The 61,077-nt window shown below is 31.8% G+C and overlaps 5 protein-coding genes and 1 long non-coding RNA gene across 6 annotated transcripts in view; 4 read left to right on the top strand and 2 right to left on the bottom strand.

The window, feature by feature from the left end:
* Window positions 1-3,214: 3,214 nt before the first annotated feature.
* On the top strand, window positions 3,215-3,970 carry LOC136968844 (uncharacterized). Its single transcript, XR_010879711.1, has 3 exons — window positions 3,215-3,282; window positions 3,724-3,813; window positions 3,880-3,970. It is a non-coding gene; the product is annotated as an uncharacterized lncRNA (long non-coding RNA).
* A 6,639-nt stretch (window positions 3,971-10,609) lies between these two features.
* Window positions 10,610-21,182, top strand: LOC136968843 (glutamate receptor ionotropic, kainate 1-like). Its single transcript, XM_067262889.1, has 9 exons — window positions 10,610-10,696; window positions 11,703-11,779; window positions 11,844-12,024; window positions 14,052-14,196; window positions 16,172-16,410; window positions 18,050-18,315; window positions 18,379-18,601; window positions 20,938-21,002; window positions 21,077-21,182. The coding sequence occupies exons 1-9, from the start codon at window positions 10,610-10,612 to the stop codon at window positions 21,180-21,182; spliced, it is 1,389 nt and encodes a 462-aa protein (XP_067118990.1).
* Window positions 21,183-31,624: 10,442 nt separating this feature from the next.
* LOC136968842 (leucine-rich repeat-containing protein Bf66946-like) lies at window positions 31,625-32,344 on the bottom strand. The gene has a single exon (XM_067262888.1). The coding sequence runs from the start codon at window positions 32,342-32,344 to the stop codon at window positions 31,625-31,627; it is 720 nt and encodes a 239-aa protein (XP_067118989.1).
* Window positions 32,255-33,924, bottom strand: LOC136968838 (leucine-rich repeat-containing protein 15-like). Its single transcript, XM_067262886.1, has one exon. It carries the CDS (start codon window positions 33,905-33,907, stop codon window positions 32,465-32,467), a length of 1,443 nt encoding a protein of 480 aa, XP_067118987.1. The 5' UTR covers window positions 33,908-33,924; the 3' UTR covers window positions 32,255-32,464.
* A 2,278-nt stretch (window positions 33,925-36,202) lies between these two features.
* On the top strand, window positions 36,203-36,865 carry LOC136968841 (spliceosome-associated protein CWC27 homolog). The gene is made up of 2 exons (XM_067262887.1): window positions 36,203-36,296; window positions 36,366-36,865. The coding sequence occupies exons 1-2, from the start codon at window positions 36,203-36,205 to the stop codon at window positions 36,863-36,865; spliced, it is 594 nt and encodes a 197-aa protein (XP_067118988.1).
* Window positions 36,866-54,662: 17,797 nt separating this feature from the next.
* Window positions 54,663-61,077, top strand: part of LOC136968837 (cytochrome P450 4V2-like) — a gene marked incomplete at its 3' end in the record, with an annotated part of 14,278 nt that continues 7,863 nt past the window's right edge. The window contains exons 1-3 of the mRNA XM_067262885.1: window positions 54,663-54,839; window positions 56,940-57,052; window positions 58,516-58,601. Of these exons, the coding sequence (XP_067118986.1) occupies window positions 56,948-57,052; window positions 58,516-58,601 (191 nt within the window). The remainder of the gene's footprint in view (window positions 54,840-56,939; window positions 57,053-58,515; window positions 58,602-61,077) is intronic.

Genomic DNA, 61,077 nt, shown 5'->3' with positions numbered 1-61,077 from the left:
GAATTCTTTCTAATCCACATTATCTTGCGCACTATTTTGCAAAGCCAATTTTCTAATCTATTTTTTCTCCTTATATTTAATAAACTTCAAATTAACAAGTAAATAATAAATATTTTTATTTGAAACTAAATTGTTTAAACGAATTTAATTTTACTTTATAAAGTAAAATGTTTACAAAATAAAATATTTCTAGCCACCAATTGATGTGATAGATTCGCGACAGACGTTTTTTATATAATTGCAAAAAGAATGTAAATATTGGGTGCTAGATGAACAGTTGAAACATAATATCAATATATACTCAAAAGTTTAGAAACGTTGATGTAACTTTACATGAATGATAATTTTAAACCTTAAACATTTGAAACAAAATTTCATTTCTTTGCGTGAATGTCATCACGCAAAATTGTTGCGTAATAACATTGAGAGGATCAATAAATTTAATGAATTTTGTTTTTATAGACGTTGCAAATGTCATGCAACTAAACATCGAATTACAAAATTTAATTTAAAACGTTAACAAATTTTCACTTATTATAGATCCATAACGTGTAATTTCTTTAATTTATTATTCAGTTTCTGCAGTGTTCATTTCTTCTGTGCTTCGTCATAGAAAAAAAATTTTTCACAATTAATTTTTTTTTTCAAAATTTGAAAGTAAAATGGCTTTGGCTTGGATTGGAAGTTTGTATATAGTTAATCCGGATTGTCTGACAGTATGGTTGCTGCTCTCGGATTTCATTTATCTATTTCCGATTTGAAAAATACAGAAACACAGTCAGACAGTTTCTAATTTTTCTTTTGATTTTCGAAACATAGTGCACTTTATATTCGTGCCAGAAGGTCAATATATTGACAAGGAGTCGTACGGACAAGTTTTATAACGTTCGAGGAAAGATGTGCAATAAAAGAAGCCTGAGCTAATTGCATAATGAAAACACGCTATGTCACGCATCTTCGCTTGTCAGCCAATTTTTCGTCAATAACAACGTAGCCATCCTTCTTCACCCATGTACACTCCAGACATAATATAATTAAGATTATATAAAATACGCAAGTTCAATTAATAAAATTATAAGAAAATTAACATTACTAAAATTCCTTATCCATTAACTCTAGTCTTTTGAGTTTGTTCAGAGCATAAATGAATAAGTATATTAAACATCTATATCCATTAAAACTTTTATGGTTAGTGGATAAGTCCATTAAAACTTTTATGGTAAGTGGATAAGTCCATTAAAGTCTTTTAAAGTGAGTAAATATGATGTAATTAGATAATGACTAAGTAAAAGCGTTTTATCATTACGCTCAATGCTAAAGTAAGATAGGAAATTTATAAACATGAGCACGAATATACTTCATCATTTTCATGAAAGAACTGAAAGAGTAATAATAGTAATCATTGATATAATTTAACATGCCGTCGTCTTCAGATAATTCTTTCTGCTTGGCGTATATTTTATTCCCAATATTAAATTCTGCAAAATTATTCGGTCTTGACATCTGCATCCCTTGTCAGTGCATCAAACGGGAAACAAAAGGAAGAAGAGCGAACATTTTGTCATTTTTATATCATATTTATAATAGTTTAGTTGAAATATTTCTTTGGACTGTAGTATTTGTATGTTTTATAAGAATTCACGAACCCGATATCTACGCTTTACGAGTACTTCGTGTTTTTAATGACTATGCATTATCTGCTGCAGTAATAATATTTATTCTTATGGAGTATGTTGCTGGACAATTTACACTATTAAAGAAAAATAAACTCTCATTTCATTGTGTGAAAAGCAGTTATTATGAGGAACTGCAGAATATCCGCGCGCTGCATAAATATATATTAGTGGATTTCTTGATTATGATAGGAATATTTACTACGTTTCCCATCGTATCGTACTTTTCTTTATTTCTTGAAGTTAAAAGACAAAACGGAACGGATACAGAAGCATTCATTTGTTCCGTGTTACATACAGTATTGATGATTTATATTTCAGGTCAAATTTTCTTCTTATTTTTAATATTTAGAGTCACAATATTTCTGATTAGTAAAAGATTTATTAAGCTTTCTGAAGAGTTAACTCAACTGAAAATAAAAAGTTACACACTAAAGGAACAAGTTGAAGAGACATTTGAAAAACACATGGAAATTTGGGAATTATTCGAAGTTGTTAATGATAAATGGAAGATTTTTCTCCCATTTGCTTACACTCATTTGGTTTACATCATGTCTTTCATGTTGTATGCTGGATTGTTTGTAAAGATGGAGCTGTATTTAGGTATTTTCATCTCGTGTGTTTCTGTAGTTTCGTTGTCTGCATTTGTTGCAGTATGTTGGAAGTTGTCTGCTTTTACTTCGTTGGTTAGTATAAATTTTAAATATGAGAAAATTTTATATATTATTTTATAATAAGTTATACATTTGAAAATCTTAAATAGTCGAAATCAAACTATGATGTTGATTAACATGAAATATGCAGTTATACTGGTTATTTCAAATTATTATTACATTCTAAGCGTTTTTAATTGATTGGTAAAAAACAGAAAGCGGAAGTAAAGTTAAAACCCAGTTTCTTAGTTTTTATCTGTTCTAGTGAACAAAAATCATTTAAAATAGAATTTACCCATAAAGTCACAATACGTAGACATTACTTATGGTGATTCTATGTCTTAAAGAGTGGTATAACTAATCATTTAAGTATACTACACATATATTTACAATAATATTTTAGGAAATGAATATAGGAAAAGAGTAAAATATCGAAGTTTTATAGTAAACTATGTACCGCTGGAACTCGTACGAGAAGTAATAAAAATCTGGTACAAATCTATAACAGTCTAATAGAATATAAAAGAAATACACACTGTCATCTTATTATATACAATATATGTAGATCTCTTAAAGTAACAAGTGTAGTGTTTTTATAAATGTTGAATACATAAATATTGCTTAATATAGATCTATATTTAAAACATTTCTATATTACTGTGAGTATAGGTTAAGGTTTTCTACATTATTTTGATTATGTAAAAAATGTCATATAACTTGCTAAATAAGTATAAATTTGTAAAACAATATAGGAAATGTTATAATTTCTTTTTTCATTTTGTTTGCGACAAATATAATTAAATAGCACGTCTTTTCATGATTTCGCTATAATTTACATTGCTAATTTTTAAGTTTTTGATTTTAACATTACATATTTATATATTCAGATGTACGACAATTTTATTTCTATCGAAAAAGTGTTTTCTGCAGACTTATCACTATTATTCAAGTTGAAGGTACGTTTATTTTTATACATTTTGGATTTTTAACTTTGTTTAGAAAGAAGGTTCTGCCTAAGGATTCACAATTAAGTTGTTATACTTAAGCATAATTATTATATATGCAAAAATCTGAGATTATAAAGTTACAACATAAATTAAACCTACTGAAAAATTTTCGTAAATAAATTAAATTTAAACGAAAAACCTTTCAGATGTAAAAGATAATGAGAGTATGGATAACAGTCTAATTTTTTCCTGTGTTTCTATGGTAAAAATAAGCTTGGTGCGTTTAAACAGTACTAACAGAACTTTTGTTTCTTACATTTTTCTGTGAATCGCTAAGCTCATCTTTAGCAAAGGTAAACTAAGGAAAAACATTTGACTGTCATCCAAATTGTGATGAGTTTTCCACCACTAAGTATTTGAATTATGATGATACAAGTTGTTCATCTTTAGATACTCAATTTTATGAAAAGATATGGAAGAAACCCATTAGGAATTACGATCGGAGGCTTCTTTTACGTAAAAAGAAATTTTGTAATTAGAGTAAGTAATATATTAAAATATCATTGTGAATTCTGACACATATATTAATATTGTTTTACTTATTAGGTGATTAGCGGACTATACTCGACATTGTCTTCGTTGATTCAAGTTAGTGGTGTGATGCATAAAGAAAAATTATGTAATGCAGATTTTAACAGGAAAAATGTGTTTAACCGTACTTTGAAATAAAAAAAAAACTATGAAATGTTTTTCCCTTGAAAACGTAACATATTCTACCTGAATATCTGTAACGTTATTGTCTACAATTGTATAATTCAGCAGCAAAATATTGAGTCTTTGCTTATCTTTTCAACAAGTAACGAAGATGTAGTCACTATTTAAAAAATAGCAGCACCTGTAAAACTATTTCTAAAATTTATAACTCTAAAATGTAAACATATCCCGAATAGGTATAGAAATTATAACTTTTTATTTTCAATTATTACATTTGCAAGTTCTATTTGAAGTTTTCAAAGCACAATCTATACAAAAACCGTCAGACACTTGGGTGGCAATATAACGATTATCATCCGCCCACAGTTTATTGCAAGAACACTTTACAAACAAAAAAATACTGAAACAGATTATATTATTAAACTGTGGGAAGTAGCTGAAGTTACTGAAAAACAGTGTATCATCTGGTTAAACAGATACAATAATGAAAAGATGTTGGAATCATTAGGTGCAAGACGAAATGCATAAACGTCAACACAACCACTAGAAAGAATTATCAAGTGACAAGTTAAGCACAAAATGATCTCACAATTTATCCCAATAACTTTTGCTTCGTGCTAGTAAAAATTATTATCACTTTTGTAGTTGGCAATTCTGTAATTTCTTTATGGAAAATGAATTGTTGTCATTTTCTATAATTAAGAATTCTGCAGAAATCTGCAGAATTCTTAAAAATAACAGATACAGAACGAAACAGATACAGAAGCATTCATTTGTTCCGTGTTACATACAGTATTGATGATTTATTTTGCAGGTCAAATTAGTTTTACAAAAAATGACTTTTACCTTTTTCTCAAAGTAATTCTTCGAAAACTAAGGAGGGTAGGGATGGGTTTTATAAATAGAAAAAAGTTATCTCTCTTCTATTTTCTGGAATCAGAGACGAGCCGCCATTTTGGAAACAGGTAACAGTAACCTAAAAAAGTGAAACAACTTTCTTAAATTCGCCGTAATATTCTTTGGAAGAAAACATGCTTTTCCGAAAAACGATTTTAAATTAACCCGCCCTTTCAATTTACTTCTTCTGCAATGTAATTCTATTGTTTGATAACCAGTTTATTTTTCAAAAAAAAACGAACTGCATTTTGAGAACAGAACAAACTTTTCTGAAATTTAAATTAAATTTTTTGATATCGAAATAACTCTTCCATAAATCAAATTTAACTGCTCTTGAAATTGTTCTCTATTTATTTATTATTAGATATTGTGTTTCTGTAATCTGAACTACTAGTTTTCTAAAACTAGAATTAATTTTTTTGAATTAAGTTGATTTTTTTGAATGATTTAATGTTTTATGAAAATCGGATTTCATTGTATTCAGTGGGTTAGTAATGAATTTTTGCAGATGATTATGTTAAAAAGTTTGACAACGAGTCGCTTGACTTCCAGGCAAAATTTGTTGGCTTTATATGGTATGACATTTTGTTTAAAAGACGATATATTTTTATTTATTATACTATGAAAAAAGTTCATTCTCATAGTAGGGATGGGTTTTATAAAACATTTTAAATGCTGATAACCAGTAAAATTGTCATTAAGTCTGACCGATATATACGAGCCGCATTAAATTTCCACCCTTTTGATTTTTAACCATTACAATTTAACACTGTCAATCTTCGTAATAAGAAACCTCCCTGCGAAATTTCGGAAGTATTCAACAAAAAGCACAAGTTATTAAGATTTAATTAAATGAATAAAATTTTGCTCCCCATACAGAAACCAACACATTCTCTAAAATCCATATATACAGAAAAACAATTTGTTAATTATTTTCATTTTTTCATGTTTCAATGTTCCCTGAATACAAAAATAGAAAGGGTTATTCTTTTGACCGATCCCCATACATTACCTCTGTTATATCTTAACAGCAGTTTTTCATAATTACTGTAGTTTCATTTATATTTTTCAGTTATTTTCACCAAATAATAGTCCTCCCGAAATAATGCTAAACAGATTTTTTAGCGTGACTATAAGCTATTTATTTTACTAAATCTGTCCTCTTTTCCAATGCGTGGCACATCAAGCAGTAAATTTAATAAACAGAAATTACACTAATGAAGTATAAGTCAATAGAAGAACCCGGTTAATTAAAAATATTGAACAAAATTAAAGTTGTTTACATCTAGTCTCTTAATCACCAGAATAGTACAAGTGAAGGTACTGTACAGTTATAATGATCCATCAGTTCATATTTTATCTCATGTCACAGGATAGAAATTATCGTACTAATTTGGATTTATTTCATAAACCATAAATATAAAGGAACATATAATGGATAGGGTAAAAATTTAGAATACAGGCTAAAACAAACTTGTTATTTTAAAACATTATTTATTAATTTACAATTTAAGTTTTGATTGTTAACATTTAGGAGTTTTCATATTGTTAATGGTCAAACTAGCTCTTTTTTTACAACATTATTTCTCAGTTCAAAATGTGGTATAAATACATTGCAAAATATACACCAATTTAGCGATATACAGCACTAATTTGTGCAATTTAAAATCCTCTCAAGTATAAAGTAATCATGGTTCTATGAAGACGTAAAACTTCCACTTGTAATTTTGTATTAACAGATATAAAAGAGCCATGACATAGAAGCAATGAAAATAGTGGCTTGCTTTCATCAAAGGTTAGGAACCCCTTATAATGCTTTTTAATAGGAACTGTTCCTGTAATGTTTTATTTTTCTGTAATGTTACAGAGGAATAAAACATGGGACCAGTATGACGTACTAAGACGTCTGTTAATATGCTAACTTTAATTATGTTCTACTATAATTTGCTGGTATATATACAATTAAATGGCAAAATGTTTTTCTAAAAGAAAATTAATAATTTCTCATTTTATCATTATTTTTCATCGTTTTCTGTTAAACAGTTTTATATAAAATACTGTGTGCAAGACGTTTATAGATACTATTATTTGAATTGTAATTAATAACCACTACTTTTACATCAATATTTTTAATCTCTGCTGTTGCAGGTAGTCAATTTTTCATATATGAACTCTACGTTTCTACACAACTATAAACGTTCTTGTTTATGGTGTAGTTAATAGAACACGTGTATATTTAAAATTTGTTAGGATTTTTCCACAAACACATTCACCCTAAAACTTGCCAATTAATCTACACCGAACAAAAGTTTATTTTCTCTTGTGTTCAAACGACAAATATAATTATTATTAGTTATTTTATATTATTCTTGCTGTGAGGTTTTTTAGAAACGATTTACGTTTGGTGAGTATTGGAAATAAACATGTACAGGATTACATGATTAGTTCGTCAAAACAAACGTACTTTCGAATGTCGACATAGAAAACGTCGATACGCTTGGTCGTAAACAATAAGAATTATCTACTCAACGTATAACAAGGAACAAAGTAGGAATTCCAATGACAAAGTTCTTGTTTTATGTGTGATCGAATTTGATATTAAACAAAGCATCTGTTAATTAAAATTATCAAAGTAAGTTAGAAATTTTATTGCTTTTTGTTATTAAGCTGTCCACAATTGTTAAGTATAACAAACAAAAATTCGGACTGGATTAATTAAGACCGAATAAGTCATTGACAAATTAGAATAGCTACTGAGTGTGTGGGTGGAAAAACGAGGTGATTATAAAGCGGACAGTAAAGAGAATCGCCTCGTTTAAAAAAAAAATATTTTGTGACAGACTTATTTAACTGTATTATCGAGGGAAATAATTGTTTAAATTTTATTCAGTTTATGAATAAATTTAAACACGGTTTAAAGTAGTTAATAAATAGTTATTATATATTATATTAAATTATTACACTACTCTATTGTATAAATAATTAAGATCACATCTGTCTTTCTTGTATGCGATCCAGTATTACGTAAGATTGGTTAAACTGATTTGTACTTAAATTTGTGTACTTGTTCAAAATAATCCTGAAAAGAATATAGATTACTTTCGAATTCACGCGATTCTGTTCGAGTGTCATGTCAAAGGTATGAATTTATTTCAGGCTAGAGAGTGTATTTTGAGGTTATATTCATTTAATCGAAACAGTATACGAATCTTACAGTTTGTTTCTTACACCTGAATTTCTTAGAAATCTTTCGCAATATCCATGAGAATGGAACACCAGGGTGATATTTTGGCCTAATAGTTTAATTCTAAGGTACTATTTAACAGGAAAATTTGTATTAAAAACATTCTGTGAAAAGAATTAAATCGTACTGACATATACCTTTTCATATATATTATTTCAGGACATTTGTAGTGTAAACGTTCCTAAAGTTCTAGCCAAACCTTTGTTGTTTTAAACGGATTAGTTTATCATTCTTTACTTCCAATCATGGATAAATTGTTTTATGTACGCGTATTACTGTTAGCGTAAAATAAATTAATTAAAATAGATATACGCGATTTTCTCGCATATAAGAACATGATCATATACGTGAAAATTTCGCGTTGTACTTCGCTTATAATAGCATGCTTTTATATGTGTACAAATACAATAGATTCCATATTATTATGTATAAATATAAGTTTGTGAACTGTTTCTAGTGTAAAAGTTTTAAACTTCATATTGTAATTTTTATACACAGGAGAAAGTAAGATGCTTCTTCACTTGAAACTCTTGAGTGTAGTAATTTTATATGGAAATTTGGAAGACGAAACTTGTAAGTAAAATTGACTTCTGAATTATTTTTTTAATTTGATTTCGAAAATATATTCACATTTATAACATTTTAGCAACGTTTATAGGACAATGTTTATACACTTAGCCTATGTATCTCTAAGTATACAAAAAAGTTCTTGTATAAACTACTAAATACAATAAAAAAACTTCGATTTCTGTTACTCTCCTTATCTTTTTATTATTATTGTTATTTTTTTTTAAATTTTACAATTCCAGATAACAGATGAGTCCCACATTAAACAATGATATTGGAACACCTAAACAATACTATTTTGCAACTACGCAAAATAATAGTCGTTAGACTAAACTATGTATATAATTATTTCTATATTGTTAAAATGGTAAATTAAATTTTAATATAACTTAGAAATAGAAAAGAAAGTAAATCTTCCCTACTTCTGTCTTCTTCGATCATCAGCAACAGAACAGTTTTCAAATTGTGTTCCAATACTGTTAGCCGTTTTAATTGTCATTAACATTTTCTGTTGTTAATTGTTGTCTTATCGTCAATAAACGTTTTAATTGTTTTGTATTATATTGCAGAGGTGTATCATCTAACAAATGGTTTTTTACTCGAAGAAGAACGGTTTTTTTTTTGTGGAGAATGAACACAATAGTAAAAAAGAAGACATACTTTCTTCGATATTTTGATATTTTTTAACTTGAAATGTTTATGTTTAGTTCTTTCAGATTAGTCTATAGATCAGTCTATTATAATGAGTGTACTGTACCTTTAATTACAACAAGAGTCTTACTTTATTCAATTTGTTATATACTTATAGCTATTTATAAGACGTCGAGTAGTAGCTTTTTTATCGACAGGATCTATGCAAAATTATTGTTGCATGCAGCAACAAAGATTTCCTTAGTCGTCAGATTCGATACTAATTTAATACGTCAATAATTTTCTATTATTCTAAAAGTGGTTTCATTTGGACTGCAAAATATTATTCGTTTAGAGTTTAATAGCAATATTTGTATTAGGCTATTGCCAATTTTATAGACAGTGAAACAAGGCATTTGCCTAGAACACGATAATACAAACAAGTTCTTGTTTCAATTTGTGATTTAATTATATAACTAAAAAAAAACATGTAAAATAATGCACCTGCATATTTTTAAAATTCATCTTGTTTTCAATTGGATACATATATTGTTATCTGTGCAATATTTTTAATAAGTGGACACTCTGTTTTTACCAATTCGACGTTTCTTTCTTCTGTTGCATTCTGTTTGTGTACCTCTGTATGTATTATTGTAAATGTTATATTTTCCAGGGGAATTATCAAGCAAGTTTATTCAAAAGAATTATATTGTAGACTTTCGCTACAACTGGTTTATATATAATAAAATATTTCTGAAGTTCGTGTACGAGAATAACAATCAAAGTTTTGTGCTGGGTGGAGAAATTGAAAATTCTACATTTGTTCGAGTAGAAGAGACTTACGTTAAGATAGTAAGTGATAATTATTTTTACTCTAGATATGTTTAAATTTTTGAAAAAGATTAGATTGAACCGGGTAAAGGAAATGTTATTTCTCTTTTCCTCGCAAAAGTGACAAAATGTGTCGCTTTTTTAACGGAATAATTTATTTTATAGATTTTGTAATTATTTAATAAAATTATCCATTCTCTCCTGAATCTCACACAAGTTATCGGAGGGTACTATAATATTTTAGTAGTTAGCAAATGTATAAAATTTTATGTATAGTTTTAATTCTAAGATTTATCATATCATAGTACTTCATTTAAGATCCAATGAATACAAAGTCGTAATTTCTGTATTAAATTTCATTGTGAAATATTAAAATTTACGAATTTAACAATGATTTGATACGTAATTCAAGCATCTAACGCTCATTTATTTGAAAAGTGTAACGACAGTGACATGACAAGCTGCAGTATGTATTCTACAAGAACAGATTATAAAGTCGAAAAATTAAAAGGAAAAGAAGTGAAAATATTCAAAATGCCTGTAAGTAGAATAAATTTTATACGACATAAAAATTATATTGAATGTTAGAAGTAATAACACTTAAAGTTCAGAGTAAACTCAGTTAATTAAAACCCATGCTCATACTATTATTTCAACTCTAAACTCTACTGTTTCTTTTTTTATGGTTTTTCCAAAACTTGTTTAATTCATATAGTGAAGTACTGTAAGTACTCTTCTTTATTATTATTACGATAACGTAATATAAATTGAGGCACGAACTTGCATTACCTGTACGTACTGTACCACTGCACAACACTTAACCCAAAAACCAATATATATTATCATAAAACTTATTAAGTTGTACACAAGCAGTAAAATTTCAGGCATGTGTGCTGTGAATTATGATTGTGTAACTGGCAATATCACATGCAAAAATAGTTTCAGACACTAAATACTTGCATTTACAGCGCATATGCTTCAACATTTGCTGGTAATTTATGAGATGATAACACTTATTGTTATATTTTAATTATTTTTTTCAACGACGATTATTGTACTCACTTTACAACATGGCAAATAACCTCTATTACATTAGACCAAACTAATTGCAGCCATGTTTAAAATGGAATCGAAAGAGCATCTAGAGATGTACAGCGCACTAACATATGTGGTTCCGTTTGTAAACGTGCAAAATTTGACAACAATGAACAGTTAAATTGTGCGGCTATAATTGATCTTTTATAATACTTTTGACGTGCAGTATGATGCTGTTGAAAGACAGTATCAAACTGTATCTAATACATCCAAATTTGCAACATATTTATGTCAAACCATGCTTTCGTTCACATAGATTAACCTGCCATTTTCCTGTTACTTGGCCACCAGTTTTTTCAAAAAATTTCATTTCCATATCCCGAAACATATACAAAATTTAGTAAACAGCGCTGAATAGCGATAATTTAGTTATTATCACCCAGTGCACATAATATAAATTTAGGAGTGTACATTAGTGAATTAATAAAAATGAATTTTTATTTTAATACAGGATGTGTACAAAAATATAAATAATAACGCACAATTGGACGAATATGTCAATCTGCTATGCCAATGTTTAAAAATAAGGTTTGTTACTTAATTTTGGCATCTATACATGTTATTTATTTATTTAGTAATAAGTTACTTTCAGGTATATACAAGTTTTCGACTTGGATTACTCTGATATTTCGATAGTACCTACAATAGCCATGTTCTGGGAACATTACGTTTCTTATTCTTCTCCTATATTTGACATATCAACTTATTTTGTCATCAGAGCAGCAAGACCAACTGATAAGTTCATTTCCTTGATCAAGCCTTTTTCCTTAAATGTAACTTTTTAACTATATTATACTATTTACAAAATCTTAGTTAATATTTATAACAATTACATACCTGGAATTTCCTCACATGTAACAATGAAAAATATGTGAATACCATAATAATTAATTGTTTTATGTTAGAAACTTCCAGTTTTGTTTCGGTCTGCTGAAAAGTTTCATTTAAGCTTACATAACACACATATAAGTTTTTAACACTTAATTTAGTTTACCCGTCATTTTATAAAACACCATATGAGGAAGAGAAAAGACAAGAAGAGGTCGGCACTTCGAGGCTCTCTTTTCCATACTAACCTGTTCGAAGCAAATTTCACCGAGACACCAACTTTTCCATATCACGTTTACATTAAACATCTCATTCCAGGTCGTTCTAGTTCTTGTCTTTCTTACTTCTTCTACTGACATACCCAGGACTATTCGTACTGGAGTTGTTTATAGTTGAACCTCAATCGATTATCCCTGAAGTTTTCTTATATTTCTATGATACCCAAGCTTTCACTAATGTAACTATTCCTCATCTTATGTTTCCTTGTTAAACTACTTATTCACCTCGGCATCCGCATTTCTGCACATGCATTCTCTGTACCTGCATTAGAGCTTATTGCACATACGATAATATAATTTACGTGAATCTACTCGCGTAGGGTACCAGTATTGTGACAGAGATATAATCACGTGCTTATACGTGGCTGAACACGCTTGGAAATGCAGACAACTAGAGTTATTGCTGAGTAAGTGGTATCTAAAGACATAAAAGTCAAAAAAATAATCAATAAAAATTTGGAGCAGCTAATTAACATCAAGTTGCAAAAACCTGACAGAAACGTAGCTATTGTTAAAAGTAATGTATGAAGATGATGTGGAAAAGTGATAAAATTGTTAGTGGCATAAGAGCTTTAAGAGAGACATGTGATGGACGACACCAAAAGTAAACAGCCAAAGACAGATGTAGAAGAATAAGGCATTTGTTTAGTTACACAAACGATTGTTTGCGATTAATAACAGGAGCATTGGTAGATTTTATAGATTATAAGAGATTTAAACATCAGAAAACTTTTTAATTTTAATCTTAAAAGATTACAACGGCTTAATGTTGCAAGTGATTTTTTGGGGAAGAAATACAGACGTTTAAAAGATTATTTGGGTGAGGAGATATAGTGTTTTGATGCTTCCGGTACTATTCACAAAAAGTAATAAAGCAGGCAAGAAGAAATATAGTTTAGCAAAACCGGAAATACACTAATGCCACACTCGCTGTTCAAGACTGTGCTTGAGGGTTTTTTTAAAGTAGGAACTGTATAGACCAGTACGAAATAATTGAACATGGAGAATGGACAACAAAATATGTAATATTACAAAAAAATTACAAAAGTATTTTTTCGGTAAACAAGATAAACTGAACCCTGAAAAGTGGATCATCCATTACGACAACGCTGAATATTATTGTTGGCTTAATGTTCGCGACTATCTGGATATGAAATCAATTTACAGATTGCATCATACATCGTTTCTATCCATTTTATCGCGTTATAATTTCTGGCTTCTCCGAAAATGAAAATGTTTTCAAACTTCAGATAAAACAAAGATTTTCAGTCAATTTTGATATACTGCTTCACGTTAGAAAAAACTGAATGGTGTTCCATAAAAGTTTCAGGTATGTTTCCAGCGATGACCACGGAATTTTATTAAATACCTGGCTGAGAAAGGAAATAAATTCAAAGGTGACAATAGTCGCTAACACACAGATGAATTCTGAGAATTACACTATGCACTTTCATTGTCATTTCTACCCTTGAAATGTACTGTACACACTTTATACGTGTTAAAGTGATAAAATTTATATATTTTATTATATTATTTAGTGTGAAATATACATAAATGTTTCCTCATTAATTGTTATATTTATATCTCACACTTAAAATATATGCTTTTGTATATTATTTTTGTTATGAAAAGTTCTATACTCATAATGTCTTTTTTCATAAGGAATAAAACTAGAATTATGTTCTATTTTACAGATATGGATATGCGTTTCCATCACAACTGTGTTATTTGTTTATATTATATATGCTGTGTTGAAAAGAGAAGCTCAGATTTTTGACAAGGAGCATCCAAAGTTTTCAACTCTTTGCTGGATGTTAATGAGAAATGCTTTTCGTCAAGGTGGGAAAACAGATCTTTAGAACATATTTAATAAAAATAAGTAAAATATACTTTCATACACTTTCCAATACGTTACAAATGCAGTTGATTGCACTAAAACATTTCCCTATAAATATTTTTGTATCTTCAATTAATGGCCACGACGGTACAAAATTTGTACAAATTCCGCTGAAGTGATGGGAAAAAGAACTTTGCTAAACAAAATTTACTTTGAAATTGTACCAATACGAAAAATATGTCTCGATAGAAAGTAGAAAAACCATGTGCAATAGCAAAAAAATTATAAAAAAAACAAGATTAGAAAAACTGAAGTTTCAATTTTCTATTTTTGACATCACAGCAAGTCACCCATCATTTATTTAAGATAATGAAATGTCAATGAAGTTGTAGTTGAGTGTAAAAGGAATTTCTTATTAGAAAAGTTGAGGCGCACGTCTTCAGCGCAAAACATGAATTGCGCCGCCATCTGTCAGTTCTAAACGGTCGACAAGAGCGATTGCTTTGTCTAGAATGGCGAGAAGACGATCGGCTTAAAGTTCTTCATATTTTCGAGATTGTGGTTAAACTTATGACGTATTTTATTAGAACAATGATTATTTAAAGATGTATGAATAATATTGTAAAGAAACAGACGATTTTAATCCAGAAATTATTTAATTATTCAATTTTTTTGCAAGCGTTGTGAAGTAGCTATAGAATTTACATATATTTGTCTTCATAATAGTTTATTTTAAGGTAGGTTTGTTCTTTCGCTGCATCTTCTGTTATCAATAGCGTAATACGTTCGTAAATTTTGTAAAAATTAATTTCCCATGCTTCAGCAACGATTTTTACTTAGAGTTTAAACGTAGACTTTGTACTTTTGCTTACCGTACAGGTTTAACTTTTGTACTTGCATCTCAACCTCTCTATTGTTTTAGGTCAGAACGTCGATGCAATACATCTGGGGAAATGTTCCACATGTTAGTTTTCGTGTTTGTTGATGACAGAAAAGGAACGCTTCCTCGATGGGCATTGGCTGTGAGGTAAATCGATATGGAAAATCACCTAGTACAAAATGATGTGTTCGCGGTGGCTATGCAATTATAAAAACAACGACTGAATACTCTTTTTTTCAGGAAATGATCCTGAAACAGCTGTTGCATTGATCTTGCAATATGACCCACCCAGCTCAATCTTGCATAAAACAATTCTTGTATAAGAATTTTGTTTGCAGTTTGCACGCTTTAATGTAAAATACTCGCAACTAACAGGAGGAATGTGATGAATGATATTGCTGGTTTTTAAGGACATACTTGTAACACTATCTCTTATATTTCGTTGCTGCTCGAAAAACATAATTTACCTGACATATTTTTCTTGTCAGCACATTTTCGAAATAACATTTTTAAAGCAATTTTTCTCCCCATGCCGTGGAAAATAAATATTTGTATTGTCATGGTATCACTTTCGTTCAACATTTAAGCACTTCATGCAAAAATAATTTTACCACCTTGTAAAAATCAATCTTAGGTTTATCAAAAACAAATTGATCTTGTTAAATATGAGATGCAGTTCAACCTGCATGTAATCACTGATGATAGGGTTAAGGAATGACGTAGACAAAATTGGTCAGAAACACTTTGTAACCAGAATCTTCATAAACAGAAACATTGCTTTATCGAACACGTCTAACGAAAGAGGCATAAAATAAGTCAATTTGCAACACACTGTATTTCAAAATATTATGTTTGTACCTGTTAAAGAATCAGGTGTCAGTTTAATAAAATAGCCAATAGAACATCGACTTGAAAAAAAAAGAAAAATTGTGAATTAAAAAGAAAATAATCACCTATTTATATTAGGTCCGTATTTATCGACCGCGTGTTTTTAGGCCACAACACTAATCCCTATTTAGCAATTATGTACTACACATACATAAATATCACTCGTGGAAAACATAATTAAAAGTTTTTGTTTCGTTTTTTTCTTGCAGATACGGAAATTAATCACATCATTCTCCGCACATTTCGAATTCTAATTGGATGTTGGATCCTGGCAGTATTTGTCCTTACTTCAGCATATACGGGAGTTTTGCCTTCGTACTTAATTTATCCAGGAAGTGAAAAAATTCCAAAAAATTTTGTGGAATTGGCACAATCGGTAAAAGATGGAAACTATAACGTTAGCATGACTTTTTGCTCTGACGAAGAAGCAATTTTTTTAATTACAGGGGTATGTAAATTATTATTTATGTAATTCTGTATTCAATGTATAACTGAGAATCATTTACATAATTTATATATATCGTCTTTTCGCGTTTTATGCGTTTTATATGTTATAATTTCAATAATATAATTCAATATTAACTGTTTTTTTTACATTTCATGTCTTTAAACCATTTTCTATTTTACTCCATTATATTGAATATTAAATTGAAACTATATTTAACTTTAAAATCTGTACATTAACTTAAATTTTACACTAGTATTTTACTTACGAATTTATCAGAGTTTTTACTGAAAACTTAGAATTATGTTATGTTTCGCAATTTTTCTTTAATGAATTTAAATTTAAATTATATACAATCGAGTTTATATAGTTAATCAGTGAATAACAATTTTTTTGTATTGATTTGTGTGTTTTAACTGTACAGGGTATCCCAAAAGTTTCCATACATACAAAGATGAAATGTAAATTTATTTACAAAACATCAAAATGTCGGGATTAAGATTTATATCAGTGTATTGCCGGAGTAAGGCTACGGAACACATGGGTGATCTGCCAATGAGGTAACTTCAAGCAGGGCTTCCTATGTGGAAACTAGATTCTGTTTAGGTGTTAGAGACATGAAGAAAACTCAGAACATTGCGTGATAATTGGTCAGGCACGAACAAATGACCAACTATTAGCGTTCAATGGTTTTCTTTAATCGCCCATTGGTGTGCTTGATTTGTCTCATTGTATGGATTTTAAGACACCCTGTGTTCTCAAATAGTCTTCTAATCTCTGTAAAGTTTAGAATTTTTTTGTTTTTCACTCGTGTAATACAGTTTTATTTCTTAATTTATTAATATTTCTTTATTTATTCTCATTTTACTTCTTATTTTAGAATTTTTAGCAATTCTATACTGTCTTTATGTAAAATCAAAGTTTTTTATTTCTTTCCAACGCCTTGTAGGAAATCAGATTTATTTGCTTTATCTGATTTTTAAGAACCAAACTATGTTCAGTAAATAAATCTTCATTAATTTAAATCTATTATAATAATCAAGTTTTTTTTAACCGGAATTATTTCCGTAGCTGTTTTCTTAATTTTTGTGATCTTCGCAAGATATTTTACCGTGCTATATTTCAAATTTTGTTTTAATCCTTTTTAATCCTTGAAGTATTTATCATTATAACAATCTTCGACCCACTTTTATTGTTTCTGTAAATACGTGAGCATTAAATTTCGATCTCCATTGTAATGTTCAATAATAACAATCAGAAATTTCATATTAGTTTCATTAATAAAAATTGTTTATACATCTACAATTTGTTACTGATTTAAAAAGTTTTGTTTCTCTTTTCTACAATGTTTACCTCGTATGACTTGTACTATTAACGCTGGCAGCATCAGTATGACTTGAAATGTTATTCCATTAAAAATTTATTTACATTTCGACTGATGAATATCGCTGAGGAAATGTGTACATTAACAATAATAACTATGAATATTGTGACTTTGTAATGCAAATATATCAGTTGATGTTCATGAAACAACAATATATACTCAATATTTTAAATTGTTACTTGATATATTGCATTTCATAAATGAAATAATTTATTAAATTTACTGATAAAATCTAATTGTATAATTTTTTACTATTAGCGGAAATTGCCTGCTATACTTCAGATATTTTCAAAAAATATTGAAGAAAATCCAAACAATAGGGTGATATTAGGTAAAGGCAATGAACTGCAGAAGGTTCTTGATGGAACAGATGCCTTACTTGCAACGAAATTAAGGATTGACCCTTTAACAATGAAGTTTCGTAAAGAGAATTTCTACGTTTCACCAGATTCTTTGTTCACTAATTTTCGGTTCCTGCAGATAAACAAGCTTCGACTTTACCAACAAAGAGAAGTGTTTGAGATGTAAGTAAATGCAACCGATATATTCTAATGTAATTTTTCTAATTGCTTTTACACAATTTTAAGGATAAATATCTTACATCAAAGTGGATTATCATTGAAACTGCAACAAGATATTATAGAAGAAGATCGAAGATATTACGAATTTAATTTTTATGATGACAAGGGAGATGAAGAATCTCTGAAAGTGGAAGATCTTAAAGGACCATTGATTTTGTTAATATTAGGATATATTCTTTCTTTTTTGGTATTTATTGGAGAAATTTTCATTGGGAAGTTTAAGAAAAAAGTAATACTTACAATTATTTAATATTTGTTTACATAATTTAAACAGTTTAATAACTTACATTTCACACAAACTATTCAATGGCTTCACTACTATAGAGATTATATCTGAACACATTAATAATGCTTATGTATTCTTTGCAATTCAGAATAGAAATTTCCCACGTTTACTTCTTGTACACATTTTTATACTCTTTATCTCTATATTGAAATTCTGTACATATCACGCACTAGAATCTTTTACATTTTATTACACAGACCCCTATATATATATATATTCTATTATTATTTGTTTAGTGTTTCACTTTGAAAATTTAATTCCTCGCTGCATAATTACTAAACCATGACAAAATCATTTATATTAAACAATTTCCAATTGAATGCAACTAATGACTGACATAAATATATCAATTATTTGTTGCATTCAATTGGAAATTGTTAAAAATGAGTGACATATAATAGAAAAGTTTTGACATTGTTCAAGTCATATTAACATAAATTTCTAAATGATAAAATCCGTAGCTGATGTTTTATTTAAAGTAAATGTTGTGCTTAAGCATTGTTATATTTATGATTAATTTGTAAACCGGCTTAATAATTGTAGATCACTTTATCACAGACATGCAATGACTTTAATGTTTCAACAATCAGAGTAGTACAGTGTTGCCTTAAATTATATATGTTATGGACAAAGTGATTAATCGGGCATTATTCATAATGCCCAGTCATTATGAATAATGACCAAAAAGGGCGCGCAGTGTGATAAATATTGATTAATTTATCAAATTGATCGGTCATTATGAATACTGCTATCACCTAGTTCGGCAAAGTGATAATAATAAGTTGAAGAGTGATCATCGGACATACGCTAGCCAATCGGCACTCTGAATTGCCGATTGTATCGCATTGAGTGCGTATCGCGTTTAGTACCGAATTTAAAATTGTGCGACATTAATTAATTTGATTAAAAAACTACTTATTTCATTTAAAAATATTCAATTTTGTGCATAATTTCAAAATATTTAAAAAAAACATGTAATCTTTTAAAACATATACGATTAACTATATTAATTGAATGGTATAATTTTACTTGTGTGCACCATCATGGCAGCGGTCGCAACTGTTTGTGCTCCCGACGGATTCTTCTCGGAGGGGAGCTGCCGGCAGGCCGCCGATTGTTTAACGTCTCTAGATATTGATACATACTGGTTATTGATACGTGTGTTCAAGAACTACTGTGAATAAATAACTAATGACGTTCGACAATCGGCGGCCTGCCGGCGGCTCCTCTCCGAGAGGAATCTGTCGGGAGCATAAACAGTCGCGACCGCCACCGAATTCGGTACTAAACGCAATACGCACGCGCAACTCACATATGAGTGCTGATTGGCTAGCGCATTTTAGATGATCACTTCTCAACGTATTATTATCACTTTGCTCGACTAGATGATAGCAGTATTCATAATGACCGGACAATTTGATAAGTTATTGAAATTTATTACAATGCCCGATTTTGTTAGTCATTATTCATAATGACCAAGCATTATGAATAATGCCTGTATTAGTCACCTTGTCCATAACTTATATATTCAATATTTCACTGCTTTTCAGAATTTTTAGGAATTTAACAAAATATTCTTGGCTTTCCCAAAGTATAGATAATAAAACAGAAATGTAAAATTTGGAAAGTAAGGATATAAAATTAAGAACATAAACATAAATGAAATCATGTAAAACTTTTATTTTGTTGTCAAATAGTAATTCGAATACTTAACCGAATTTTTCTGAAATGCCAAATGAAAGATATTTTAGTATGGAATGAATTGCAAAAATATAGAAATAAATAGCAAAAGGCTGTAATGGCAATAAAATTGCTGTTGTAATGAACAGATGTACTCTTGAAATTTTTAAAATTTTGAGAAAATCATTACCCAAACCTTCTAAACATCAGCCAGGAAGACCCAAAATCATGTTTCATAAGGGATAATAAATCGAATTTTGCGCCTTGCATCGTAACGGAATAAATCCGTTTGTCAAATTTTCTTTAAAAGTAGATTAAAAATATCAAAAGGCACCGTTCATCAAGAAATTTCAGCAGCTCCACATATGAAATTTGCTGCCCCGATGAAAAACCGCAGCTAACAAAACATCACAAATTAGAAAAGTGCAGTGGGCTAAAGATTACATGCTGTGGAATGACCAATGGCTCTCGTTTCTTTTCAGTTATGAAAAGAACATGTGGATAGGCCAAATGAATGGGCTTTATTGCTGATATGATATTAAGAAATAGGAACACATTTTTTCAGCAGATAACATAATGATGATGTTTTAATATTGTAGGACTGCATTGGATTTAATGTTTTATCAAATTTAATTACTTTAACTGGTGGACAGACATCTAAAAGGTATTAAGAAGTGTAAAAAGATAATTTATTATTTATTAAAAAAAATTCAATAACTTGATTGAATTTTCTAATAGCACAATACCAATGCTCACTGCTCACACTCAACAACTAAATGACTCGAAGATTACATTATTAAGTTATAAAGTGGCCAGCAAGACGAGCGAACATAAATTCGACTGAGAACTTGTGGTACATTCATACTCAAAAATTACGCTAATAACATGCATATTAAGACGGTTTCAAAGCTTAAACAAAAACTCGTTAGTAATGGTTCTGAATGAATTCAGAAATTTTTCATTATTTAATTGATTCGATGCCTGCTTTTATTTTTTCACTTATTAACCATAATAGTAGTACTATTATGGTTTCATATTAAAAAAAACAATTTTTATCTATTTATTTTATGAATTATTGCTCAAAGTTTAACCTTATCTATATTTTTGGGAAACACTGTAATATATGTTTACATAGACTCGAATATTTCCAAGATTACACTTTTATTGTATCCCATAGATTTGCCATCTCTGTGAAAGAGTTCAAATTCGTTTCAGTACGCAGTGAATTAACAGTAAAATCTCAAGGAAAATAATAAATAAAAATTAACATTATTTTCATAATGATATTTGCATTTTTATTTCATCACGTGGATATAATTGATTTATCGAATATTAACTATAATAAATACAAATTATGAAAGTCATACATCACATTCTGGGCAAAGTAACTCGGATATTTTATCTTTATCCGACGGACCCTTTATAAACATATTTTGAACACAGTACACATAGTCTCATGTCAGCAATTCGATCTTCTCTGCTTAAATAAACATACCAGCTTTTTTCTCATTGTTCGTCTTCCTGTAGGTCCAGCTGCAAGACCTATCATGGATTTTGCAAAAGGATGCACACATTTAATGATAGTTGCTGTAATAATTTTACCTTTCTTAGTGATCTTAAACTCTCTGCCATGTGGTTAATTATCCTTCGCTTCAGGATATAATTTTTTTCTCTTTAAAAATAATTGTAGGTAGCAAGACACGCCTATTCACACATATTCAGGTGCTACAAGATGTACTTCTTTTCCTCCTTTTCTGGCATATACTATTCGCTGTTCATGAAAAACCAGTCTACAGTTTTGTATATTAGATGAGCTTGATAAAAATATATAACAGGCCAATAAATCCCTCATCTTTTAAATTAGTCGCTGACAACACCGCTATTCACTTTATTCTTTCTTTATTCTTTATTCAACAAAATTACAAAAGATACCTATGGCCGCCCCGTATAACAAATGAATAACATAACAAACTCCACTAAAATACAACAATTATGTTAGGTTAAACACGCTTTCCAGCCTTTTCAAATTTCATATTCTGAGTCTTTCTTCAGGAATCAACTGGATGACAATGATCATCATTATCAGAATCAGTATTATTATTATATACATTACTCTATTTTACAGAATATCTTTATGTTGTTTATAATAATATAACGCATGCAAGAATATTCGTGATCCAAATAAGGCCCACGTGCTTTATTTGGTGCATGAATTTTCGATGCATAGAAGAGCACAACAATATGCAAATTTATATTTTTTTTCTACATTATATAATAAAATTTGTGATTACTGAATTTGTTAGCTGTCTAATGTTTCATAACATCTACTTCACTTGTATTTAAATGAAGATTTTTATGTATTGTTAAACACATTCTTATTGTCGTGAAATTTACTACATTTTTTTTCTTTATCTAAAACACCGCTTACTTGAATTAGAGAAGAAAATATCGAGTAGAGTCCGCTAATTACCTAAATAATAAAACGTTATTCGAATATATTTTTAAAGAAGAAATTTGGCGTGCCTTTACTTACCCTTATTACAAAATGTCTCTTTATATACAGGAATCCACCTAACGATATTCCTAACGGAATTCTTCCAAATCTTTTCATAAAATCGATGGTCTATAATGAAAAAATAATTAAAATAATGCAAACAAATAAATTATATTATAATCATCCAGTAATGTTCAAAATAACCACTCAGTCGGTTTGACGAAAAACACAAATTTTATATTTACAGTAAATGTACAAAATAATCCAAATTAGAGTTACAATTAATTATGCACAACACTAATTCCAACAACAACCGACTATTCCCGTACAAATTCGTCGAAAGAACTCCTTACGAACAAACAGACTTGTAATTAACAAAACCTCCGAGTCAGGAACAAGTTCATACACAAACACGTAACTTCCAACGAGAAAGTTAGTTAGCACCTCGATAACGACGATCTCCCTTGATCCGATCCGATCCGATCACCTCCGATACGATGCCAGCCGATCCCCATACGAACTTCGATCCGAGCTTAAATAGTCGACGGCGCTCGAACCCTGCTCCAATCAAATTTGAATGTTCCCGCAACGGCCGCCAACGGTCACTTCCCGCCGGCCAATCGTCCGATGGTTGACGATTGGAAACTTAACGGTTCTTCCCACGGAAGTTCCTAACGGTCGTTTCCAACGGCCGATCCTAACGACTTTTCCGTTATGACAGTTCGTTATAACAAACAGGTGGGAATCGCGCGTCTTGGCGATTCCATACCTTACACATCCTATTATTATTATTATTATTATAGATATTGTATAATGACTTAATAAAAATAATCTGTTGTATGAAATTGAATTCTTGTGTATTATATTGTTTCGTCGTGTAATAAAATAAGCAAAATAATCGTGCAGGACAGACGTTGTTGTGTTGTATTGTGTATTATATGTTTATTTAAATATCACGTTTACGGATGTTCCAATTTCTGTACCAATGTGTGTATATTACTTTCAATAATAAATGGCTGCATTCAGAAATTGTGAGTTTGTTGTTTAGAACAAATTCTAATTAGTCTTCGTACGATTAATGTAGAACAGTAGAATGATTATTAATACACACTGTTATTTACAATTGAAAACAACATTAATTCATGAAAATTAAGCTAATACAATATGTATTACTTTTAATACGTGATTTTTGTTATCGTTTTAAGTATTGATAAATATATGCAAAATATGTACTCGTTAGTGATATTCAATTTAATATATATGTGAGCCCGCGGATTGTTAATGGGATCTAAAAAATTAATGTTAATCGTTTTTTCGAAATGTAAATATCCCGATAAAAAAAACGGAAAATTAGGGCGGAGGTCACCGGTTATATCAACACGTCAGTTGGAAAGTTGACACTTAACTGTCAAGAAATGCAATTCATCTTCAACATTTGACAAGCGAGAGCTACCGGAAGCTCGGGGCGATCGAACTGGAAGTTATATTTTATGATAGTGCCACCTAGACTCTCGGACCTCCATGCAACGGACTCGACCTACTCCTAGGAGAAGACATGGAGGAATCCTACCGCTTCCATGCGCGCACGATCGTCGCATACTGCTCTACATATTCATACTTACAGGTATTTCGAGGCTAAACTTTGTTAACTCTCTCTCCGATATTCAGATTAGGCCTGCGACATAGCTTAGAGATTAGTCGCCAATTTTGTGTAAATAGTATAGCTCATAATCACATTATATAGCCTCGTGTAATCTAAAATTAGTTATTCAATAAATGCTTTGTTATTTTGTTAAACCTGTGTCCTGTCACTCCGGAAACACGAACACCTGCCGACTTGCTCAACCCCCTTGCCACTCGATTTCAACCCAACCAAAAGACAAAGTGGGCGAATTTTACAAACTCGGTGTGTAAGTTGCAATTAGGGTACTGACCCTGTGCCCTCGTAATCTCACATATAAAAGAAGCAATCAATTCTTTTTTATGACATCATCACAACGCCGGCTGCAATTTTTTCTCACAATATTCAGTTTTTTAGTAGTGTATTGCCCTTTGACGTAATGCTTTTTCTGTTAGCAAAATAATCGTGCAGGACAGACGTTCATATATAGTAAATCGTGACCTCCTGAAAAAATCTTTCCACACTTCCTGTCGACCTTTACTTATCTAATACCATTATTGAGAATTCGGAAGGATAGACAGGCGGCCAGTAGATATTTATAGGTCTAAATTGTTTTCAAATTGCAGCCGAATTAGAAATATATGTGTGTGTATCAGATCTAAGTGTTAACAAGCGAAGTTATTACCTCTAAATCATCATTATTTTATTATTTGTTTATGAAATCATTAAAACTATCATTTCAAACTTTATATGTATGTACTGAGTTTTTTATGTTTTTATTTCAATAATAGTAATGTTACTTTTTTAAACCTTAGAAAAGAATGTAAGTTTGTTTTCAGTATTGTATGTGACACTTTTTCAATACCCATTAATTTTGGTTTATTTTGATTCCTGTTAATTCGGATCGGTATAAGCCCTGTTCAATTCGGATAAACGGCTTTATGAACAATGGAATGTGTTTTTACCTTTATATTCTATTTATTTTTAATTTATTCTACATTAACAACAGTTCTTGTTTCTTCATCAGTATGAATGTATTAACAGACAATTTTTTAATGTGAATTGGTTTTATAATTTCGTAAATATCAGCTTTATGTTAAAGATGTCGCATACGTTATATGTTCCTTCATGCTGTAGGTAATATAAGTTAATAATAAAAGTGTTTTCGTTAAAAGAAAAATGTCTGTAACTTCATGTATGCAAAATTATAAATTTGACCATACCTTTAACTTGAATAATATTGATAAATTAGATGAAAAAAATTTTTCCATGGAAATAAAATTGTCGTACATCTGAAAATACAAACGAAAACATTAGGCTTACATTCAGAACAATTAACAGTACGAAAATTATATAATATGATTGAAATGAATTTAATATAATATATAATATTACTGATTTTTTCAACTTAGTTTTATTGTAATTACTCTTGTAATATTTAGTGGTTTTATTCGTTTGTATTTTTGCTAATATTTTAACCTACAGTTATATTTTTTACATTAAATTATGAAGTTATTTTCAAAAATGATATTAAAAAGTTTTACGTATTACTGGTGAAATATCATTTATGACAGGCCAATGTCGATGTAGTGTAAACACCTAGAATATGAAGCTTTACCAACGGCCATCCATGCGCAAGTGTCTTTCAAGTTTACGTCACGTGTATAGCATATCATAGCCTAGTATTTCATAGGGATACTGGGCTATGATATGCTATACACGTGCTGTTTGGAACCACCCCGTTTGTTATATGACCATTTGTCGCATTCCTTATAATAATAATACAGTCCTATACCTAAATTAATATGCCTCAATGTCCTCAATTTATTATAATCTTATTTCGTATACTAGTACGTATCTATACAGGTAAATTAAATAAATCGACAATTTTCTAATCTGTGAAATTGTGTTGCTGTATCCTTAAAAGAAGTTTCATAAGTTTTGTTTAATAGATACGTACTAGTGGACGAAATCAGATTATTAATCCTATCACCAATTTGTTTTGTGTTACTAAGAAAGTGTTTTTTGGTAACACATTAAGAGCCAGACTCATAATACCTCAAGTAAAATATCCAGCATATCTGAGAGTTTTTTGAATTGTAAATCTATTAAAAATTTCTAGGATTTCTTTTTCGTAATAGATTATTTGTCACCAGATAGAAGGATGACAAGTAAACCGCTATGAAATCTTTCTATTTGGCATGGGAGCCATCTCATTTGATATTTATTTGAATCCTTTAATTTTAAACTTAGTATTAGTTAGCATAGTCACTGCTTATTTTTTCTAACTAAAAAGTATGTACTGTACATAGCAAAATATTATACTGTATTGAAAGTAATTGTTAATATTCTTTAATGAAATATTTCTAAAGAACTACTTAGAAAATTTTGAGAGCGTTCTTAGATTTTCTCATAGGAAAAGAATAGATTTTAAAATCGCATTTAAAAGCTTTTGCTTTTTCTATGAGAAAATCTAAGAACTCACTGCCAACCTTAAAATATGTTAAGTGATTTAGTTAATACTAAAAGTTTATACGAACCAGTGAAGTAAGAACAGACAACCCCCAACAAAATATTTTAAATGCACTCAAGGAAAGACCAGAAATACAGCTGATAAAAACACGTGTATAAAATTCCATTTCTACAAATAATACTGCATACAACAAGAAACAATTAATATAAAGCAAGTGAGTATATATAAAGGGTAAAAGCACATTCCATTGTTCATTAAGAGCTTGGAAAAATTCCCAGAGTTCGATGTATTTAACAAATGTATTTTCTAATTCTTCCTTTAAAAAACGACTTCTTAATTTCATTTCAGTTAATTTGTCGGCCAGTTTGCTTAGCCTCTTTTCTATGAAAATTAATGGAACTGCAAAAATTAAAATGATGTAGCAAATTTGGCCCACGTAGAAAATGTACAATACTGTATGAAATAATGTACAGATTAACGCTTCAGTGTCTGTTCCGTTTTGTCTTTTAATTTTCAGATAAAAAGAAAAACAAGATATGGAGGTAGCTATAGAAATTATTCCCACAATACCAAGAAAATAAAGTAACAAATACTTTTGTAATTTTTCACTTATATCCTTTTTACCGTGGTAACTGGTTTTAACACAATGAAATGAAATTTGATTTCTTTTTAATATAGTAAATTGCCCGGCGAAATACTCTGCTGAAACCAGTGTTACTATTGCTGACGATAATTTGTGATCATTAAAAATATGGAGAACACGTAAAGCGTATATATCAGGATTGTATATTCTAAACACACATAAAAATACTACGGTCCAATAATATATTTCAATTAAACTATCATAAATTTTATATAAACAAGAGGGTGTAGTTAACTTTCGTTTATCTGTTTCTTGTCTGATGCACTGGCAAGGAATGTAAAGATTCAGACCAATAATTTCGCAGAATTCACTATAGGGAAAATGATGTAGGATAAGCACGAAGAACGATGCAATAACGGTGGCATTTTTAAAGAATTAAAAGGCTTCGTGTAACATATGACTCCTAGTAATTTTTGTTTAAGCTTTCTTTCTATTCCTTTCCTCTGAATATATAAAACAAGTTATTTATACTCGTATTCTCGTTGCCAAGTGATGGTACCATTACATTTATCATTTAGGTAATGCATCGTCTATTCGTGCAGTAATGCCATTTAGAAGCTGGAAAGCTTATTCTTAATGACATATAAATTTTAAGAATTCTGAAAGCCTCCTTCATTTCTGAAATTACTATAACAAAATTTTATATAAAGCTATAATGAGATGAAACTTAATGTGTCATTACATCACGAAGACATTTTCCTGTTAAAATTCATAAAAGTTTTCTTTATTTTTCGTGTATAAATTAATTATTTTCGGCAAAATAATTTACGCATTTATATAATTATGAAGAATTGAAAAGGACTGAAGTTGACAAAAATAAAATATTTAAATGGAATGTTAAGAATACAAGTAGGCTGTATTATAATTGTGCGATTACCGACTATTGACTGTTTGTTAGATTATTTAGAATTATTGAACGCCGAAGTGACAAATTTCTTAAACTAATATTGTGAACACATGTTCTATAAGTTATGTGGACTCTTGGTGTTTCTTATATGCCATAATAGTATGTATAACTTTCTGTTTTCTAAATAAATAATGAACTCAAATTGTAGACTGCGAGAAACAAAAAAGATTTCGAACTGTTCAAGTTTCAAAATTAAATATGTTTGTAGTAGCCCAAACATATTGTAATATATAAAAAGAAAGGAAATTGCTCTAATTTATGAAAATTTATATAAAGGAATATTACTTCGATCAAATCAGAATAAACAATCAAACAGAATTGTTATATATAACGGAGGAAAAGTATGGGAATTGGTCAGAAAATGACCTCTTAGAGTAATTATATTTTTAGACTTAGGGCACGTCTAGAAATGCTAAAAAACTCGAGAAATTTTAATAAATGTTTAATATTAAGGTGTCTATACTGTGTGTATGTGCATTACACTATTTGGTTCACCCTTTTTGAAGCTTAATAACACCCGAAAATTTTCAAAATTTTGAAGAGAGAATGTGTCACAATAAATAATTGTTAGTAGTTGTATCTAAATATATACACTACGAATTATTAATTTTTAGCTCGTCGTTATTACTAAATCAAGTATTCGCTTTTCATTTAATTACTATATTTCTAACTGTTCATAAAATCTACGTTTTATTGTTTCTTTTGCTTTTGTAATTTTTATTGTGTTCATAACAATTCCGCAATGCTGAGCTACTGCTGCCTTTACTTTATTATTTTTTTTTATTGATCTTATAGGTTCTTTAATTCGAATATTTAATTATCTGCTTGATTCACCTTCATACTGTACTGAGTTCAGTACGTTATATTTTTCAATAGAACAAATTTGAGAAATAAAGGAAGACGATTTAGTAAAATTTCAAAGGTCCAATATCCGATTAATATTTCGCTTACCACTTGCAATAATATGATCCGTATCACTAATGGTGATTTGATGATATTAATTTGGCTGCATTCTAAATTTTCATATTGTTTGACGTGTTTCATATTCATTAACTTTCGTACTCTTCAGAGATTTGAATTAGTAAATCATGCAGTGATAATTGTATACCTTTGAATACGTAGAATGATATTAGACAGAGTAAGTGGTGCTCTATACAAAACACTAAATATGATAAGAATAGAAGATAAAAAAATTATTTATTAACAATGTTTAATAATATTGCTCAGAACGTTAGAAAATTATGTTACTGTGTTTAAAATATTTGAATTATAGATACATTTTTAATGCAAATAGATAGGTAAACAATTTTTTATTCTACTATCTCAATTATTTTTACATAAAGAAATACTTTAATACTCATTTATTTTCAGTAAAAAGTATATTGAAATTCGAGAGATAATGACTTTATGTAACGAGACTTAATGATCACCACTTTTTACACGTTGTATTGTGAAAAGAGAAACAAATGAACTGAGCTCAAATTTACAAATAGAAACACGTCTAAGCTGTTATGTCAGTCCTTGTTGAGCAACTGCTATTTTATATGGGTTATGGGTTAAATCCATTTGTAACTTGTAACAGCGAAAACAGATATACAAAATTTAAGAATGTGTATATTTAGTTAATTCGAATCATGTAGAGGGTTTAATAACAATACATTTAATATTAAATGAAAAAGGTTTACTGATACCATTTATCTCTAAAATTTAAAAAGTAAGAGAATTTTAAACAATATAATAGATATGTTACTATAAAAGTGATTATAGATAACTAATAACCCATCTGTCTATTGATCTCATACACCTTTGTTATTTAACTATTTTAATTTGTCTTATCTATAATTAATTCTAATTCTAATTTCAGTAAAAATTTATTACAAAATAAAGTCAAAATTAAAGTAAAAGAAGTGTAATTTTCTAACAGATAGAAATATTTAACAATCATTTTTAAGTATCCTTAAATCGAATAAGTTTTGGAATTGAGTTGAATTTAGTATTCAATTAATTTACAGATAATAATAGGTTACACAATTGTATTAAGTATGTAATCTATTATCTAAAATTGATAATAGATAACCATATATTATTTGGATTTATTCCAATAGAAGAATAATTAGTATAAAAAATCAAATAAAACTTTTAATATAATTGTTTGTACACAGCAGAAAATTATTTACTGTACTTCAATTTCTACCTTTAATTTCTTTTAAAAACTGTGAATATACAGAAGTAGCTGTATTTTTGTTTTGTAATTTTTGCTGTATTGTCATAGAAGAATCTGACGATAATTGCAGAAGGATTTTTTCGTAACTTCACAACAAAAAATGATTTAGATTACAATTCAGATTTTAGATATCATCTACTGCATGTTTTATTCGGCTTTATCTTCAGATCGAATGCAAAATTAGAACACCATTAAACACATAATAATCTTACTAACACACGAAAACATAAATATTTTATGTAATATGAAATGATCAAAGTTTAATGTGAGAGAGTTGTTCTTATTAGAAAAATTGGGATAAAATGTACATAAATGTCGAAAATTAACTCCTGACAGCGCTTAATTCTATCGGCATAAACCTAAAAAGAAATCGTTTATTTATGATAATATCAGCTATAGAAGTACTGTATACTAATCACGACGTGTGTAATTTAAATCCACACACTACGTGGTATATAAATAGAAACTTTTTTATATCTGTGCATTAATTTTATCTTTAACAATGTTAAAGTGTTTTCTATTGAAATTTTCTCTGTACTTTAAATGTAAAATATTTACATAATTCAGTATATTTCTTTAATTAAATGTAACAGAAATGCATTAAGAATACTTTTTTAATTTTTATTAATACAAACATGTGCTAATATATTTAAACAAGTTTTTAAATTTATATTAGACGAATCATTTTACACCATTGTTTTTAATAATACTTTACTTTCAATTATTATATATATATATAATTGAATTCTGTCTATACAACACAAAATATTACAACATTTTTGTGCAATAAACAATAAAACAGATCGATTTTATATTAATAGTTTGATTTTTTTTAAAATACTCGTTTTATTCCTTAATTAAGAGTCATTAATTTGAATAATAAGGAATATCGATCCATTAAGATACTATTAGGAAGAAACTGATTTATCTAACTCGCATACTGACTTTTTCGTAGAGTCTGTTTTTTGTCTTTCTTTTCCACCGATAAACAATATACATGAATACAATCAGAAGAATTACAATTACCATACATAGAACAATAACATAAACTTTCCATTGTAGAGAAGAAACTACAATTACTTCAGATCGTGTGCAGAAATCACCGGAAACAATTTCGGCAAAAGATATAGTCAACGAATTCGTTTGACACGAAACTTTTGAGAAATCGGCAATCTTCTGCATATTCTTTAGCAACCAAATTTTAGTAAAACGTGAATCACAATCACGTCTCCAATTGTTTCCCGATAAGAAAATTTTAAATTCTTCAGAAGTGTCGATGACATTCATTAATCCCGGAGGAAGTTCTGTCAACCGATTTTCATCTAATGACAGAAATGTGACGTGTGAAGGAAAGACACAATCGGGAAAATTATTTAAAGAATTATTGCTTAAATTTAGATGCCTGACGTTTTCCCATGTATCGAAAACCACATTTGACAATTCTGTTATGTTATTATTACTCAAATCGACGATGGTTGTATTTTGGGGTGAAGCTTCTGGTATTCTTTTTATTCCTTTTCCAGAACAATTTAACTTCACGTTGTTGTGTTCTGAAAAACAATCACAATTCAGTGGACAATAATTTCCTATTTTAATAAATTTCGTGTATCCTAGCACGTTCCTTTCTTCTTCGTAACATTTCATATTGTGTACATTTAAAAACATTTTTAATGCTACTTCTAAATTCGACTTAAGTGTAAAAACAAACTGCTGTAGTTTGTGGTCACACGTGATTGAATTATTGTTTAAATTATAAGTCGGCATTTAAAATCCATACGTCCACTCATCCATGTAAATTGTTCTGATTTTGCAGTTAGACAGATCTATTGTCAACTTATTTGGAGTGTAAATTGGCAAATTCACTGTTTCAGAGTGATTATTTGAAAAATTTACTGTAGTCAAGTTGTATTCTGTCCAATTTATCATGGGCCATTCTGTCAAACCAGCATTACTTACATCGAGGTGGCGTAGATGCTTGCTTTTACCAAAAGGATGTTTTCCAGAAATGTCAGTAATATTGTTGTAAGAAATATCGAGAAATAGTAAATTATTCAATGTAAAGAAAATGTTTTCAGGTAAATGTTTCAGGCGATTTAATGCTAATATTAGAATTTGCAAAGATGACAAATTGAGAAAAACATCTTCTGGAAGATTTTCTAACCGATTTTTCAATAGGGTTATGTATCTCAGATTTGAAAGTCCATGAAATATTCTTCTTGGAAGTGTTGTTATTTCGTTACCAGAAAAGGAAAGCAATATCAGCATGTTATTATTTTTCAGAAGATTTTCTGGGAGATGTTCAAATTGATTCAAATCTTGATCTACAGCCGTTAAATTAATGAAGTCAAAAAATACATCTTCTTCGAGTGCAGAAAAGGAACAACCCCATGCACTTAATACACTCAAGTTGTGCAGTCCTTTGAAGAATCCAACCGGAATTTCTGATAATCTCTTGTGTCTATCCATAGAAAATGTCTTTAAATTAGAGAGACGCTTCAACATGTCGGCAGGTAAATCCTTTATTTCGTTCCAACTTAAATACAAATATTCCAGTCGTGTGAGATTTCTAAAGACAGATGGAGGAAACGATTCGATATGATTGTTACTTAAGTCCAGTTTTGTCAAATTCTGAAGGTTGTAAAATAGATCTTCTGGTAAAACTTTTAACAAACCATTCGTGATGTATAACTCAGAAAGATTAATTAAATTTGAAAAAGGTCTTTTTAGAAATAGACTGAAGTTATAATTTTTAATCTGAAAATATGTCAGAAAAGGAACATTGATGAAAATCAAATGAAGTAAATCAGAAGTTCTCACGCTTTGAATTACGACAGATTTCAGAGATAGCAAATTAATGAACGATGCGCTATCGAAGTTTCTCTCGTATTTTGTGTACAATATCTTTACGTTTTCGACTTTATACCCAATAGTAAATATTCCAAAGTCCATCGCCGACATGTAACAATCATTGAACGTTATATTCCGTACGTTTATAACGTTTAAACATCGCAGGAAATCAGTGTCAATTGTTTCCTGTTGGCAATTGATCAATATGGACTCATTGAATATTTCAACAGAGGAATGTTTACTCGACACATGGCAACAGTTTGCTGACGATGTACAAGAAACATTACCCCAATTTTTCCAAAATTGTTCACAAGAATTTACTATTACGAATAGGAATTGTAGAAAAATAACAAACCTCATTTTGTCCAATTAGTCTTCTTTTTCATTTGATCCCTCGGAAACAATAAACAAAACCACACTATCCCAGGTTGCTAATATTACTAACATCTCTTTAGCGGTTGATAACACGATAAATTATGACGTAAAAGATATCTATTAGTCATATCATAGAAATATTACGGAGATACCGGTGTTTTTTCACTCAGTTTTATCTCAAGACAAATTTGAAGCTATAATTAAATTTCACAGGCACACCTGAATTATAACATTTAAAAGAAAAGACTAAGAAGAAATATTTCATTTTTCATAATCTATTTATTAACACAAAGCAATGTATTATAATTTTTTGAGATACAATTGTTATATAATATATTGTACGCATTAATTTTTTCATTGCATACAATGTGTACTCAGCATAGAGAGACTACAGACTTAGTACACTGTGTACAGATCGCTGAGGTAATTAGTATACTGAACAAACAAACTATTTATGTACAGTACTTTTCTACAATTAACTTTTGTCAAAAAATGACTCCCAGATTTTTACATTTTTGGCCTCAATTAATAGTACGGTGGGAGAGACACGAATTTGTACACCTTGTTTAAAGCTTAATAACTCCTTTGCTTTTTGTCGGAAATTTCTGAGATTTTGCACGGAGGTTTGCGTATTTGAGTGATTAATGCTTTTAAAATTTGGTGTTTAAAAATTGAAGAGTAAATGAGATAATGGGAAACGTGTGTATTTTTATTAGAGCTTGATTTCATTACGATTTTACTTGTATTAGCATTTACAATTTTCTATAAAATTCATCCCTCTATTTAAAATTAAGATTTTTTCTATATGATAATGGTTAATATCATAAGAAAATTTATAAATATGATAACAAATTTAGCCACCAAATATTTAAATGTTTGCAGGAAAGTTGTAAAACTCGTTGCTGGTTTATTTGTTATTCTTGCTTTATTGTAATAGTTTATACAAATTTTACTAAGCTAGAAAATGCATTTCAGGCCTTGTGCTCATCTTTAGAGCACTATTTTAGATGTACTGTACTTAATTAGTATAAATTCTATAACTGGTGTAATCTTAATGTATTTAAATTTATAATATAGATGATGCATTCATTATAGCGTACTTTATGTCATTTGAAGTTTTAAGTTGAAGTGTAATATAAAAAAAGAAGAGAGGAAAAAGACTTAAATGTATTTCTTTGTGTAATAACGTTAGCATAAAAAATTACAAGTGTGTTCCTTGCATTATTATTTCTCTTAAGCAAAAGTTATGCTTATGTCAAAGATATTAAACAATATGGATTTTGTGTGTTTGTATTGACGTTTATACACGTTAACAAATAATTAAATAGCAATATACTTAAAGAATGTTAACTTAATCAACTTGTGAGGACCGGAAGCCCCCCTGTTCTCTCCCTTAAATTTTAAGATTAGATAACTATTGAAGTTTAATTTATATTGTTTTATAAAATATATAATTTTTTCTATGATAAAACATACATTTGGTGAAAGAAAGACGTTTTTGTTTAAAACTCCCTTGCAGATGTTAACAAAACTTTTTCACGCACCAGGTCATCCTCCTCACCATTGTTAAACTTAATTATTCCCAAAAAATTTACTTTAGAAAACCCTTTTGTTTTATATTATTGTATGGGAATTTAATTGAATTATTTGAAATTTGTTAATATTTAAGATAATATAAAATTTATTAAATAAAATAATTGATTTTAGAAAAGAGAGAATTTCACCTCCCTTTCATAACAAAGAAAATGAAGCTCTGTTTTAAGATCTTTATCATTAACAAAAACAGGTTGACGTGAATTGGCTTACCCCTTGTTTTACCCCTAATGTGATGTAATATTGCGTATACGCGAACTGGTTGCCATGGCCACACGTCAACCAAATGATAATGAAAGTCAATTCTTTTTTACTCCTGGAGCTTGCCCTGAATTACAGAATAAGCATACAATATTTGGAAAGGTAACTGGAAAAACATTATCTAATATGTTAAAATTGGAAGAATCTCTTGTGGATAAAAATGAAAGACCATATTATCCTCATAAAATTATTGAAACAAAAATTTTATTAAATCCATTTAATGACATTGTTCCTAGAGAGGAGACGCAAGTTGTTTTGAAAGTTGAAGAAAAACCGGTTAAATCATAACTTTCAAAAAATTTTAATTTATTATCATTTGGAGAAGAAGCAGAAGAAGAAGAAGCTGAGAATGATCTAGTTGCACAAGATTTTCGTTGAAAAAGCAAAAGTAGTCATGACTTTGCTAATGATCCTCATTTTAGTTCAATGCCAGCAGTAGTCGATGATGCCTCAAATGACAGCATTGAACTCGATACTAACACAGATAAAAACAAAGACATAAATTCACTAGATAATATTCGTAAGAAACTTCAAAAAAGTGTGAATTCTAAATCAATAGATGATAGTTAAAAATCGCCTGAAAATGAAGAATACGAGAAGAGAAAAGAGATTAGGACAGAAATTAAAAAATTAAAAAGAGAATTGAAGGAAGAAGACAAAAAAGTTGATAATGAAGATGAAGAAATGGATACAGTTAAAAGAGAACCTACAGATAATGAACTTTTGGAAGCTTACCATAATGAATTAGACAAACGCAAAAAGAAGAAGAAAATTCAAAAGCAAGGAAATCGGGAAGAAACGACTTTAGCATTACTAGCTAAATTTCAAGCCAGACTTAAAAGTGCTAGGGACGAAAATGCAGACAAAGACAATAAAGTTGAAAGAAGTAATGAAGATGACGACGACGACGACGATGGTGGTGGTGACGGATGGCTACGTCATCAACTATATTTTGAAGACAAAGGACCAGTTTTAGCTAAATATGCCAGTATAATAACAGAAGATACATACGAAATATTTGATCCCAGAAATCCAATTAACCTAAGAAGAAAAGAAGCAAGTAAAAAGGCAATAAAGAAACATCATTAATTTTATAAATATTTAAATTTATTACTAATATCCATCAACTGTCCGTTTGGATATGTCGGGCTCTGTCCCTCACCATTCGGTCGCCCCATTGTGGGCCTGGCCGAACCCATGATGGGCCTACTAAAAGAGGCCCTATTAGTGCCCATAGGGCAAAAACAGTTAAAAAAAAATATCCATAAACTTCAAGCATTTTTTACTTATGGATCAGGGTTGCCACCCGAATACGGGTCGTTTTCTCCTCCTGGACGTACACTGCAGAAACCAATGGCCCAAGACCGTGACAAGACATCTGTTGTCACCGCTGTCCCTTCTGTGATACAGCACTGTAGAAATCCGTCTATGTTTGCTGGTGACACTACTGACAACCCAGCAGAATGGCTGAGGGAATACGATCGAATAGCGATATTTAACCACTGGGACGACATGGCATTCCTTGCCAATGCCTACTTTTTCCTAACCGGTACGGCTCGACAGTGGTATGAAAACGATGAGGCGGGTCTTGGCTCGTGGCAACAATTTAAGACTGAAATCCAGAAGGTATTTGAAGATGACCGGCAGCAATCCCGGCGAGCAGAGGAACTGTTAAAACGCAGGGCGCAGAAGCATGGGGAGAATACGCAGTCATACATACAGGATGTATTACGTTTGTGCAACAAAGTGAATCCGAATATGAAGGAAGCCGATAAGGTGTCTCATTTAATGAAAGGCGTTGCTGAAGACGTGTATCAGGCCTTGCTGACAAAAGAGCTAACCAACACAATTGAGTTCATCACCTGGTGTCACTACATCGAGGAAATGCGACAGAAGAGAGTCGGACAACAGAAATTCGACCGTCTACCTAATGTCGTACCTGTGGCTTCTTTGGAAGAACAACTTGATATGGTTGCTATCATCTGTCAGATTGTAAGAGAGGAAGTTCAACGTATCTTTGGTTTCCAGTTAGAAGATGCCGATCCAAAAAGTTCTTCACTTGATACGTTTGTTAGAGAGGAAGTCGAGAGAACCCTCGCACCAATATCCCAGTCTGTGTCGACCTGGACAACAACTCGGCCGAAACGGCGTCCTAGCTATGCTGCCGCTGCCCAGTGACCGCTTCCAGCTGCCGAATCGCCAGGACGAAAAACCGACGTGTGGCAAACAGAAGATAATCGCCCAGTTTCTTTCCATTGCAGGCGTCCGGGACACGTTGTGCGTTATTGCCGAGAGAGGAGGCAACTGTTTGATGCTTATCGCACAAATAGAGAGACACCGGCTGAGCAGCAGCCCTGCCGATTGTTTCCCGAAGACTATGCTCGCCCACCAGGGTCTCGAAGTTTTTCGCCATATGCTGGGGAAGAAAGAGGACACTCGCCGACTCGCTGACTCCTTAGATCGCCATCCCCATACCGCCGTCTTAGTCGATCTCCCCGTCGCAGAGCAGAAGAAAACTAAGTGATGCGACCTTTCTTGGGGGTGAGGCCGCTCACGCAGAAAATCCTCCTTCGACGACTGTTGCCCAAATGACCAGGAATTTCGTGGACATTAGTATCGATAATCAACCTTTACATGCCCTCGTCGATTCGGGAGCGTCTTTTTTTGTACTCGCTGAGGCCTATCGTCAGCAACTGCAGAAGACCATGTTCACTGACGTAAAGGATGTCGTCCTGAAGGTGGCAGATGGAAATTTCGTACATCCAGCCAGAAAATGTGTAGCGCAAATCAGTATAAATTGGAGATACCAACCATTTGAGTTTCTGGTCTTGCAGCATTATAGTCATAATGTTATCCTCGGTCAGGATTTCTTGGAAGCCTGTCAAGCCGTGATAGACTGTGGGCGTTCTGCCCTCCTCTTGGGGGACGACCTTCCAACAAAGGGGATAGAAACAGAAACGCTAGCCGAACCCTTCCGCTTATGCACTTTAGAGGATTGGTTCATCCCTCTATACTCTTTACTGAGAATAACTGTTTCATGCCCAGCAGCTCCCTGTTCATTCGAAGCAGTGGTAGAGGGCAACAAACGCTTACTGCTAAAGAAAGAAGTGGCTACCCCCTCTTCTATTATCCAACTGACAGAAGGCAAGGAAGCATTATGGGTTGCCAATGAGACTTGCAATCCTAAAACCCTTCCAAAAGGCATATGTGTCGGTGTAACAGAGCGATTACAAGAGCATAGTCTAACTGCCATTGACGAATGTGCGCTGCCAGAGCCTATAACGATGACCTTCACTACGAGTCTGCAGGCAGAAGTCCAGCATGAGTGGATTGTGTTGACTGCCTTGACCCCAACCCAATAATTGCAACTTCGGGACGTTCTTCGTCACTTTTCTGCAACCTTTAAGTTTGGTGGCAACAAGAGAGGCACTGCGAAATCAAGGTCAAACACCGTATTAACACTGGAGATCACCCACTGACCAGTCAAAGAGCTTATCGAGTGTCCCCCACTGAACGCCGAATTAGCCAGGAGAAAGTTCAAAAGATGCTGAGGGATGATGTAATTCAGCCATCTGAGAGCCCATGGTCATTGCCAATTGTCCTTGTGAGGAAGAAAGATGGACGCTGCCGTTTTTGCGTTGACTACAGGCAACTGAATAAAATCACCGAAAAGGATGTCTACCCTTTGCCACGCATAGACGATACCCTCAATTGCTTATGAGGAGCCAATTTTTTTTCCTCGATGGACCATTACTCAGGGTATTGGCAGATTGAGGTCGATGAACGAGATCGAGAGAAAACCGCTTTCATTACACCAGAGGGGTTATATGAATCCAAAGTCATGCTCTTCGGTTTATGCAATGTGCCAGCGACGTTTGAGAGAATGATGGAAAACTTGTTATGCCATCTGAAGTGGACTATGTGCTTATGTTATCTCGACGATATAGCCGTGTTTTCCAAAACCTTTGATTATTATCTGTTGCAGTTAACAGCCGTTCTAAGCTGCATACAAGATGCAGGCCTTCAACTAAACCTGAAAAAGTGTGTCTTTGGTGCTAACTAGATAAAGATTCTTGGACACCTAATATCAAGAGAGGGGATATGACCTGACCCCGAAAAATTACGAGCGGTCACCGATTTCCCTACCTCGGGTAATACGCATGACGTAAGAATTTTCCTGGGCCTCTGTTCCTATTACCGCCGCTTTATTAAAAACTTTTGCTGTAAAGCTCAGCCATTACAGCAGCTGTTAAAGAGGGAGTCCACGTTCAAGTGGGGTCAACGAGAAGTTGATTCCTTTGCCACCTTTAAAAGGGCACTCACTTCTGACCCTGTCTTAGGATTGTACAATGAGAATGCGCCAACAGAACTCCACACAGATGCCAGTGGTTACAGGATTGGGGTATCCTAGTTCAAATGCAAGATGGCGAAGAGAAGGTAATCGCTTATGCGTCCCGGACACTTACCAAGGCAGAGAAAAATTATTCGACAACAGAAAGGGAGTGTCTTGCAGTGATATGGGCAATCCACAAATTTCGGCCATATCTCTTCGGTAAACCATTTGTGGTAGTGACAAATCATCACGCATTATGCTGGTTAGCTGGACTGAAGGATCCCTCTGGAAGGCTCGCTAGATGGGCCTTACATCTTCAAGAGTACGACGTTTCCATCTGTTATAAAAGTGAAAAAAAACATAAAGATGCAGACTGCCTTTCGAGGAATTCCATAGATGTCGACACTTCTATGGCGGCTGGCTTAGTTGCCACACTTACGAATGTCGCCGCCGATCAGAGGAAGGACCCACAGTTGACAGCAGTAATTCGTGCTCTTCAACGAGCTGAGCCTGTCAAAGGCGACTTTGAACTTATCAATGGCGTTCTGTGTAAGAAAAAGTACGACCCGGCTGAAAAGAGATGGTTACCGGTGATCCCCAAAAACTTGCGCCTGACGATTCTGCAACATTTCCATGACGCCCCTATGGCTGGTCACTTGGGGGTCGCTAAAACTTATGACAGAATCCGAAAACGCTTCTTTTGGCCGAGGCTATACTGTACAGTAAAGCATTACGTTTTCCATTGTCAAGAATGCCAGAGAAGGAAACAGGTACCACAGAAACCCCTTGGTCGCCTTATTTCCATCCCACCAGCGTTAGCGCCTTTTCATCGAATTGGTATGGATTCGCTTGGTCTGCTCCTGAAATCACTCAAAGGTAATAAATGGATTGTGGTCTGCACCGACTATTTCACACGAAATGCTCTCACCAAGGCTGTGCCGACAGCTGAGGCCAGAGAAATAGCTAGATTCCTTGTTGATGAAATCCTGTTGAAGCATGGGGCCCCAAGAGTACTCATCACCGACAGAGGAACAGTTTTTCAATCCAGGCTTGTGTCGGAACTTATGCGGTGCTGCCAAGTAACACACAGTATGACGGCCGCATACCATCCGCACTCCAACGGCTTAACCGAACGCTTCAACAAGACATTAACTGATATGATTTCGATGTATGTTGGTGGTGAGCAGAAAGACTGGAACTCACTGTTGCCCTTCGTCACTTTCGCATATAATACTGCAAAGCAAGACGTTACTGGATTCACTCCATTCTATTTACTACACGGACGTGAAGCTGAAACAACAATGGACACGTTATTCCTATATGAAGCCAACGATCAACCCGACGATTACCTGGGGCATTTAGTCACAACGGCCGAGGAGTTGCGACAATTAGCTCGCGTACGTACATTGATGGCCCAGCAGAAAGATTGTGGACGATATGACGCTGCCTATCGGCCCATATCCTATCACCCTGGTGATCTTGTGTGGATATTTACATTGGTGCGCGAGGTGGGTCTGTCCGAAAAGCTCCTTAAGCGGTACTTTGGCCCATACAAAGTCCTTCGTCGCTTGTCTGATGTAACCTATTAAGTCGAGGACTTCGACTCCGCGTCCAAGAGAAGGAAGCTGAAGGATACTATCCACGTCCTTCGCATGAAACCGTATTGTGACCTCAAGATGCAGGACCCTGCTTTTATCTGTGACGTCAACAGCACTGCTGTTCGTGAAAACTGACGCCAGTGAATCAAATGCGCCAAGGAAAGAACCCCAAGCACAATGTCGGATGGGCCGATGACTCGTGCCAGAGCTGTAAGAAGTGCCTAAATTACAGCGAGGCGCCGTCTTCTTGACGTAACTCACTTCTCCCACCGTGGCATTCCTGGTCCAGTGGTCAGCATGGTCGCCTATCAAACGGGAGGTTTCCGGTTTAAGCCGCCTTGCTGTGATTGTTTTTTAGGGTATGCTTTTCGCCCGGGCTCAGAACAAATGTAAATCCGTATCATTTACATAAGGAAACCCCTGTCCTTACGCAGATATAAGCGCAAGCGCTCAGGTGGAGCGGAAGTATTTTCATCTGGCAGTGGTTGTACGTTTATCGAAGTGAATAAACACCTCTTTGAAATCCTCACGTCTGATTATCATTCGTCTACGTGACAATATTGAAAGATTCTGATTGGATAAAGCAATAGAATATTATCGAAATTCACACCGAAATCGGGGAGTTCGCTGAAAACTTTTGTCATGAGAGAAAGTCATTTGGGTTCTCCAATAAATAGTTAGAAGCTCCACATAGAGTAAAATATGGGAAAAGTGCCCATCATAAATATGGCCAGTCGTTAAGTGGAAGATAAAGGTTTAATATTATGTGCCAATAGAAACTATCTAGAATCGTCATAAATGAGGTATTACGATCCTGCAATATTAATGTAAGTTCTTTCTCTCGTGTGATAAGATATAGATTTTAGATAGACTAAGATCAAATTGAAATATTGTTCTAATATCTTTTGTATTTCATATTATTTGTTTCAATTAAATATATGATTGTTATTGTTAATATTGGATTCATCTCTGACTCAAATAAGAAGCAAGTTCTTACAAAACTTACCCATCGTCCCTCTCACTCGTTATTCCGCGAGGTTTAGGCACGTTAACTCGTAAAATTAATAAGTTAACTGCTGTCAGGAGAAAACGAACACACAGGGGCAGAAACGCTTCTTTGCACAAATGGGTATCTTTACAGATTTCTGTTGAAAAATAATACCTCTAGGAAGCCATCCTGTACTTCCGAGTAACTGTTAAGCAACAGGGTTTGTAAGTGGTGTGAAAAGTCATTTCCTACTTTCTGCACCCTGGCTACCCTCACAAACTCATAAATGACTGGCAGTGTTGGGTTTTTATGAACTCTATCAATGAAATTCTACTTGACGCTTGGACATATTATATAGTGAGTGCACGAAAGAATGCAATAATATATACATCTGTATGAGTAATATCTTATACTCTGTTGAACCAAGAATGCTTCTAAAACTCAAAATTGGATCGTTCAGATCAACGGTGGGCCCAGTGGAGTAGAGAGAATGTTCAACATTTTTTTCCAAAACGACAAGGTAACACCTATAATAACGTGAAATCAATGCTAAGTGTGTTCGTTCATTTCTAAATATGCATTCTAGAAAAATTAATTACTAGTATCAAGTGACAAAAATTTATGTAAAAATTAACTGTTTAGAATATAATTTTCTTAAATTCTCGCTGATCCGTTATTTCAAATAATCAATTGTTCGGGATACTAAGGATTGCACCCTATGGAATTTAGAGACTTCGAGTATATATTTAAACTCAGGGACCGAGATTAGTTCAAACGTACACTACTTTTGAACTGGAGGCGAAAAATAAGAAAGTTATCATACTTTTTTCCGGCGATCGCGCAATGATCGAGAGTCGTGTCACTCTCTCCACTTAGCTTATCGCGTGTTTAACAGGCAGTCCGGAGAGTCGGCCATATATACCTTCAACACAGGCAGATGATGTTAATCCACGAGCACACTGCAGTTGGAGTTAAGTTCTTTTCCCACACTCCCCGAATGGAGTTGCATAGATGACTGGCATGACTCATATGTTATCAGGAAAAGTGTCCTAGGCAGGGGCAAAATGCTACAAATTTGAAATGAAAAACATATATTTTTAATTAAATGAATTAAGAATGTTACTAAAAATTGCATTTTGACAATGTTACAAGAAATAATTTCTTGTTTATTATATAATTTAACATAAACAATTATAAAAAATAATTTTATACTTACAAAAAATTTTAATTTTTGCAATTGGATATGAAAAAATTGTTTACAATTCTAAGATCTGGTAACTTTTATAATGAAGCAAAGCAGAAACAAAAAGTACATAATGTGAAAAAAACAGATGAAGTAATTATATATTACAGCTCATTCACAAATGAAAATTTATGAGTAGTTTCAAATAATATTATTAATTGGGTAACTGGTGAGTGTCATTTGCAATTAAAATAATAACGAAGTTTATTAGCAGTTACATGATGGCATCAAATGTTTTTCATATGTTTGAGAATTAATATTTCTTAAACCTTCATTAGTCACTTGGATAAAAGGCACACCATGAGTCATGTGGTGTCTCAGAGGTGCTACATTGTTTTTCTAAAATTAAAAATTATTTATATCAAGTTATAAACTGAGTGTTAAGTATAATCTGCTATATAAAAAATACTTGTGGATTATAACGTCTCATCAGAAGTTTGCAAGTCCTCCCCCTCAGACAACTTTAAGAGAAATGGTGAAAATTTAATTAACAAGAAGGTGTTACCACATTCCTGTGTACCAGAAAATTAATTTATGTACCCATTGACTGAGAAATTAGACAAATCTATTGGATCTGAAGGCAACCACAGGTAAAAGTAGCCTCTCTTTCCTCGGATTTCAACATTGCCTTCTGTCCGAATTATAATTATAGATTTTCAGATGAAGATTTGTAAATAAAAAATAAATCATCAGACAAATGTAGATAAATTATAGATGAGTTATTTAAATTCGTTATTTTATATTTATATTAATTTGTGGGTGAACCAGGAGGTGGACAGATATATTTCCTTTTGTCGGCTAACAGGTCAGTGAGACTTGCCCACGGTCAAGATGGCTGTTCGCGTTTGTTACACGTTACGCGAGTGGAGAAAAAGGATGGGTTCGATACTCGAATGAATGACATCAATGGAAAATACAACAATTTATTAAAACTAAAATCTACAACTGCAAGTATGGATGATATACAGTTGTTTAAAGTTAGGGTACCTGGAGATAGAGTTCACAAGAATTGGAAGGAGAGATCATACCTCTTTGTCCGAGTAGACAAATCCTTGTAACGGGTTTAGAGAATATTTGCAACTCGGGCTTTTTTCAGTAACGGCCTAGGTTTCCCTCGGGACACTTTTTTTTTCACTTTGTAAAAGACTATTACAAATTGCCTCGGCACCGCAGTGCATTACCAAAGTGAGGTACAGAGAATATTTATATTTTAACATTTTTACTATATACAATATAAACACAAAGATAATAGTCTATAAAAGCTCGCGTGTAGGTTACAACTACAGAGATGACATTGAACGTATACAAATCAGACCATATATCCCATAGATTACAGAATAAGGTTTAAAATATATACACTTTAGAAATACAAATCGACAAAGTTATTCGCTTTTGAATATAATACAGTTTAATATTTGAGAGCATATGCTTGTCCGACCAAAGTATATAAATAAACATAGCCAATATAATATTTAACAACAAAGTTGCTCACATTAAGAATATAGCATCAGAACAGAGTAATTCGCTTGGAGATTACAGTAACAAAACAACACTATCCATTATATTCCTATCTGACCATCGTTCTTTTAAAATACATATTAACAAGTTGTTAAAGACAAGCATACATGATAACATGAACACTCCAGGATATCTTCAATTAAAATTCAATTTAGACTATTTACAAAAATATAAAATTTTCGAGTCTTTCTTCTTCCTGTTTAACTCCACCACAGAAGTAACAGCGTATTGGCTTGAATAAACTTCAGTAGAACACATGGTAAGTTATAAAAAAATTTCACAAAGTTAAAATTGATCGAAACGCCAACCTTTTATTTGAAAATCTGGCGTCCTTTAAAATTAAAACAATGATTACAACTTTATAATTACAACTACCTTGCTCTTCAGCACAATATATTACTGGTTCAAGCCCTCTGGTGGCGGTTTTGGGTAATCCTAAAGTTCATTTGCATACAAGCATACATGATAACATGAACACCTCAGGATATCTTCAATTAAAATTGAATTTAGACTATTTACAAAGGTAGTTGTAATTATAAAGTTGTAATCATTGTTTTAATTTTAAAGGACGCCAAATCCTCAAATAAAAGGTTGGCGTTTCGATCAATTTTAACTTTGTGAAATTTTTTTATAACTTACCATGTGTTCTACTGAAGTTTATTCAAGCCAATACGCTGTTACTTCTGTGGTGGAGTTAAACAGGAAGAAGAAAGACTCGAAAATTTTATATTTTTGTAAATAGTCTAAATTCAATTTTAAGTTGTTAAAGCTTGATTTATGTTTTTATCGTTAATAAGTACATTTAAATTGCATGGCCAGTTGGTATGAGCAGGCAACATGGTAATAATCAGGACAGACACACTCTGCGTTCCAGACTTGTTAGGGACAGACAGGCACTCGGTTATTGGCCTGGAGTCGATCGGACAGACACTATGTAACCGCCCCCCTTTCCTCCTTGTTCGCCCTTTTATTTTCTCAGTCACGTTACTTTCCTTCACCAACCAGCACTATTCGGATTTGATTCCTCATGATTCATTTTTCTCTCTGTGGGAAAAATACAATAAAACAATTTTATTGCTAGATGTTGGTTCCGGAAAATTCGAATTTTCACACCAACTTCGGCTTTCCAAAATCGTACTTGTTTCAAAAGGGCAGGTTTGATTTTTCTCTTGGGAGGATGGCTATATTCGGTAAATTTTCTCTCCTTAACTAGTTTGTTATAGTGATTTAAATTGTGAATTTTACAAATAATTACTGCGCAACAATAAAACAATGTTAGGGTGCGCGTTACAATTTCTTGTGTCAAAACAGTCACTTTTGGTTTTGAATATAATAACGGAGTTCCCGTAAGTAGGATTGTTCTCCCGTTCGTTATTTCCCTTTGTGTGAAGTGATCTTGCTGGATAGTGCTACTTTGCCGGCTTGTCCATTGGAGACATAAACAGGAACTTGATAGATGGAGGATTATTTAGATGAGTGGTGATTTTTCTTGTAGTTCGTTGTAGGGCAGTGGTGTTGGTCCAAAAAATTTTTAACTTCAGTGGTTGGTTGCAGTCTGAAGTGAGGATTTCCGTTGAGGCGACGATGTTGTCCTATCTTGTACTCACAAATTTTAATTATAAAACAGTTATTGGAATAAGAATTTTACTTGTTCTCGGATAGAAGTACACATTTTACAGATATAATTGGGGTACTCTCTCTCAGGCTGGTAGGCTGGTATTACGATAAAATTCTAAATTAATTCTAAATGGAAAAAGCTAATATTTTTTGTGTAATTCTAACACTAGATAAAATTCGAATAAACGGGATATCTAATATAATATAATATAATGTAATTTTATGATATAATATGATATATATTTTTATGCTTGTGCCAAAGTCGAAGACTTCTTGAAATAGGAGTCTAAGCAAAAGACCTTAAAATGGCTGTGTTAATAAGTTCGAAAAATAGGACGTTGGGTTGGTTGTGCTATATCGCTGCGGGGGGGGGTTGTTTTTCGGTAGAATTGGCCACTTTCCGGAAGTAGAGCTTCCTTTTTGTGAAGAGGGATTTCTTCCTGTCTATTCTCTTGCGGTTGTTGTCAGACTGTCAGAGTTTGTTGTCGGCGACGTATAATAGAACAGACAATATAGATTAGGCAAATAAACAATATTGCAGGCCGAAAACAACTAGTAAGTGTGGTGATTAATGTATGTAAGTAGGAAGTTGGTGCGGGGGTTAATGTCATTCGCGACAAGTGGTTTAAATCGTATTTGACGTTTAATAAGGACGGATCTGCCAACTGGATATTGTGGACTGTCGATAATGTTAACATTTCTTGTGTTTGCAATTCGTCAAGATAGGTTTGACGGAGTTGAACCTCTGTTTGATTGATGATAAGGTCGATTTGAGGAACGACCAATTGTTGCGCCAACTGTAGTAATAAAGTTGACTGTCCTCGGAAAGGTGATGTGAGGATAACTCCTGGCAAATAGCCTGTCCACGCCTTTAGGAGATTGATTATTCCGGTATTATTTAATTTTTTGGTCATAGATATAAAGGAGCCTTTTGATGCCTATTTGGGCACTCAATAGTTTCAATAAGAGGATCGGGAGTAAAATGAATCCATGCTCCTGGTTGATCTAACCTTTTAGAGATCAGCGTATAGTTACTAATGATCAGTCGATTGCATAGGTCTTTGACCTGTAGTTCATTTCCGCTGAATAACACATATTCACAGCTTTGTTGAAGAATATTCAATGAACAGATGGCGAAAGGAAGATGTGTTAGCGTGCCGTGATTAATTAGATTAATGATAAATTTATTAGATAAGCTATCTTCATCCATTTTTTGGGGTACCTTCCCGTTGGTGCTATCATTTGTTTGGCGCCCGAAGCTTAAGGGGAAGTTGTCCGACTAGTAGCGAGAAAAATAAACTGAGGTATTCGGATACAATTACGAGTGAGCGGCGGCCTAACCCATGGGTTCTCTACTACTGGCTTTCAGCTTCAAAAGGCGTATGGAGGTGTGATCTGCTTTTCTCCTTCAGGTTCTGGTTTGGAAGCTTCACTTTCAAGCTCAGATCTTGCTTCCTTGCGTTCAGTTTTTCGTTCTGTTTCATTTCTTGGATTAGATAGCTCTTCTGTTAGTGAAGGGAGTACGGTCGTTAATGCGTCTTCGACAGGTGATGCAACAGGTGGCAGGATGATTGAGTCCATGTTATACTGTTGTATTAAAGGTCGCTTAGCTTTTGATGGGCAGTGGTCTTTTTCGCGCTCTGGATTTGTAGTTTCTGTCTCTCCTTCCTTTCGATGGGAGGTATCTGTTCTCTCGGTGGATGTCTGACAGGATTTTGTTTTTTTTCTTGCGGTTCTTACGTCGCGTTCTCTTTCTGCACGGCCATCTAGGTGTGTAAAAATGTATTGTTTTTCCATTTGGTAGGATGACTTGATCATGAGCAAGATCTGAAATTAATCGTGCAGTTTCAATAAGGTCTTGGCCCAAGACTTTTTCACACGGGTTTGTTACCTCGGCTCGTGTGATAGCACATGGCATGGCATATTTTTTTCCCCGTAATATAAACGTAGGCATCGCTAATCCTATTGTGGTAATTAGCTTCCCTTAGCCGTTTCCTAATTTCTGTCGGCGCCCGAATTTTATGAGAGCTTTCTCTTTCAATTTATTCGCTAAATCGTTTGATATGAGCGTACGTTCTGCGCTAGTATTAACTTGCATTTTTACAGTAATATTGTTAATATAAACTAATAATATAGGTTCGTGCTTTGAAATAGTTCTAGTTATTTCTATTTTGCCTTTTTACCTCGTCTTATTTTCATCAGATGAATCTGTTTGTGGTAGAAAAAGTTCCTAACTGATTCAGTGTAGTGTCGCTTTTGCTTAGATACCGGATAAGGGGACCTTGTAGAGTAATAATATCGAGGTCGTTGATCTTGGATGTTTCGAATAACACCTGTCCATCCGTTTCGATTTTCTTTCATAGGTTGAAAGCTATTTTGATCATTTTTGCTTTTGCGTCTCCTTGGAGATTCATTTCGTTGACACGTAGGAAAAGCGTTACTATTAGTATCTCTGCAACTGCAGGGGTTTTGGTTCCTATAGGTTTGATCATTTAGACGGTCAGGTCTACAACTAGTATTAACTGGGTGGTATCCTCTTTGCCGGATAGGCAGGTTGTTATAATTCCCCTGATTATTTTGTCTTTCTGGAGGGGTTCTAGCATTAATTGCAGTTGAAGTTCAGGTTAGATCTTTCATCTTGGCTTTAAGTTCTTGCATAGCTGATGTTAATTGAGCTATATCGTCGTGTGAGGGGGAGTCTGTCACCAGCTTGTTATCCCTAACTGTTCGCATAATTCCCCGAAAATGGGCGTTCAGATGTTCGATCGTCTCTTCGCTGATGGCTGCTTTGAGCGTCTTATCAAAGGTTTCAGCCTCGCGGCTCATCACCCGCTGGCGGATGCTGATATCTATTCTGTTGAGAAACTACGCTTTTAAACGTTCATTTGACTTTTTTCTTTGAATGCGCTGAATAACAGCAGTTTCGGCGGCATCTGCCCCGGGCTCCGGCGTGATTTCGATTTCCATGGCTAACGCTTGAAGCCGGGCGCCATATGCTTGTACATCCTCGTTTTGTCTTTGTACGCAAGTATATAATCTACTAAGCCTAAACGAAAACGTTCCCGCTCGAACCGCGCGATCATTAATCGCTTAAATTTGTCAAAATCATCTATCTTTTTGATTTGTCGGTCCTTTCTGACGAATTTCCGAGCTATCCCGATAACTTTGAGTTTGGCAATGGCCAGCATTTGGGCCTTTGACCATGCCGCTACTTTCCTCACGTCTGCCAATGAGTCAAAAAAATCTGTGACTCTGATGCTTCCAGTTTTTCCAGTAAACACGGACAGCAACGGAATTATTTTACCCAAACCTCCTAGCATAAGGAGATTTGAATTTGAGTTAGCTGGTTTTGTTGCGAAATGCGGATCGCCCTCTATTTCTCCTAATAGTTTCGATTAGATTAGAACTACCTTCGCTAATAATTTTAGCCCTACTGCTTATAGTTTAGATACTTAATTCGAGTGGACTTGTCCTTATTATTCAAATATTGTCCTTTTCGCTCTATCGATAATTCGAAGGAGTCGAACCCCACTCTTGAAAAATCAATTTGTGAGTGCACCGGGAAGTGGACAGATGTATTTCCTTTTGTCAGCTAACAGGTCGGTGAGACCTGTTCACGGTAAAAATGGCTGTTTTTGTTTGTTACACGTTACGCGAGTGAAGGAAGAAGATGAGTTCAACGATAGAGCAGTGGCAATACTCAAATAAATGACATCAATGGAAAATAAAAAAAAAACAAGTTATTAAAACTAAAATTTATAACTACAAGGATAGATGATATACATTCGTCTAACGTTATAGTACCCGGAAAGAGAGTTTACACGAATTGGGGGGAAGATCATACCTCTTTGTCCTAGTGGAGAAGTCCTTGTAAACGGTTTAGATAATATCTGCGGCTACGGCTTCTTTCAGTAACGGCGTAGCTTGCCCTCGGGACTGACACTCTCTGCGTTCCGGACTTGTTAGAAACAGTCCGGAACGCAGAGAGCCAATCGGCCCCACTTTCCTCTTTGTTCGCTCTTTTATTTTTTCGGTCACGTTACTCTCCTTCATTAACCAGCACTATTCGGATTTAGTTCCTCATAATTCATTTTTCTCTCTGTGAGAAACATACAATAAAACAATTTTATTACTAGATGTTGGTTCTGGCAGGTTCGAATTTTCATAAATTCATATTGTGCAAATATGGGCTACTTATTTTTATAAAGAATCGTGTATTTTCAGTCGTATATATCCAGCAGATTCATTTATAAATTAAAAATAATTCTCAACAAAATGAAAGAAGTTACATGCTTATGTCATCGAATAAATAAAACTATTGGAAAATTGCAAGTTCGGTTATTAAAACCAACAACAAACTAACCCGTAACTATACGATAACACAAAACAAACCCAAAGAAAAATTAAAACATTCGAGCGGAGAACAACGATATATTGTGTGATAATCCGTTTAAAAATAAGAAAATTGCAAAACCTATATTTAGTAACTAGATCCAGAAGCTTAACAACGCTTAGTAGCCTTTGTTTAAAGCTAAAAACTTTTAACGTTCGTAACTTTGCAAAAAAAAAAAATTAATCGATTTTAATTAATAAAACAACTATAAAAATTCTCAGGACAAGACCACTAAAAAGTCAAAAAAAAAAAAAAAAAAAAAAGGAAAACGAGAAGCCTACAGAAGTGTGTTTATTTCATCCAAGACCAACTGGCAACCGCCACACTTTATTTTTAATAATTGTTTATTACTGTTAGTTCTGTAGTAACAGTAATAACTATCTGTAATAACCCAAAAATTTCGTTACTGGAAAAAAAAATTTTATTGCAAATTTTAATGTTAGTTAAGTCGTTTTTAGTAAAATATTAAAATTTAAGATATGACAAGGTGCATAAATAAAATGTCGATGTATAATAATTTAATATGATTAAAACACTTGTTGCATTAAAGAGATTGCATACATTTCAATGCAACAAAAATTATTTGCAACAATATCATCCAAAGTCTTTATTTCGTTTTTTTATTTAAGGATGAGGTAACATTATAAAATTATAAATATTAATCACTAGAAAAATTATTTTAGACGACGACCCCATTATATTCTTATACTCCTGACCTTTTTACTAAAATTATATAGCATGAAAGCCTACATATATAAAGAGATAATACTTTTTACTTGATCATGTGCAAAAATAATTTTCCTGCAGAATTTCGGTATATATGCAATATTTCATTATCGAATTTAATTTTCTAACTACAAACATACATGAAATTAGAAAACTCTTATCAAAGAATGAAATGTATAAACTGAATGATTTTTTTACTCAAATTACCGATATATTTAACAACGATGTTAGAATTCATGACTCAGAGAATGATAGCTAACAATTAATTATTATACGTATAAATATATTTATTTTTTTATTCAATTTATGTATAATAGCTAAATTAACATATGCTGTACAATAACTTATTACGGGTCTCTTTTATGCTTAAATAACTTACCTGTAACAAGGATTTTTTCCTTAGTACAATAAAAAATTGTTGATTGAAAAAAAAATTAGAAAATTATAAAAATTTGTTTTCGAAGAAAGTAATGGCGTTTGGATATTCTTACTTTCCTGTTAAATTCGACATATATCGTAATTAATTACAGTTGTAGTCTCACGTGAGTAAATGTAGACGTACTTTCTTTGTTTTAAGATAAAAATCTAGTCTTTGTGATTGCAAACAATCGACGTTGACATTGACTTGTAAGGAAACTTGTTATTTTCGGTAGAATAGACTAGAATAATGGACAATAATTAAAATCTGTATAATTTATGCCTCCATATTTCTTAATATATATAAAAATTAATTTTAATTTTTAATATTTACTATTTATCTAACAATTTAAGTTTACATATCTAACGAAATTATTACAAACAATTGCTATTTGCTTTGGAATAACTAAATTAAATTAAATATCTACAAACGTGAGGCAGATAATTGTAAGGGCGTATCACACCACTCATGTTTAACATGTTTAAAATATTTACGTTTTTTAGTGTTAAAATCTATTATCTGCCTTACGTTTGTAGATATTTAATTTAATTTAGTTATTCCAAAGCAAATAGCAATTGTTTGTAATAATTTCGTTAGATATGTAAACTTAAATTGTTAGATAAATAGTAAATATTAAAAATTAGAATTAATTTTTATATATATTAAGAAATATGGAGGCATAAATTATACAGATTTTAATTATTGTCCATTATTCTAGTCTATTCTACCGAAAATAACAAGTTTCCTTACAAGTCAATGTCAACGTCGATTGTTTGCAATCACAAGGACTAGATTTTTATCTTAAAACAAATCAAGTACAGTACATACATTTACTCACGTGAGACCACAACTGTAATTAATTACGATATATGTCGAATTTAACAGGAAAGTAAAAATATCCATACGCCATTACTTTCTTCGAAAACAAATTTTAAAACTTTTCTAATTTAATGTGAATTCATAATTTTAAAATTAAATTCCATTATTAAATATAATTTCATATACTGTATACCGAAATGCTGCATGAACAATCCGAATAATTATTGTTGCATTGAAAAGTATGCAATCTATTCAATTGCAACAAGTGTTTTAATAATATTAAACTATTATACATCAACATCTTATTTATGTCCTTGTATTCTAATTTATATTATTTGTGTATTCATTTTGACTATCTGATTCAGAACGACTTCAGTAACATTACAAATTAGGCAATTTGTCATTTGTTGGTTAATTGCTATACCTTCTTACTGTTACTTATAACACCGCTGTAAGACAAAAGGCTGTCTCGAAAAAATTAATAACAGATGAACAAGTTAGCCGTTTCTATAAAAAGTGTTTGAAAACTGAATTTGTTTAATAATATTTTCAATTTTATAGTTTTTTTTTTTTTTTTGTTAAGACAGAGTACATTCCTGTGTATTCTAAATTAAAAATTACGACACGTAACTTCAAATCACGAAATTATTACAGAAAAATAAAGTTCATCTTCATCACTTTTGCTAAAATTAGAAATGTTTAAAAAGAGAAAGTTGCTTCTAAAAGAATGAATAAAAACTTAAAATTTCGTGACTATGTTTTTGTGTATGTATGTATCTTTTAAAGTCTTTATTTCGTTTTTTTATTTAAGGATGAGGTAACATTATAAAATTGTAAATATTAATCACTAGAAAAATTTCTTTAGACGACGACCCATTATCTTCTTATATTCCTGACTTTTCTACTGAAATTATATAGCATCGAAGCCTACGTATATAAAGAGATTATACTTTCTACTTTATCATGTGATACATAAGGAAATAGTCGAATTTCCATGTAATATAAACAGACAACACCATACAATGAGGAAAAATTATTTCTACGAGTGTACGTCATTTCATGCATATATTTAACATAATAAATATATAAAGAAAGAACTGTGTTTGGCTGTTATCATTAAGGTAGTTTCCCAGTCATATAGGCATATTCGAGTAACAAGTTTGAACTACGAATTCGAATAAGATTAATTTTAACAGTATTTCGAAAACGTCAGAATAAACATGGAAGCTTTTACCGAAAATTTTGCCAGTAATTGCTGGTGGAAGATATTTGCTATTATTATAATAATATATATCCTGTATAAATTTTTGGTTAAAAGAAAGCAAATTCTTATTGGTTTTAAAGAGAGCGAATTTTATTATTTTCTTCTTGGGTGGAAATTTGCAATTCAACTTCTCATACCTAGAATCGGTAAGTTCCCATTTTGCCTCTATTCTCGTATAATGTATCGTGTCCAAAGATTTTTTCGCGTGTAAAAGACTATTACGAAACTTTTGCACGATATAGTTGTAAATAATGCAATAGAAAGTATGTATCTTCAGTTTGTCTACTTGACCTTGCTTAGTTTTCATATTAATTATTCAGTATAAGTTTTAATTTCCAGTTTAGTATTTAGCTTTAAAATTTGCTCTATTTAGCCTACTTTTAGCTACACCAGTTATTGGTGTATGCAAAAGTTCGCATTTTCTTTATTCCCACGGCCTCGCAGTCTAAACGTGACTGCACATAAATATTAATTGTAGTGTAGTAACCTTACATATGACGCTAATTGCGATTTCCATTTCTTTTGTTAGAATCTGTTTATCCTCCTTCTTTCTCTTCCCATTTCCATCGCTGTTTTTCAATAAATGTAATCTTAAAATACTGTAACTTGTCGTGTTAGCACAAACTGAAAAGAGTTTAAAGTTCCAGTCTTGCAAAAGTATGCACATCTTCAATACGATGACATTTACAGGCACCCGTTTATCGTACTTAACAAGAATTCAGTCACAGACAATTTTTTACAGCCGGTTTACTTCCTATTAACTGATATCGATTTAATGCATTAGTTTTGTCATCGCAGATTGGTGCAAAATTTGATATATTTAGCTCGCTGTATGATTGTTTTTAGAGATTATTTTAACAATAAAATGTTTGTGTTTAACAATAAAATGTTATATACGTGCGTTCCAACTGGTCTTTAAGATTTTAGGCTTGTACACCATCTTTGCCAAAAATTCTGATTTTTGGATTGTCCGAAACCGCAGTATTTCGTAACTATATTGGTCTCTGATCAGTTGCCAAAGACATGATTTCGGTTGCAGAATTGCCGAACACACCTGTCCGGACCGCTTTCCTTTGTCAGGTCATGCTCTTTCTGTCGCAAGTTCTCCGAAAATTTCCGAGAATGTGTTCTTTCTTATCTCGGTACGAACCCCCCCGAACCTCTTCGAAAAATCCTTCACGTTTACTGCTTTGAACTTGATATAAGGTGACTGCCAAAATTTACCAGACTGCATTCTTGAGATCTACGACTGGGAAAGAGACAATTAAATCGTAACGCACTTCGTTACTTCGCGACCGCAGTTTTGTTTACAAAAAATAAGTCACTGGTTTATTGACTCTGGTTTAACAGCCGGTCTCCTGTCAAAGAGTGAGGTCCCTGTCTCACAAAGTTATTCAAATGTTTTTGGTGCTTGACATTCTCTCCCCAAATATTTTGGTTACGTTATCATATAGGAAAAAATTATTAGATTAATTTTTGTATGGTAACTGTATTTTAGATAATAAGAATAGTTTTCTTATATTAATAAGTAAAGGTTAAGTATGAATTATTATTTTTTACGGTTACAAATGAAATAAATGTGGACTTATAAAATAATATTTGTTGTACAATTTAACAGCATATTATACATTTATTTCCAAACGTTTGAAAATTAAAACATTCTTTTCTATAAAATAAATAACAGGATTTAAAAAAATTATTTTTTATTTATAAACGAATTATATAAGATATCTTTATAACATCATTTAATTACGATTAAAGCACGTTTTCTCAGCAGTAGAAATATACGAAAAGTGATTGTTTTTATATTATATTTATTTTAAAGTTTCATATTTAACATATTTTATATTATGAGGAAATAAATGGAAAAATCTGAGAATGAATCATTTACTTAATTATTGGACGAAAAAAAATTTTTATTAAGAAAATACGTTCGAAAAGTTGCTTTTTTGTTAACAAATACATAACCCTTGTTGCTAAGATACAAATCTTTATTTCACGACTTAAACTCTACAAAAATAAATCTGAGTTTTAGAATATTTACTTTAACTCCTCCTTAAAAATAGTGCATAAAAAGAAAATAGTAAAACAATTATAATAAATGTATGAAATGATTTATTTAAGTTAAATGCAGCAAAAAAAGGATTATTGCTGGTCTACCTAGTAACTTATTTAGTTATAGTTTTTTTTCTATTCAAATTCTATACAAATATAAAGTTTTTATATAAAAATTTTTTTGTTGCCAGGTTCGTCAATGCCGTTTGCGGAAATGTTGAGTCACACGTACGACAAAGGATATTTTCCTTTTAATTTTCTAATTGTGAAATACTTGTTTTTGTATCGTCCGGATTATATTCAAGTAAGTTCTTGGCTGACAATTCGAAAAAGAAATGTCAAACGGCGTAAAAATGTATTTGCAGTATGAAAATTTCAAATACCCATTGTCAGTTGTGTTAGAGTGATATACCCATTAATGTTTTATTTGTAATCGGTAACGAATGGTATCGATTGATAAGAACGAATTTAAATACATAATTATAATAATAAATACCCTGATTTTAGATGATAACAATTTGGCAAATCAAAAATTTTCAGGCCAATAAGATACTCAACTTTCCCTGCCAAACTCTGTATTCATGTGTGCCAATAGCCGGCGGTCATCCAATCAGCGTTTTCGACTATCTGGTAGCTCTCAGGAAAGTTCGCTTCTTGTTCAAACAAAACGGTTTGTACAATGTCCACTATTAGTCCAGATTCGACCAATCCTGTCGAGACACGAGTCGGCCATGACACAGGACATTATATGTACGAGAAGAGTTTTCTCAATCGGCAATATTATGTAGTATTGCACTTTAGCATCTTTCATTGCCCGAACAGCCTTTTTTGTCATCTATAACGATCATTGTTGCTGGTCCAATGACTATATTTCTGATACCAGCTGATTCAGAAACATCGTTTTCTTAAATTTCTATATTGTAAAACTCTCTTTATCTCCTAGTTCTTGAATGCTTGCAAGATTGTCTTCGGCAGAAATTTTGTTCTGTATCGATACTTTCTAATATTTGTATCAGCGATCGTATTTCATTGAACTGAAAATTACAATTTTCAATTTTTAATTACAGACATTTTTTATGTAAATGTTTTGGTTTTACTGGTGTATTGTCAGCCTCTAACCTGTAAGGTTTTAAGGATCGACAAGACAGCAATTTAACTTTCTTAAGTTTATTATTAACTGTCTATCTGCTTGTTGCAAATTCAGCAGTGAAACAGCGTTGCTGAAGCAGAAGCTGCACGCATCCGAGTAGTAATTTTACAACACCAAATGCTACAGCGATGATAAAAAAATAACATGGAATCTTTTTCAGTTGACTATAATCGTACTGTTCGAAAAGTCATTTAATGTTAATTGATTCAAACGTACTCTTTTTCCAAAGTTCCTTTATAAAAAATAATGACATGTTACTATATTATTACATTATTACATAATATTCCATGAGCGCCGCCATCTTGATAAAGCGAAAATAGCACTTTCGGTGGCTGCTGTAAATTATACTTTCAAACCGAGAATTCGCTGTACATGCAACGCAACGCAGCACTCTTTGCAACAATTTCGCTTCGAGCTTTCTGCAGCTGCTGCAGCACGGCTGAATTTAGCAACGAGACTTACGTTACACAAAAACCATGGAATCCTTATACGCAGATTGCCGATAGGTTTAAATGCGAAATTTTATAATTACTAATTTTTTCTTCTAGCAGTTATAAGTGATTCTATTAATTTTATTAATCACAGGTCAAAATTGACATTTATTTATTCATTTTTAGACACTGTTAAGTGATTCAGAATGCATTAACAAATCGAAGGCATATAATGGATTTAAAGATTGGATTGGAGATTCTGTTTTCTTGAGGTAAGCATTTGTAAACATTTACATTGCATTCTTTCAAGTATTTTTTTCTATTAACAATATTTACGGCTATTACGGCTAGGTATAAATGTGTTCAACCCTTTATCTAACATAATAAGTTTACAGAGGTTACTTGGAAAGAAAATAAAAACGAAAAAATTTGTGCATTTACAGTTTTGATGAAAATACAGAAAATATAATAAATTCAAATACTTAAAAGTTAAGGTATTTTTTCTTCCTTAATACATTAAGAATTTGAAGGCAGATGGCAGAGCGTTCAAGGTCACAGCCTATCACTTTAAGGGTTAGGGGATCCAGTCGGAACCCTAATCAATCTAAACAGATGAAAAATTTCCTGTTATTATTTGGGCTGTAGTCTGTTCGGATGTGTCTGGCCCTTGTGTCTCGTCATCCAGCTGTCTCATTGTGGGTTTGGCAAAACTTATCTTAGTGCACACAGGGTGGAAAGAGCAAAATATATATATACGGTTGAACCTGTTTTTGTGAGGTTTTTTTTGTGCGATTTTTTATTTATGCGATTTGTTTTGTGCAATGTTTTTGTGCGGTATATGAAAATTTCAATCAAATTAGAACATAATTGACTCCTGTATACATTTTTAGAACTCTATTGAATGTTTTCTATGATATCAGCAGGTTTTTTCATTTTTTATTCTGTAAAAGGTTTTTTCATACGTTTTTTTCGGTCCACTCTTATTTTAATAGCATAAAAATCATAAATATTATGTTATATTTGAACAGGTGCGGTAAGTTAGCTCCCCTCCAGCTTTAGACTGCAGATGTAAAATTTCACGCCTTGTTAAATGAAATAACACTTCCTGCAGCTATATTTATCAAATAAAATCATTTTTAACGATTATTTTTAACTTTTTTAATGTTAGATTTGTATTTAAGTGAAAATAATTAATTAATATAAAATATAAAATTCTTAGAGGATTTTTTTCCATTAGGGATTGTAGAAAAAGGTCCAAGAAGTTAAAAAGCAATTCCTAGTTATTTCGTACGGTTTTGAGTTATATTCTACGTGAGACTTTTTTATGGGGTTTCCATCACCGCATAAAAAATATATTTTTAATTGTGTTGCGAAAATTATTTTTTATAGCCACTCTTGAAGTTTCGTGCGATTTTTTTTATGCGTTTACATTTATGCGGCCATATTCATCGGACAAAAACAGGTTTGACTGTATTAACAATTATCACAGTAATTTCAAACATAGATATATTAATTAATTAGATTATTAAGCAAGAGGATAACAATAAAATTTATTATAACGAATAGTATGATAAATACCTTATAATCAATACAAATTTTTAACACTATAAAAAATGATCCTGACTCTGAATCAAGATAAACAATATTTGAAGTAACATCAGACACAGAGGGAATACAATAAACAAAAAAATAAATAAATAAATAAAGCAGGTTTAAGAAAGAATCACTAACTTAACTAGACTAAAGTAGATTCAGGAGACAATAGAGACGATTTTGAATAACAAATGCGTACTATTACATGTGATTTATTTTAGTCTTTTGCGATGGATTTACCGATATCAGAGGCACTTCTTACAAATTAATGATTTTTCTGCGACATCTCGATTAAAAATGAGATTAGAGTCGATGTGATTGTTTTCTATCACAAACATATCACTTTTTACCAAACACCTATTAAAATTAAATTAATTATTTAATTTAATTTTAATTATTAAGTTTAGTAAGAGATGGCGCCTAACGCCAAGCTCTAATGCCAAATTGTCACATTAATTATTTATTTATTATAGCAGACTCTAGCCCAATAATTCGGCTTTTGTGGATGTATAATTAAATATAATTTTTTTAAAAAAATGATATAATTTATAAAATATACATGTACCAGCAAAACTTGATTTTTACGCCAAACTAGTTTGCCGTAAGTGTGTTATGCCAAACTAGTTTAGAATTATTATTCAAGTATATTAATAGTTAAAATAAAATTAAAAGGCAATCAATTAGATGAACAATATTTATTCAAACATAGTTTACTTAAATAATTATAGTAATTTATTAGAATAGGTTAGTGTGAATGTATGTCTGTTTAATTCGAATAAATAAGATTGATAGACTTTCTCACAGCAACCGATCTTATTTATTCAGATTAAAGAGACATACATTCACATTACATATAAAGAGCTACCATATCTGACATTGAGAAGAATAGGTCAGGCGTCTCCACTGTTGCCGGTCTTCTGATTGCTGGACTCAAAGACGAGTTGCCCCCTCTGATACGTAGAGTAACATTAACCTTGTTTTTTTATAAATAAGTAGAATATGTTTGAATACATATTGTTCATCTAATTGATTGCTTTTTAATTTTATTTTAACCATTAATATACAGTAGAGCATCGACTATTCGACTTAATTGGGGACTGGGGTTGGTCGGATAACTGAAAAGTCGGATAACCGAAAAGTATTATTAGTATAGTG

This window comes from Centruroides vittatus, unplaced genomic scaffold (genome assembly GCF_030686945.1).
Source record: "Centruroides vittatus isolate TY-2023 unplaced genomic scaffold, ASM3068694v2 contig_1630, whole genome shotgun sequence".
NCBI classification, from domain to species: Eukaryota; Metazoa; Arthropoda; class Arachnida; order Scorpiones; family Buthidae; genus Centruroides; species Centruroides vittatus.
Note: the sequence above shows the minus strand (reverse complement) of the source record. Positions and strands in the feature narration are given on the sequence as shown.

Bases quoted from the DNA above. Each gene is read 5' to 3' on its own strand.
- LOC136968843 (XM_067262889.1), top strand. From the start codon at position 10,610: ATGACAAGCTGCAGTATGTATTCTACAAGAACAGATTATAAAGTCGAA. The intron at 11,780-11,843 runs GTTTGTTACTTA...AGTTACTTTCAG, and splicing joins TGCCAATGTTTAAAAATAAG to GTATATACAAGTTTTCGACT. The intron at 14,197-16,171 runs GTGGGAAAACAG...TTTTTCTTGCAG, and splicing joins GAGAAATGCTTTTCGTCAAG to ATACGGAAATTAATCACATC.
- LOC136968842 (XM_067262888.1), bottom strand. From the start codon at position 32,344: ATGAAATGTTACGAAGAAGAAAGGAACGTGCTAGGATACACGAAATTT.
- LOC136968838 (XM_067262886.1), bottom strand. From the start codon at position 33,907: ATGAGGTTTGTTATTTTTCTACAATTCCTATTCGTAATAGTAAATTCT.
- LOC136968841 (XM_067262887.1), top strand. From the start codon at position 36,203: ATGCCAGCAGTAGTCGATGATGCCTCAAATGACAGCATTGAACTCGAT. The intron at 36,297-36,365 runs GTAAGAAACTTC...CTGAAAATGAAG, and splicing joins AAATTCACTAGATAATATTC to AATACGAGAAGAGAAAAGAG.